The sequence below is a fragment of the Phyllostomus discolor genome, chromosome 8 (assembly GCF_004126475.2).
Source record: "Phyllostomus discolor isolate MPI-MPIP mPhyDis1 chromosome 8, mPhyDis1.pri.v3, whole genome shotgun sequence".
NCBI classification, from domain to species: Eukaryota; Metazoa; Chordata; class Mammalia; order Chiroptera; family Phyllostomidae; genus Phyllostomus; species Phyllostomus discolor.
In genome coordinates, this window is record NC_040910.2 from 102,547,059 (window position 1) to 102,617,438 (window position 70,380).

Here is a 70,380-nt window from a genome sequence, read left to right on the forward strand (position 1 = left end):
AAATGAATCATGGGCCCTGGCTGGCGTAGCTCAGTGGATTGAGCTCGGGCTGCGAACCAAAGCATCGCAGGTTCGATTCCCAGTCAAGGCACATGCCTGGGTTGTGGGCCATGTGAGAGGCAACCACACATTAATGTTTCTCTCTCTCTCTTTCTCCCTCCCTTCCCCTCTCTAAAAACAAACAAACAAACAAATAAATCTAAAAAAAAAATGAGTCATGGCAGGTAGTCATGTCCTAGTCTGGTTTCTTCCCCAACAAAGGTCAACCTTTACCTTAACTGAACTGGTCTATTGTCTTACAGCATACATTTGGAACCTCAGGGTAATTTCCTTTTTCCAAGAGCCTCAGGGCACAAACACTCACCTGGGCGGAGACACAACCCCCCATTGTTGTTATCTTGTTAACTGTTGTATACCCACCTATGTAAAAGCAGTATGTGTCTATTCGTTTTACTTTTTATCCAGTTTCAGAGATTTCCCCACTTAGCTTTCTCCTGCCTGCCTAATTGACCACCCCTATTTTCCCTTTGATGCTGATATATAAAATAAGCGGTAAAACTGCCATTTTCCGAAGCACGTTCTCAATCCGTGGTGAGAGCTGCTTCCTGACAATTGTCAGTTTGGCCCAAATAAACTCATTCAGATTTTCTACAGGTTTGAACGTTTCTTACGTTGACACAGGTAGAAAATGAAGGAAACTACAATTATTTGAATCCAGCCAGTACTCTGATTCTGCACCTGCCGGAGGACCGTCAACATGTTGCTGTGAGAAGACCAGACCTCCTAGCCTTTGGGCGGCCCTCTGTTATTGGCCGGTCAGTGGAGGAGCCACGACCTTACGCTCTGTTGGGAGTTGTCATGAATAGAAAAAACTGAGAGGTTCATTATAGGTTTGCGATACCCATTTTACAGTTAAAGAAGCTAAGCGTCCGAAAAATCATGTCAACTGCCAGAGGTTACACAGGTAATAATATGCCTGAGATCCTGACTTCGGTCCCCATCCAATGCTCTCTGCCTAGAGCTTCTTGCTCCCCCGAGGGTCTAAGTACAAGGGGCCCCTAGGATCAGCGCAGCCCCGCGGAGCTGGAGCTCGGGAGCCAGACGGTTTGGATCCGCGCCTGCGTACGACGCCCCGTTAGCGAGGATAGCTGGGCACCCGATTGGGAGGGTCACACCCGCGGAGGGGGAGCGATAGTCTAGCCCCAAGCTCGGGAAGCGCCACCCAGCGTCCTCGGCGTCTCCCGGGACAACCTCCCGAGCTTCCCTCTCGAAGCTCAGGGGCAGTTGATTGGAATCGGGAGGGGGGCCGGGCAGCCCACCTCAGGGGCCAATGGAAGGCCTGGAAAGCCCTGTATGCAAATATGAGGCCCGGGCCGACCCTAAGGTAGATGGAGCGCGGGTTGGGGTTAGGGGTTGTCGGGCAGCCAATGGGAGCGTGTCTCAACCCTTCGAGGACGGGGTCCGCCAAGGGTGCTGGCGAGCGACCGGGACCCGCGGAGCCGGGGCGACACGGGGGAGTAAGAGTCGTAGGTAAGAGCTCCCCAAAGCCAGGTGCTGGCCCCAGATCGCGGCTTCCTGGTGCCTCCCCACTGAAAACCTGGTTCTACACGTCCCTGATGCCCCCCACGGGGCTCACTTCCCCAGGGCTATTTCTCTGCCCTCCCTGGTAGCGTTCCACCCCTGGGAGCCAAAGCCACTCACCCTCACGTCCCCAGCTCCCCCTCGGCTCTTTAGCCTATCTCTTCTCAGCCCGTCTCAGGTACGCTCGCCCTCTTCCCCACCCCATACTTGAGCTTACAGCCAAAATACCCTCACTCTCTTTTCTCAACCTCAAGACCCGATGCCAGGACCTCGCCCGCACACCGGCCCTCCTTTTCCAGCCCATACACCCCCCTGTCCTTACATATCTCCAGGGGCATCCTCTCTTCCTACCCACCCTCGATTTCCCAAATCGGTGCCGCCCAGGGAGCTGTGCCTTAGACACCAGAGATCTCCGGGATTCACACACTTTCTCCGCCTCCTCTTTCCCCATCGTTACGCCCTTCCCCTGATCACCTTTCTTCCTTTTTCTGGAGACACCTTCCAGAAAGACACTTGTGTTTCATGGCCAGCACAGCCCTCTGCAAGTTCCCCCAGCCCCTTTCCCTCTCTTTTTCTCTCGCTGCCAGTTGTTATTTCTCACCCTGCTGAAGGAAAATTCGTTTAGGCTTGAGGAGAGTTCTCTCCTGGGATTTGAACCCTAGGGAAAATGTAACATATATGGGGGTGATTGGGAAGGGAGCATTGGCATTTGGCAGGCACTTCAGTGTTATTGAGTGCATATAACAGTCCTACCATTATATTTTCATTTTATAATATAGCCCTTAATTTTGAACCAAGCACTGCTTTAAGAAATATTTAATTGTTTAATCTTTAAAACATTATGAATATTACCCTAATTTTACTTATGAGGAAACTGAGGTACAAGAGGCTTGGTTCTTCATCCACGTCACCCTTCTAGTATGTGGTAGACCTAGGATGGATCCAGATTCATCTGTCCATGCTAGTGATCCTCTGAGCATTGTGGAGAAAGTGGCTGGGCATGAGCTTGCTCCACAAATTGCACCTTCCAGTTTTGGGGAATTCCTCAGTTTCTGGCAGAGTAAAAGATGGCATCTGAGTCAGCAAGATTCTCTTTGTTTCCAGCAAATGTAGCCAGTCATTCTCAGCACTTTTATTTATTATTTTTAAAAGATTTTATTTATTTATTTTTAGAGAGAGGGGAAGGGAGGGAAAAAGAGAGGGAGAGAAACATCAATATGTGGTTGCCTCTTGTGTACCCCGCCCCCCTCACATACACACCGGGGACCTGGCCCACAACCCAGGTATGTGCTCCTACTTGGAATCAAAGCGGCGACCCTTTGGTTCACAGAATGGTCCTCAATGCACTGAGCCACATCAGCCAGGGCTCAGCACTTAGATATTTTTTAATTAATTCATTTATCTTAAACTTTTAATTGACATACACTATTATATTAGTTTCAGTTGTGCAAATAGTGATTCACTATTTATATACATTAGGAAGTGATTGCTCTGGTGAGTCTAGTACCCATCTGCCACCACATAAAGTTATTATGATACTATTATTATTAATTTTTTCAAGATTCTATTTACCCATTTTTAGAGAGAAGGGAAAGGAGGGAGAAAGAGAGGAAGAGAAACATCAGTGTGTGGTTGTCCCCTGCACAACTGGGTTCCACTGGGGACGTGGCCTGCAACCCAGGCATGTGCCCTGACTGGGAATTGAACTGGCCATCCTTTATTTCATAGGCCAGCACTCAATCCACTGTGCCACAGCGGCCAGGGCTATTATGATATTATTCATTATAGTTTCTATGCTCTACATTACTCTCAGCACTTCTTACTGGCGAGGCCCTTGAGCAACTGGGCGACCCCATCCCTTCCTTTTTTAGCACATTTTGCTACTGACCTCTTCAAGCCTCGCTGACATGTGAAGGCTGGCTAGAGTAAAAGCCAAAAAACCGTAAAAGGCATCCTATTTGATCCTGCCTGCATCAAAGCTCAAAACAAGTTCTAGATAAGAAGTTTTTAATTTTCCTGGTGATCCTGTAATCACAGAGAAGATGGGGAAAGGGGGAGGAGATAATTACGGTAATCCCCCCTCTCTCCGGGGGATTTGTTCCATGATCCCCCAGTGGATGCCTGAAAGCACAGATAGTACCAAACCCTGTAGGTACTACATGTTTTCCTCTACAAACGTACCTCTGATAAAGTTTGATTTCCAAACTAGGCACGGTAAGAGACAAACAACAATAACTAATAACAGAAAAATTATAACAATAAACTGTAACAAAAGTTATCTGAATGTGGTCACTCAAACTATCCAGTTGTATGGGACTCACCCTTCGTGTGGTGAGGGGAGATGGTAGAATGCCTGTGTGGTGAGACCGAACGAGGTCGATGAGGCGGGCATTGTGATGTAGCGTGAGGTTACTGTTAGCTTTTCGACGATACCTAGAAAGTGGAACATTGAGCAATGACGATGTTGATGGCTGAGGGTCAGGAGCAGATGGTGTCGATGGCTGGGGAAATGTAGTCTTTTCAGGCCTTGGTTGACGGTGGAGAGCAAAACCACAAACCATGGAGGAACCTCTGTATTGGGCGTCTTGGGATGTACTGTGTCAAAGAGGCAAATCTGAAAGCAAGTCTGTAAGCAGACCTCTTACCTCTCCACCTCTTGCCCCGCCCTGATCCCCTTCAGCCTTTTCTAAGAGCTGATCCCTGGACGCCCACAGAGGGGTGCTTCTACTAGGGGAGTGAGGCCAAAAGATAAAAAAGGGGAGGTGGTGGAGGGAAAACTATTGTTTGGAGGAAGAGAAGGAAGTCACAGGCAGACCCAGTAGGAGAGCTCTTCAGTTCTCTATTTATTTCTGCAGATGGAAAGAAAAGTTCAGGCTATGGAGGTCAGGATGAAAAGACTTGGCGAAAACTTGAAACATGTTTCCCTACTGTTCTTAATCAAATGATTCTTTCCTCCCACTCACGGGACACTATTAATTCAGCCTTGCAAAAGGAAGCACTAAAACGTTTTCTACCCTTTGGCACCCCCTCCAGGGGCACAAAGAGTAGTCAACAAGTATAGCCCAGAAATAACCTGCGGTGTGTTTGCATGGAGCCATCCCAGCGCTCATTTCCTCCCCCTGGTGGCCGGTGAAGGTAATTTTCAGGCTTTGGTTGGCAGTGTCTGGCTTTGAAGATCCCAAGATCAAATCCCTTTCTAAAATACAAGAGAACATCAGGAGTTTTTCACTCTCTTAACTATCCTGTTTGGAAAGGTGAACTGAATGTGTCTTGTGTCATTAAGAAGATGGTATTTACCATGTTTGCTTCGTTGGTACCCTAACTTAGTCTTTTTTAAACTCCCCAAAGTATTTGGTTCACATTGCCTGCCCACTAACCTGGCATAATAGAAAGATATTTAGAGGGACAGGAAGCCGGGGTTTCAGTCCTGGCTCCCCTGACTTGCTTTCTGGCTTTTTGCAAGTCAAAACCTCCTCTAAAAATCAAACAGGTTGAACTAGACAGTCTCCAAGGTCCCTCCCAGCCGTAATATTCAGGAATTTTATAAGAGCTTAGAATATCCCTGGCTGGCGTAGCTCAGTGAATTGAGCACGGGCTGCAAACCAGGCATCTCAGGTTCGATTCCCAGTCAGGGCACATGCCTAGGTTGCAGGCCACGGCCCCCAGCAACCACACATTGATGTTTCTCTCTCTCTCTCTCTATCTCCCTACCTTCCCTCTCTAAAAATAAATAAATAAAATATTAAAAAAATAAAAAGAGCTTAGAATATGTTCTGGCTACACCCCATGTAAGAGCCTGGTACACTGTTGATGTTGGTAAGAGGAAAGGGAAGAAATAGAGTGGAAAATAAGTACAAAGTGGAAACGATAGAGCTGCTCCCAGGTTATGGCAAGTTTGGGAGACCCAAGCCATTACTGGAGGTAGGAATTTAGAAGCAGCTGGCTTTCAGGAAAATGATGCAGTACCAACTGATTCTTAACGAATGAAAGTCACCAAGACTGCTTCAGTCAGCCAGGACATCAGCTGCTTCACTTTATGGTTGTACCATTTACGGGTGATCGGATGATCGGCAGGGAGGGAGAGGCAGTGGTGGAGCATGGAGGGAAAGAAGGCTGTGGGGTCAGACAGACCTGGGTTCTAATCCCAGCTCTGCCTCTAACTCTACTGTCTCTGTGCCTTAGTCTTCTCTCTTCTCATCTGTGATAGGTCGAAAATAATATCTATGATGTGATATTATGAGGATGAGACTGTATGCATATAAAATGCTTTCCTATAATGCCTATTACTTTGTAAGTAGGTTGTAAATAGTAGCTACTGTTACAAATGAATGAAACTTAAGTGTTTTATGTGCCCACTATATGCGAGGACCCAAGGTCCATAATTATTTTATTTTATTTTATTTTATTTTATTTTATTTTATTATTACTATTTTTATCCTCACCTGAGGATTTATTTTTTTCATTGCTTTTAGAGAGAGAAGATGGGAAAGAGGAAGGAAGAGAGAGAAACACTGGTGTGAGAAATATCAATTGGTTGCCTCCCGAATGCACCTGGACCTGGAACACACACCTGGATCCAGGACTGAACCCACAACCTAGGCATGTGCCCCGACCGAGACTTGAACCCTCGGCCTTTCGGTTACAGGACAATACTCCAACCAACTGAGCCACGGTGGCCAGGGTGGTCCATCATTTTTAAAAATGTTATTTCTTTAGTGCTCACAGCAGCCCTTCTATTACCTAGATGAGAAAAATGAACCTTAGAAAGGCAAAATTGGTGCATGCGTTCATTTATTCCTCCAGTTCATTCATTCAAGATGCCCATGAACCTCTGCTGGGTGCCAGACACTGTGGCAGGAGCTGAGAACTCCCATCAGGGAGTTCAGCCCAGGACCTCACAGCCGATGATAGATAGTATTTAGTGAGCACCTACTGTGTGCCAGGCACGGTTGTAAGGACATCGTATTGACTCAAGTGAATGAGCTCATTTAATTTCCATGACTGTGATAAAGCATTGGACCGAGGAAGACACTAAGGCAGAGGGAAGTTAAGTGGATTGCCTGAGGTCACACAACTAGGAAGTGGCAGAGCTGGGACTTTAAATCCAGGCAGAATGTGATTTCTTAGCTACTCCATTACAGCTACTTTTTAGCATGTGATTTATTTTTTATTGTGTTTTTCAAAGAGATTTTATTTATTTTTAGAGAGAGGAGAAGAGAGGGAGAGAAACATCATCAATGTGTGCTTGCCTCTCATGCCCCCCCCCCCCCCCCCAACGCTAGGGACCTGTCCCGAAACCTAGGCCTGTGCCCTGACTGGGAATCAAACCAGTGATGCTTTGGTTCACAGGCCGGTGCTCAATCCACTGAGCCACTCCAGCCAGGGCCAGCATATGATTCAAAGTCATATCCGTAACTGCAGAGGCCCTTACACTGGGATGTATGTATATCTCAGGGTGCCAGTAGCAACCCCTTCACTCTTTGCATCTTCTTTAGGCCTTGTCCATTCAATCTATCGCCTTGCCTCCTTTGATTCCTTGAAGCTAAAGATTCCTTTTGAACTAACCGGGAAGGCAGGAGAGAAGGTGGGAGCCCCAGGCTAGCAGGGAGTAACTGGTTGCTGAAGCTGGGGAAGAAGATCTGGTGGAGTCTAATAAGGTCCACATCTGAAAAGGCTGAGTGGGCGCTGGCTTTAGCCAGGTCAGATCTAATTCTTGTTCTGAAAAGTGAGGGCATTGCAATGTTTGTGGCCCAGCCCTGGGGGAAGCAGGTGTTGTTCTGGCTCCTCGCTGCTCGGAGGCCAGGTCCCTCCGCATGTCTCTGGGGCCAGGCGGGCGTGTAGCCTGAATGAGAGCAGTGGCCTGAGCGTATGAACACATGGCCTGAGGACATGTGTCCTCTCTCTCAATGCTGCTACAGGGCAAACAATACACCAGGGCAGCTGTGACAGGGTTCCATATCAGAGAGACCGCAGGGAATGTAGGGACTGGGGCAAACTCAGAGAATGTCTAAAAAGGAAGCCGTTCTTCAGCTCTGGTTGTTTGCTGACATGAAGCAATAGGGACCTATTTTTCTGAAAGGAGTGGAAATCTGGATTTTTTTATGAAAAAAATGTACATTTTCTAGTTACTGGTAAATACTATTCAATAGCTATAACAAGAACGGCACATTATTATGGGCTGAGTACGTGTTTCCACAGACTGCACTCAGGGTGCAAACCCCCGTAGGCAGCCTTTCTGCAAGACGCTCTCTTTCGGGAGACTTGGGAGAGAAGCTGGAAGAATTTAGCCTCTGGGATGAAGCAGGCAGGAGAGACTGGGCGCAGGGAAAGCCAGGGGACCAAAGGCAAAGCAAAAACAGTCACATGAGGCAATGGCCATTGTCTGCCTCCTTGTACCTGTCTCAGGAGCCATCCAAGCGGCTCAGGGAAAGGTAGGCAAGAACGCTGTAGTGAACCGGTCCCTTTAAAAGTACTTGGGCTTTGTTTGTTGCTGTAGGTGCCTGAGGCTCTCTCTTGCAAGAGGTAACCATTTGTTGTTCTCCTGCTTGGGGCAGACAAATATAAGCAGCCGTGACTTGTTCTTACTACTTGAGCAAGGATTGGCAAAAGGGCCAAGACAGCCCATAATTCCAGAGGCCAAATTCAGGGTCCGTGTTCTCTCCCCAGGTTAACATTAACCTCTAGGTAAACGGGGCCACTCCTCCCCAAGGGCTGGGTAAACAGGAGCCGCTGTGCAGGGCGAGGGGAGTGGAGCTGGCTGTTTACCTGGAAGGAAGGGAGCAGCCCAAGGTTAAAATTTCAGGTACTTAGCCCTCTTGAACTTTGCCAAGAACATAATGTGCCTACTCACTGGGAAAAACTGACTCTCAAGGCCCCGGCTTTGGCGGTTAGCTGCACTGCGCACAACCCTTTCTCCCCACCCGGGCGCCACTGTGCAGGGTCTTGGGTGTGAGCGGCAGCCCTCTTCAGCAAGAGAGAGCAGCACGTGGCAAGCCACTTATAATAATAATTATATTTTAATTATGGTATATAATTCTGCCTCCTTCTTATGGTGGGGTGGGGGAGCTGTGAGCATTCAAGAGATGTGGCAAGTCTTTGAAAAGCTCACGGAAGGGTTTATTATAAAATTATTCATAGCCCCTGGCTGGCATAGCTCAGTGGATTAAGCTTGGACTGCAAACCAAAGCATCGCAGGTTCGATTCCCAGTCAGGGCACATGCCTGGGTTGCAGGCCACGGCCCCCAGCAACCGTACATTGATGTTTCTCTCTCTCTCTCTTTCTCCCTCCCTTCCCTCTCTGGAAGTAAATAAATAAAATCTTTTTTTAAAAAAGAACTTAATCCATAGAATAATGTTCTTAAAAAATTAAAAATATGAAAAAAATTATTCATATGTTACAGACCCCCTTCGCTGAATTTTGGTTTGGGAAAGGGGCAGAGAGAGGTGGAAAGGTGTGGTGATGTTGGAGACATGACTGTAAGGGATAAAGAAGTGTCTAGAATGGAACGAGCAGGTCTGGGGGAGAGGAGAGGTGACTCCCACGAGACGGCGTGACTCTGGGGAGCCCACAGCGACTGCGCGTTGCTGGTTGTAGCCCAAGCTGGCGGAATCCCTCCGGGAAACAGCACAGTGATATAAAGAAATAAATACGTATTATTCATAAGCTCCATGATGTCCATAGTCCTTAGCCTGGTAATCCTCGTTCTGGATATACCTCTTAAGAAAATAATCCTTACAAAGTAAAAGGACTCCTGTACACGGAAGTGTGGATTTCAGAGCTATTTATGTGACAATAAAATTGGAGGCAACTTACACTGTCAACCCCGGGACAATTGTCGATTAGATTCAGACACGTCCCTTCAGTGGGGTATTATTACACAACCATTAAAGACTAGAAATCTGTACTTGGCCACCACCGAAAAGATGTTTAGGATATGCTGTTAAGTGGACAAAAAGCAGACTCAAAATTCATCATATATTATTGTTACAATTATAGAAGAATAATTATGCTTAGAAATGACGAATAAACGAGAGTACACAAGAGGGCCAAAGGTGCCGTGTGAGGCTAGGAAAGCTAAAAGTGATTTCTCTCCCTCCCCTCCCCTAAATTTTCTTTAATGTTACAGTATTTCAAGAATGGTAATCTTGAATTATGATAAAGATATTGATGTCTTTTCAAAAAGCCGTGGAGTCCATGAGGAAAGACCTGGTAGTCAATAGCAGGCAGGCATGAAACGGGGTGGAGGTCGGCAGGGTTTGGGAGGCGAGGCGAGGCGAGGAAGGGCGAACACCAGAAAACAGCCTTGATGGTTATGGAAACCTTGGGTTTGCCGTGGATAAAAATCAGTTCCTTGGGCCTGGGAAGCTCTGGGTTACCCAGAGGCAAACGAAGCTCATTCCTAAGGATTACTGAAGCAGGGTGTTAAAAACCATTTTAGAAAAGACATGATATTTGAAATTCAAGCAGGCATCAAAGAAGCCATCGTGGGGGTGGAGGAATGAGGACTTTGCTGGACTGCCTCATCGGTATTTGGCAAGTGCTCTTTGTTTTTCTTCTGAATGGGATGGTCAGGCAGATGCCGTGGCCTCCTATGCGGTCGGGGTCTCTGGAGCTCTGCATGGGACCCGGGCCCGGACCTTGTTCGGTCAGCAGCGACTCGGTCCTGCACTGGGCCAACACCCGTTGCTCTCACCTCAGGCCAGCTGATGGTGTGCGGAAGGTTTCATGCCAAGTGGAAATGGTTAACAGACCTCAAAGCACCTCATCTGCACCCACTGGGACTGATTCTGCCACCTAAGAAGGCTTAGACCTTGGTTCTGAGGCTGTCTCCAGGCACTCACTAATAATAAGATTGTTTATCAGGTGGTGCCATGCAGAGCAGCATCTCAGCCTGCTCGTGGCATTCCCAGGAGGGAAAAACCAAGGCCAGGGCTGGCTGACTGAGTCCCCAAGGTTATAGTCAGTGGCAAAAGGTAGAATCAGCTCCCTTTTGGAGCCTTGCACCAGCGGTGGCGTTTTTATACAGTGCAACCTGTTGCTTCGTCTCCGCAGTGACGGACCACCCCCGTGAGCAAGGGAGGGGGTCCCCCTGCAGGTGGATCCGAGTCATTGCCGCTTTCTCTGCCCTCTTTCCAGCAGGGGGGCCAGCGTTTCCCCAGAGTCTCCTCCCAGTCCTGGGAGATGCTCCAGCGGCAGCCTTTGGAAGGCAAGGAAGAGACCGAGTCAGACAGGAGGGAGGACTGTTGCGTAGCAGAGCTGAAAGAAATTGTCAGCCTGGCTTTCGTGAGAGGGAAGTCTGAGGCGCAAAGGGGGCTTCGGAATGCCCAGCAGCAAAGCAAGAAGAAGAAGAAGAAAAAGAGGTTAGGATTGAAAGAGGGGGAGTGGGGACCCACGTTGGTAAGAGCGGGAGGGACCCGGGAAGGAGGGGGCCTTGGCTGCTAGTGCGTGGGGAAAAGAGAAACCCGTGAGACTGTCAAAACCACACCGCTTTCGGTTCACCCACATTTGACCCTCTGTTTTATGGAATGAAATGATGGTGCATGTCATCGAAAACCACACTTGGCACTAGTCTTCGTTCTGTTTGTGTTTAGACGGCCTTTCGTTGTTTTTGAAAGGCTCGGTGCGTGGAGGGGTGGGTTTCGCGCAGCCCCACCCGGGGCTGGACGTCTCTGCGTGCTCGCTCCTGTTCTGGCAAGCGTGTCTGTCTCTGTCTTGCTGCTTTTCTTCTTCTCTTTTCCAGATGATTGGTGATCAATCTATCCAACTGCCGATATGAGAGTGGTGAGCGTCTGCATCCAAGGAATCTGCGATGGGGGACCCACTGGACTCTCCCAAAGGCTTGGGAAGGGTCACTCTTACGTATTTTTGAGGATGAAAAGGGGGGGGTCTCCAAATCCCGTTCTTTGCTTCTCTCAGCTCGTTTAACCACCCGAGGGATCTGGGAAGCTCATTCCCAGAAAACGTGGGTTCGACCACAGGGACGTGTACTCCAACCGTCTCTGGTTCTTGCACGTGGTTGTGAGGGGGTCCGGCTGACCCCACGGCTCTTTCTTGGAGCACAGGCCCCACCCTGGCCATCCGTGAGCTGGAGATGACCTGCAGGTCTCCTCTGTACTACAGAGCACGGAGTTGTCGTTGTTTTAACTTCCAGTTTGCATGCTTTAGGCTGGTCCTGACTCCGCTGGCCACTGCGAGCACTTCTCCTCCCCGGGCCCCGGAGGGCATTCGAGTTGGTGTTGGAAGCAGTTATCAGTACTAACAGGGACAGAGGGAAAGGGGCGTGATAGCTATATGTGGTTCTGAAATGCGTTGTGTAATTATTTTTCCTGCCAGTTCACCTTGCTCATTAAGCTTGGCTCTGGCTGATGTTAGGGATTTAGGTTTCTATTCCCTGAACACTCAGGGCTCCTCTGTGTTCAGGGGAAAGCCAGAGGGCTACTCCCTGGCAGGGGGAAGCCTGGGTGGATAAAACATTCACCCCGGATAACCACCTGTGGGGATTGTGGGGGGCGTGGTGCGGCAGGGGGGCTGTCTTCCTGAAGAGCTTTCGACTCTTTGTGTTTCTGTCACAGCAGTGATGGGGCCGGGCAGGGCAGGGTGGCTTTCGGTCCCCAGGAGCCGAGGTGTGTCCCTCCGGTGCTCCTCCCCCACTCCCCGGGCTAACAGGCCTCTCTTCCCCCAACCCCTCCGCAGTGCGCAGGGCTGCCCAGCAGTACGGCCTCCGAGAGGGCGCGGAGGGCGACGACTGGACTCTGTACTGGACCGACTTCTCGGTGTCGCTGGAGCGGGTGATGGAGATGAAAAGTTACCAGGTATCTGGGTCCGAGCCGGTTCTCAGCAAAAGTGTGGCATCTACCCCGTGGGGTCTCCACGGTCCCCAAGGGGATCTCACGGGTACTGCCGTGTCCCCCATTGTTCATGGATTCCGGCTTCCCTTGCAGAAAATCAATCACTTCCCGGGGATGAGTGAAATCTGCCGCAAGGACTTGCTGGCCAGGAACATGAGCCGCATGTTAAAGTTGTTCCCTAAAGACTTCCACTTTTTCCCTCGGACCTGGTGTCTTCCTGCCGAGTGAGTGCCCACCCATGCTCCCTTCTCCTCTGCCCGCCCCAGGTCCATCTCCCATGGGATTTGCCATCTCTCTCTCTCTCTCTCTCTCTCTCTCTCTCTCTCTCCTGTTCAGGAAGAGAAGGGATGTAGGGTGTGGCCGAGGCTGAGAAAACGGCAGGCTCTGCCTGTAAAATGAGATGACATTTAGGGCTTGGGGGCCTTGGAGCCTGAGCCCGCTGTTGGGATGAGAATTGAGTCCTGACTTTGAAAGCTGTTGATTTTGGACCTGGCTGGCGTAGCTCAGTGGATTGAGTGCGGGCTGGGAACCAAAGTGTCCCAGGTTCGATTCCCAGCCAGGGTACATTCCTGGGTTGCAGGCCAGAACCCCCAGCAACCGCACAGTGATGTTTCTCCCTCTCTCTCTCTCTCTCTCTCTCCCCCTCTCTCCCCCTCTCTCCCTCCTTTCCCTCTCTAAAAATAAATAAACAAAATCTTAAAAAAAAAAAAAAAGAAAGCTATTGATTTTGAACTTGTTTCAGCCTTTTAACGGTGTAGTTTCTGGACTTTTAGGGACCATGGGCACTTCTGCAGGGAGGGAGGTGACGGCTAATGCCCAGGTCAGGAGCAAGGTGGAATGCCTGCCCTCCGTCCCCATGGCAGTGCCATGGGTGGCGGTCAGCGCCTCTCCACCTCTGGCCTCACTTGGTCCATCTTGAAACTGGACATCCATTCCTGGTGCATAAAATACTCTGGACCACGCCACCAAGAGACAGGAGAAACGTGAGATGCCGTGAACACAAACTGAGTACAGTCTGGTTTTTGAGATGAGGTGGAGGGGACGCTGAGTGTCCCCCTCAGAATTGTACTCGTATAGCACGGGCCCCGGAGACACCCATGCTTCCCTCCTCGCTCAGTGCTTCCAGGGTTCCCAGACTTTCCTCGCTCGTCGGGAACAACTTTCAGGGCTCAGCAGCACCTTAGAAGGAAATGCGTTTGCCATCAGTCAGGTCAACAGGCGCTTCCAGGTTTCGTCGCCCACCGAGGACCGTTGCAGATGAGTGGCTTCTCCCGTGGTCACAAGGGTCCTTTGAGTTCAAAGGCAAATCAAGAAATAGAGCGAGACTGAGAGTTACCGTTCACTAAGTTTCTTTCTCTCTTCTGAATATACTTTCTGCAAAGCATGTTCAATAATGGTACTTGTTCCCTCACACTCTGGCTGGAGTGGAGATGTTAAAGGGGGGGTTCTGAGCCCAGAGGGGGGCAAGAGACTGACCCAGGGCTGCACCCCTGGGCTGGGGCCAGAGCCAGAACTCCAAATCTCTGCTCTGTGGGCCCAGAAAATCAAACTCCTCGGTCATGGCTGATGTCATGGGTGTGCAGTATGCACCAGCACGCTGCCTGCGTGACGACAGGGACGAGATGGGTGTCATTGTCCTCATGGTGCAGATGACGGACTTGAGGCCCACGGAGGTCAGGTCCTAGCAAAGGGCTACGCTGGTCGGGGTGTTGCCTGGGCTCCATCCAGGCCCGATCTCCCTCAGAAGCCCGTCTCCTCTCCACTGCGAGTGTCTCTCCGGTCACGGGACCTCTGGGCACCTGCCTATCAGGGGCAAGGCTTTCGTCACATTCGTTTTTGTTTGTTCTTTTAAATAAAGAGCTAGCATTCCTTTTTACCGCTCCTCAGCTAAGAGTGTATCTCGTTCCCTCCCTGTTCTGGTAGCTGGGGAGATTTGCAGAACTACAGCAGGTCAAGAAAAAACAAGACGTACATCTGTAAGCCGGATTCGGGCTGCCAAGGGAGAGGTATATTCATCACCCGGACGGCGAAGGAAATCAAACCGGGGGAGGACATGATCTGTCAGCTCTATATTTCAAAGGTACTTCTTCATCGGGATTATTTATTTTACCCCACAGCGGCCTCTGGCTGTAGCTCCACTGGACCGAATGTGAAATGAGGGAATGGAGGGTGGGCGGGCTGTAAAGCCGAGTCCTGCCTTCTGCCTTGGACTTTGTCTGACCAAGCCTCTGACCAGGGATGTGACGTGTGCCTGGGCCAGAGTGTCCCTCATCCTTGTACCCCTGTGCATTGCTCTGGCCCTGCCAGGCAGGGTGCCTTTGGTCTGTGGAGTGCCTTTGGTCTGTGGAGTGCCTTTGGTCTGTGGAGGCCCCAGCTCACTGGGGAGAGGAGAGGAGTCCTGGGGAGATCATGGTGACCCGCTTTACTCCGTGGCTGGAGGTCAGAGGTCACAGCGGTCTCGCCCACGGCTGGAAGGGAGCCCTCTGGGAGTGTGCGTGGAGGGGGAAGCCTGGGCGGCAGCGCTCAGGTCAGCACTGCAACGACAGCATAGCCCTGGGTGGAGACAACATGCTCCTTATCCCAGGACTTTTTAATGTTATTTTGTTTAGCGGATGGGAGTTCTCTTGGAGGTGGTTCCTCAGGCCATTTGGCAGAATAGAAAACTGAGGCACAGTGTGGTTTAGTGACTTCCACGAGGCCGTGTGGCGGGTCACAGAGCCCTACCCCCCTGCTGCCCATCCCCCGCCCTGGCCAAGTCTGCACTCTCGAACAAGAGGCCACGTTGGAGCCGACACCGTGAGAACTAGGTGGGCGCTAATGATCCTCGAGTCCGAATCCTCCTCCAACGCCTGTGTGACTTCTCTTCTCCCCTCCCAGCCCTTTATCATTGATGGGTTCAAGTTTGACCTACGAATTTACGTGCTGATGACGTCCTGTGACCCTCTCAGGATTTTCGCGTATAACGAAGGGCTGGCCCGCTTCGCCACCACCTCCTACTCCCACCCTTGCACAGAAAACCTGGTGAGTTCGGGGGCCACGTCCGTCACCTTCCCCTCCTCCCTTAGCGTGATACAAAGTCCTAGTTAAATCCACGCGCACAAACGTGGACTTGGCTGTCACTTGCTGAACACTTAGCACGTGCCGGGTTGCATACATTTTCTCCTTTAGCCCTCCCCGGAGCCCCCAGAAATAGGGGTCATCACCTCCCTTTACACAGAGGAAATGGAAACCCAGAGGGCAGAAGGGCTTGTCCAAGGTCGCAGCACTAGGAAGAGATCAGTCCGGGACTCAAGGCCAAGTCTGCCTGACTGCAAAGCCAGTGCGGCAGCCCCACACCCCTGACATGTCCCTCAGGCAGGGCACCGCCCAACCTCAGAGGAACGGGAGTTTCTCGTACTGTAGGGTACCCCGTCTTCCTTCCTCTGTTTTGCCAGTTTCAGGAAGCCCTGAGACTTCCCCTTTCCTCTCCATCTCTTTAAGCCTCAGGGGCCGTGGGAGGGCGAGGACAGGAAGTGGGAGGCCTGCCCTTGCTCTGACCCCACAGACTTCTGTCTCTTCCGCCAGGATGATGTCTGCATGCACCTGACTAACTACTCCATTAACAAGCACAGCTCCAATTTCATTCAAGATGCTCACTCTGGCAGCAAGAGGTAAGCGAGTGGCCTCACGTCTCTTCCCTTCCCCTGCCAGTCTCGGGGGTTCTGCCCCGACCCTGCCAGTCCCCAGCGGTGCTTCCATCGTGGGTCACGTGCTCTCAGAACATATTTCTTTGCCTCTAAACCCACAACAGGCTCCTTAGTCTCTGCCCTCTGGCAGTTAATCATTAAAGGAAGGCCACGTCGTAAACCTTAGGAGGACAGGAGGAGGAGAGGTAAACGTGAACTGTTTCCCCAGCAGGGTACACACACACACACACACACACACACACACCCCAAGGCTGGCTCACTCCTGTTACCGCTGGCCCTTCGGACGTTTCCGAACCAACTGATATTCACCGACGGCCGCCCCTCCTCGGGAAAGGGGCACGCCAGGCGGTTGGCCCTCAGCTTGTGGTTCCCTGGGGTGTTCCCTGGGGTGTAGAGATTCCCAAATGCTGTGTCGCAATGCCTGGTGTGACAGGGCATGCGACTAGCTGGCTCATTCCCCAGAAGGAGGGAAAAAATGAGAGGAATGCGTGAGTATCTTCCCAAGCAGCTTTTATGTGCATACCACCGTCTAACCCTGTCTCACTGGAGGCTTAAAGAGAAAGGGGGACTGAAGAATGCGAATATGACCAGACAGAAGGGAAAGTAAGAGGAAGTATTTGTGGAGGCCTCTTGTGTGTTGGGGCCTGAGCTGGGTGCTCTGCGTGCAGCTTTTATTTTATTAAATGTTTACAACGCCGTGGCAGAGGTGTTATAATTTGCCTTGTGTAGGTGAGAGCTACGAGCTAGGCACCATCTGCATTTTACAGACACAGACACCAAGTCTCCGAGAGCTTCAGTGAGTTGCCCAGGGTCACACAGTTCTAAATGCGACAGCGGGACAAGGGGGTGGGTCTGCCGGACTCCCGGGCATTCGCTCCTTCTCCTGCACCAGATTCAATGGACTGATAAACGGGCCACCTGTTTGACTTCAGAGCATCCGAGAGGCACGGTGCACGGGGAAATGTGGCGACGCCCTGGGTGGCAGAGTTCCAAAAAGCAGACGGAAAGTCACTAGGTTAAGCCTGCTTGAAGGGGACGTGCTGGGCGTGGCCGGCTGTTTCCAGGAGGCACCAGCCACCCGTCTAGCCCGGAGCCCTCCCACCCCTTCTCCCCACCGGGGATGCGGGCACCCGCTGAGCCTCCTGCGCCGTTGCCGGTGGAGCCGCGGTGCTCGGTGAGGCCTGGTTGCCAGCCCCGTTCTGACTGGCCTGCCGAGTGACCTTGGGCAAGTCCCTTCATCGCTCTGAGCCTCCATCTTTTGGCTTTTAAAATGAAGGTGATGAGACTCCGTTCCTGATATCCCCTGCCCTGCCTGCCTCATGGGGACACTGCGAAACTCAAATGACCCATGAGAGCAACACGGGCAGTGGGCGGAGTTCATGTTATTCTGTTTTTCTCTTAGTCTGAGGGCATATCACGGAAGGGTCCTCGTTTCCCTCCTCTTGTGAGAACTGACGCTCCAACAACCCACTTGGGGGTCCTCGTGACCGGGCGTGTCACGGAGTGTCAGGACTGCGGGGAGGGTGTAGCGTCTTGTTCTGCAGCCCTGCCTTCCTCCTCCTTCCTGCCTCTTCCTTCCTCTCACCCCTTCTCCTCACCTCTCTCTCAGCCTGACCTCACCCCCCTGATCGTCTCCATCCGCCCTCTCTGCCGGAGCAGTCAGCTGTCCCCCGGGGCCCCACCCTGTCCTTGGCCGCTGTCCCCTGAGCTCCCCGCCCGTCCCTTCTCCGCTGCAGGCGGATGCTCCCTGCTGCTTCCGGCTCAGCTCCCCCACCGCGGGTCTGTCCCCTCTCCTGGCTTCCGCTTCAGCGTTCCAAACTGCTCCCCCACTACTCCAGCTTCTCCTTCTGCACTTTGTCATCTGCAGCGTCAGAGTCTGCTGTCACCTTGGAGGGTTCCTTTCCCAGCAAGTCCTTGAATCGTAAACATTTCCCCTTCAAATGTCCCTTTGTCCCCTTCTTCCCACCAGGCCCAGACCTCACTGTAGCCCTAGACCCAAGGCCTGCGTTGACCTCCTCGCTCCTCCCCCCTGGCTCCAGGCCCCTCTGCCTGCCCTCTCCATGCCCTCATTTTCTCACCTGTAAAATGACGCAATAAAATAAGAATCCTGGCTGGCCAGCCCCACACACGTGCTGTAAGGACCTATTGAGATGATGCGTATGGATGGGCTTTAAAAAACAATAACCCCTGTGCAAGTGGGTGCTGTTATTCTTACATATTCCGTATGCTCATTACGTCCACTCTCAGTAAGCAGTGTGGCTCCTCGGTGCCTAGAACATCAAGTTCAAACGGCTATAATTTAACCAGACCCCACTTTCCACTGTTCTTACTGTTACACTAATAGTTAACATTTCATTTTTTGAGCACTTGCTGTGGGCCAGAAAGCTGCATACCTCGATCCAGTTAATCCTCACAAACACACTGTATTATTACCATCCTGATTTTACCTATTAGGAAACAGGTGTAAAAAGGCCAAGCAACCTGCCCAAGGTGGCACCTTTAGGAAGTGGCGGAGCTGGAATGACAACTTCTGAGGCCACACCTTAACCACCGGGCACCACTGCCTGTGCTGTTTCATCCATGGACTTCTGCCCGGATGCTCTCTATTTAAAAAAAATGTTTTATTTATTTATGTTTTAGAGAGAAGGGAAGAAGGGGAGGAAGGAGAGAGAGAAACATCAATGTGCGAGAGATACATCCATCGGTTGCCTTTTGCGCGCCCCCATCTGGGGACCTGGTCTGCAAGCCAGGCATGTGCTCTGACTGGGAATCGAACCAGCGACCTTTCAGTGTGTAGGCTGGCACTCGATCCACTGAGCCACACCAGCCAGGGCAGGACACTCTTTAGCTCACATTTGATATATAGTCCTCACTCGTCCCCCCCCTCTGCCTTTGCTCAGTTCTGATGGAAAACATGGGGTGACATTCTCGAAGTCCCTTCTCTTTCACTACGCTTCCATGCTGCCTCCTGTGCTGGGCTCTGGGCTCTGGTCCAGCCACAAAACCGCTGCAGGGTGGGTGAAACCCACCTTCTCTGTGAGCATCTGTGTCCTCACTTAGCAGGGGAGGGGACTGGGCTCCATCTCTAAGGACAAGCCTGTGAAATCTGGGTGTAACCACCCACAGCGACCTTTCCACCTTTGGACTCTTGCCACCCTTATGGTCAACATCAGCCGGAGCCTCCACCTGCCCTTTGCCTGGTACACATGCCCGTCATGTGTCCCCTGTTGTACTTGAAGGCTAGAATGCTGCCCTAGCCTTCTGGGTCTTGTTGCCAGGCAGAGTCCTCCCTTCTCTCCCTCTTCTTTTCCTTTCACTTTCTTCTTCCTTCTCTTCCCCATCTTTTGAGACAATCTGCTTTTCATATTGACTACCTCCCCTGTGTTCACCACCTTCACTATGTTCTGGGTCACAGTGAAAGTGCCCAGGCAGGTCTTACGTTTCATTATATCTGTGCCCACTCCCAGGCTGTGGAGTCCTGAGGAGTGTGGCCCTGAGGCTCCTGCAGGCCCCTTCCGAGTTGACATAGTCCTGGTGACACTTTAGCTCCTGGGTGCCCATCCCCATGGGCGCTGGCCCCTTACTTTCCCCAGAAGTTTCTGGTTGCCAGCATGCCGTGGCCTTAGAGGACCAGAGGTGGGCTGCCCTTCATCCTGGCCTTTGGTTCCCAACCCCCCCAGGAAGCTCTCCACCTTCAACAAGTACATGGAGAGCCACGGCTACAATATGGAGCAGGTATGGAGAGATATCGAGGACGTCATCATCAAGACCATCATCTCCGCCTGTCCCGTCATCAAGCACAACTACCACACCTGCTTCCCCAACCACACGCTCAACAGCGCCTGCTTCGAGATCCTGGGCTTCGACATTTTGCTGGACCGCAAACTCAAGCCCTGGCTGCTGGAGGTAGGGAGGCTGGGCGAGGGCCGAAAACTGGCCGCTGTTCTTGGGGTCAGCTAGCTTCAGGCTCGCCTCTGCGCCCGCCCAGCTCAGCCAGATCCGTTCAATCGACTGAATTGCGACGGTTCCTCCCACAGTGCTTGCTGGCTGGGGCTTGGCCCTTAGCTGAGAAGTGGCCACCAGAGGGGGGTAGATGGCCGGGAATGGGAGAACTCCCAGCACCTCTTTGACGTTCACCGAGACTCGGAAACGCTGATCTCAGGCACAGAGTGGTTCTAAAGACAGCTCTATCTTTTTAACTGAGTTGTCTCCCAGAAAGGGGGTGTTCTTCATCAAGGCTGGGCTGATGACCCTGGCCGGTATGGTTCATTTGGTTGAAGCATCGACCGAAAGGTCACAGGTTGGATCCTGATCAGGGCACATGCCTAGGTTGTAGGTTCCATCCCCAGGTGGGGCATGTATGGGAGGCAGCCAATGGATGTTTCTCTCTCTCTTGATATTTCGCTCCCTCCCTCCCTCCCTTCCCCTTTCTCTATAAATATGTCTTTGGGTGAGGATAGAAAAAAAATTTAAGAAATTTTATTTTTATTTTTAAAAAAGATTGTATTTATTTATTTTTAGAAAGAGGGGAAAGGATGGAGGAAGAGAGGGAGAGAGACACGGGACTGCCACCCAGGCATGTGCCCTGACTCGGAATTGAACCCTCGACCTTTTGGTTTGCAGACTGGTGCTCGATCCACTGAGCCATACCAGCCAGGGCTAAAAAAATGTTTAAGTAATAAAAAATAAAGCTAAAAAGCTGGGTTGATGAATTTGAAGATCAGATGGGAGCTGTCAGGCCTGGCTCTCAGGGGACTGGACCACTCAGCTCCAAACACTAACAGAGAATGGCTTGGTGTCTATGGCCACAGGAATGGGTGGGGGGCCACTCAGTGAGTTTCCTGCTTCCCCTGGGCCCACAGGGTGGCGGGAGGAGGAGGAAGAGAAGCTTCTGGTGGCTGTGTCTTTTCCAGATTGGGCGGGGTGGGGGTGGTACCAGTCAGAGATGCTAGCGCCAGCTAGTCAGCCTCCGGAGCACAGAACCCAGAATTACAGGTCAGATCCCTGGGGCTCTGCCTTTCCTTCCCTCCCAGCCTTTGTTCCCAGGTATGGGTGGGGGGAATATGGCTGTTTGACAGTCTTACCCAAAGAGCAGAATTAGCTATCAGGAGCAAGCCTGCAGAAACCGCTAGAAATCCTCAAATGTCACATAGCACCTCTGAACAATATGGACTTTTCTGTGAGCGGGAATGAGTCCTCTCCCTTCTCCCACCTGTTTCCCCTACAACCCTGGTCAGGGTCCCAAATGCATCACTCCTCTCGCCACCCTACCCTCCCGCCTGGCCCTGTGGACTGACCCTCCCACCTGCTCTGGGGAGGCTCAGTGTGCGTGAGAGGTCATCACACACACGACAGAGGGGAAACCAAGGATGGAGCCCTGCCTGGTGCTTCTCATGAAGAAAGGACCAAAATAAAAGCTAGTTAAGCGAGAGGGGGTTCCACTTCCTCCTCTCCTCCCTGTGGCTCCAGGCCAGACCTTCTCTCTCTCTCTCTCTCTCTCTCTCTCTCTCTCTGTCTCATCCTGGTAGCCAGGGCCCCCAGGCGGGCTTAGGTAGCTCCCCGCAGGTGGCATTTGGGCCTCACTCTGTGCTTTCACTCTGGACAGCCCAGCCCCCAGCTGCCGTCTTGCCCTCACAGGTCAACCACTCTCCAAGCTTCTCCACGGACTCCTGCCTGGATAAAGAGGTGAAGGACAGTCTGCTGTATGACACCTTGGTCCTGATCAACCTGGGAAGCTGTGACAAGAAGAAAGTCTTGGAGGAGGAGAGACAACGGGGGCGGTTCCTGCAGCAGTGTCGTTCTCGGGAGAGCAGGTACAGGAGCACTCCTTGCCCTCAGGGACCCCCTCTTTTAATGAGTTCCCCACTCCCAATAAGACTGGCCTGTCCTGGTCCGAGTTATGAGTCAATAGCCTACCATTTGCGTGGCTCTATGTCACTTCTTGGAGCCTCGATGTTCTTTCTGTGAAATGGAGCTAATGATACGTAAAGTTATTGGGGGGAATTAAATGAGATAATGTGTGTAAAAGGCTAAGCATAATGCCTGGCACTGTAATTTGTGCTTGAGGCTATTAAGAATCTTGCTCGGGAGCCCTGGCAGGCGTAGCTCAGTGGATTGAGCGCGGGCTGTGAACCAAAGTGTCGCAGGTTTGATTCCCAGTGAGGGCACATTCCTGGGTTGCAGGCCATGGCCCCCAGCAACCGCACATTGATGTTTCTCTCTCTCTCTCTTTCTCCCTCCCTTCCCTCTCTAAAAATAAATAAATAAAATCTTAAAAAAAAAAAAGAATCTTGCTTGGAATTGGTGGGGAGGGTGGTCAGCTCTTACAAATGATTATCCTACTTGGAAAATTAGTTTATACTTATGGAATGTGGCAGTTTGAATTGTTTTACTGTGATTATTCCTTTGTTTCTATTTTAGAAGATTTATGTTACAGACATAACTGTATATAATATGTATAAGCTTATTAATATCATATGAAGATTCAGGGGTTACCAATATAGAAAGTGAAACCTGGAGGGGTGGGCTGGGATGAGAGTAAAAGGCAGAAAATGGTACTTGAACAACAATTTTAAAAAAAAGTAAAACCATTCCTTTAGTTTTACAAAGAGAAGGATTCATCAGTCCTACCCCCTGCTCCTACGCTGGCAGGAGCTAGCGTGTCCCTGCTCCCCGCTGGGAAGCACGTGCCTTGCAGAGAGGCCTTCTTCTGCAGAGTGACCGTGGCGTCAGAAGACACTGAGGCTGGGCGAGGAGAGGCTGTGCTGATTTTCAGACCTGGCTGTGGCCCCCGCCCTCCTCACGTGTGGCCCTCCTCCCAGACCGAACTGGAAGTGGGGCGATAGCATCTAGGTCCGGACGGCACTGTGTTTCTCAGAGCGCTGTCACGTGTACCGTCACCACCCCCCCCCCCCCCCCGTCAAGAGGGTGGTAGGCAGGTGAGGTGTGGAATGGTCCTGTTTGCGCAGCTAAGGAGACAAAGGCTCTGGAAGGGCAACTGACTTGCACCGGGTCACCTCGCTGGTCAGTGCAGGTCCTGCGCCCAGAGCCCAAGGACCGTGTGGCCTGGGTTGCCGGGATGCCTCCACCGTGCCAGCTTCCTCTCCGCTCCTTGCGGAGGAGGCAGTGTCGGTGACAGAGCAGCCGGGGCTCTGTCCTGAATCATTCTCCTCCCCGTGACTTGGCCCTGGACAGCTCAGCGGCACTTGGTGTCCCCGCTGTAAGAGGGACTGACCGTTCCTCCTCCCCTGGCCTCCACCTTCCCAGGGGGACTGCGAGGAAGCATGAGATCATCACGGCTCATAAAAGCTCATCGAGCTCATCCCAGAAGCCCCTCAGATTTAGCAAAGCACAAGCTGCCGTTGTCCAGAGGACAGGAGAGCTGGGGCTGTGACTGGGAGGGTGGGGACAGTCTGCCTCGTCAGAACTAAGCCAAGAGGGAAATGGGCTTCCCTTGTGACAGGAGGGAACTGAGCGAAGTGTTGGAAAGACCGTTCTAATCAGCTCTTAGTGCGTCACGGCGTTGGCTGTCCCAGCGGGGCTAGTGTCCTCGCAGGGAAACATGTAGGAAAGACCGACTGATGACCATTGTGTGCAAGGCCGCCTCCGCCTGGCCCTAGGTGACGTCCAGGGTGGCCACGTTCCTCCCAAGCACCGGGCCAGGTCCCGACGCAGCCCTGTGTTCCGGTTGCCCACAGGATCGAGGAGGTCAAGGGTTTCCAGGCCTTGCGCCTAGCGATAGCCGAGAAGTATGAGAAGGAAAACTGCAGAGGGTTCCGCCTGATTTATCCCAGCCTGAGTTCGGAGAAGTACGAGAAGTTCTTCCAGGACAACAGCTCCCTCTTCCAGAACACGGTTGCCTCCAGAGCCCGGGAGCTGTATGCCCGGTAGGAAGGCACCCCCGAGGAGGGGGGCGGGAGTGTGGAGGGGGTTGCACTCCGCCTGGACTGCGGGGTGACTGGCTTGCGGGGGCCACAAGGAGGGTCAGTGAGCTACACTTGTGGCTAGGGAAACATTTGCTTTAGTCTCACAAGGACCAGGAATTGGAAGGTTCCCCATTGTGGGGTGTTGAGTAGATATGTGGCTGCTTCTAGAGACTCACCCCTGAGACGGGTACCCCCACCCCACTCCAGAATGCCCAGCCCCTCAGAGCTGCCTCCTGGTTCATGCAGGTATATGATCTGAGAGCTGGGAGGGACTCCTGCCTTCCAGCCCAGTGCCCGCCCACCACCTCATTTCAGGGAAGGAGAGGGCAGGACAGAGGAGACCTCGTATAGAGATAATGAGAGAAGAGAGACTGAGCCCCTGTCTCCTGACGCATGCGTCTACATTATTTCCACTACATTACTGGTCAGAGAGGCCCAGGATATGCAGTGGTCCAATGCGGGAGCCCTTGACTTTGGCCTCCTGCCCTGACCTCTTCCCAGCACATGCCATGTATGGGATCTGGCCTCCTGGGAGGTGGGGTGAGAGATGGAGGTGTGGCCGAGCGGAGTGCAGTCCATCCTTGCACGTCTCTTTAGGGATGCTGTCGCCTAGCCTGGGAATGGTGTGTGAGCGGATGGCTCCTTCACCTCCTGTCCTGTGACCTCCAATCATTCGTGCGGACTGCACATGCCGGGGTGGGGGGAATGCAGAGGTCTCTGCTCTTTGCCCGGTCTTGTCTACCCCTCCAGGAGAATGCCCTCACGGGAAGCCCATCCCTAACCCACATGACACTCCCTTTTCCTCAACGGGCAGGCAGCTGATCCAGAAGCTGAAGCTAAAAGAGGAGAAGAAGCCCTTCCAAACAAAAGAGAAGAAGGCAGAGATGCAGGGGGAGTCGGCAGGCGAACAAGCCAGAGGCAAGGGCTTGAGGAGCTGGCACCAGGCACGACAGCAGAAATACAAGGCCGCTGCCACCCACGCCTCCAAACAAGTAAACCTGGACGGGAGGGGAGCCTCGGTGCCCAGCACCCTTCCCCGGCTGGGGCCGATCCGTGGGTGGTTGCCGAGGAGGCCGCTACTGAGAGCCCAGACACACTGAAGGAATGGGGCTGCGCGGAGGGCTGGGCCGCTGCGGGGGAGCCTGGAAGTCACAAGGAGCCCAGCCTCCCTCAGAGGATCCCTCCATCCAGGCAGAGTGGGTGCTCACTGGTCTGTCCTTCTCGCCTCCTCCAGGAGGAGTGAGGAGCTGGGGGGCTGAGCAGCGTCCCCATGTAGAGAGTGGGCTCCAGGACTACACATACTCATTGTCCCCAACTCCAGTTTGGGTTGCGACACTGCCTTCCGGGAGGCCAGGGGCACAGCTGAGACAGGAGGCCACAGGAAGGAGCTTCCAGGAGGCAGGACCCTCAAAACATTACATGGGTGGCTGACCACAGCCAGGCCCTTCCCGCCAGTTTTCGGCTCTAGGTGTGGGCCGTGTCCTGGCTGGGGGCCAGTTGTCCTGTGACCTGAATCTCTGGATTCTGCTTCCCTGCCTAGCTTTCTCTTCTGGCTCAGTGGAGAGGTTCAGCTCGTTTTCAGTCCATCCCCTTCTCAAAGACTCACCCGAAGGGACAGGATTAGAACGAGGTTTTGTGTTTTCGTTTTTTCCTACAACTTCGTTGGGGCTGTAGACTCTCCGAGGATCTGATGAAAGCTATGGAGTCTCTTGCCGTAAAGCATACAAAGCTATAGCTTTAAGTGGTTCAAAGACCCCACGAAGCCACCCATGAGCTCCCTAGGAGGCTTGGACACCAATTGCTTTCCTTCTCCTCCGCATCTCCTCTGCACCTGCTCTTGGGTGCAGATGAATCTGGAAGTAGACAGAGCTGGGTTCCCAGGAGCTGTGTGTTTGGTTTCCCCCTTTCCAGTCCTTCGAGCCACTGACACTAGAATCCTGCGCCCTTGACGTGCTCTTGAATGTCAGAGATGCGAAGAAAATGGAGACGGAGAGCAGCCTTGACCAGGAGGCCCCCAAGGAGGAGGACGACCCTGCTCCTCCCAAGCCTGCATCCTCGAGACATTGCTCCTCCGTCCCCGACCTCAGAAACGCAAGTTTTCTCGGCTGCCCTGGGCTGGAGCCCGGTAAACCCATCCTCACCGTCAAGGAAGCCAAGTCTGCCTCTGCAGTGAACATATTCGCGGGCACGGTGGTGAGTGCAGCGGTCGCCGACCTAGAGGGCCGAGCTCGAGAGGTGGTGGTGGGAGTGTCGCTTTCTCGTCCTTTCTCTGCCCCTGATGTCCCATGGCCCTTTGAGCAAGCCCCTTCCCCTCCCTGGGCCTCGGTTTTCCCACCTGCCAAGTCCAAGTTGTGGAACTAGCTGCGAGGAGTAGAGACCGACACTCTTAGGCCTTTCAGAAAGGCCGTCCTACGTGTTCCCTCTTTCCAGACCCAGGGAAGTGTGTGCTTCGGGGATCTGGCTGCCGCCGTTTGGATCCTAGGGCTGCTGTGACAAGCTGCCATGCACTTGGTGGCTTAAAACTCGAATGTATCCTCTCAAGTTACGGGGACTGGCAGCCCGAAAACAAGGTGCCAGCAGGGCCACGCTCCATCCAAAGGCTCTCCAGGAGCCTTCCTTGCTTCGTGCTAGTTATCGGTGGTTGCTGGCCACCCTGGGCATTCCTCGGCTTGTGGCCACATAGTCCAACCTCTGCCTCTGTTGTCGCGGGGACTCTCCCCGCTTTGTTTCTCCTCTGTATGCTCTTCACATGGCCTTCTTGTAAGGATACTAGTCACAAGATTTAGGGCTCACCTTCATCTACTATGACCTTGTGTTACCTTATTATACCTACAGATATCCTTCTTCCAACTAAGGTCACATTCTGAGGTTGTATGTGTGCATGAACTTGGGGAGGGGGCACTCTTAAACCCAATACCACCTAAACAGTGTTTTTCACACACTGCTGATGTATGGACGCCTAAACAGTGTTTCTTACACACTGTAATGTATGGACACCTCTTAAATGAAAGGAAACTGAGATCCCCAATGTAGATTTACATTGTTTTTATAGATATATACAAGTATAAAACTAGATACCAAATCTTGATACTTATACCTCCTATGTAACTACAAAACCAAATCAAAACAAACAAGGCCAATAGAATTCACATCAAAAATATTAATTTAATGTGACAGTTGACTTTCTATTTTGCAGTTGCCACAGGAATGTGGCCCTGACAGTTGAAGCACAGGTCTTTGGCATGCACCCTAATTAGGCCCACCAAGGGCTGTGTGATGACCCTACTGTAACTACTGGGAAATTTTCAGCATCTTTGGGCCTTTGCTTGGTTCAGGCACAGGATAGCTTAAGGCAATGTCTTTTCAAATTTCTAACCACAGCCCACAGTAGAGATCCATTTTATTTTGTAGTCCATCACATATATACACGGCTAGAAAAAACTTCTAAAACAATGCTTCGCCATACTAAATATTGTGACTCACTGGATATTTTCTATTCTGTGCTATTCTGTTTTATTCTTTTAAAAAATAATCTGTTACAAGCCACTAAATTAATTTCATGACCTACTAATAGGTTTACAACTCACAGTTGGATTAACACCTTTAAGAGAGTATGGAGCTTCATGGCATTGGATTTGGCAATGGTTTCTTGGACACGACACCAAAAGCACTGGCAACAAAAGCAAAAGTAGATAAGTGGGGCCTACATCAGACTTAACCAGCAGAGTGAACAGGCATCCAGTGGAATGGGGGAAAGCATTGGCAAACCACATATCCGATAAGGGGTTGGTATCCACGTTCTGTACGGAAGTCTTGCAGCTGGAGAACAACAACGATGCCACATTTAAATAAGCCAAGGACTGAAACAGACCATTTTCCAAAGTGAAATAAGCCAGTCATGAGAAGACAAACTCCACTGACACGCAGTATCTGGCACAGTCCAGCTCTCAGAAACAGACAGGAGAATGGAGGTGGCTGGGGGCTGCGGGGCGGTGCAAAGAGGGGTTGTTTAGTGGGTCTGGAATTTCAGTTCTGCAAGTTGGAGAGGCCTAGAGATCCGTTGCACAACAATGGGCATGCAGTTAACGCCACTGTGCCCTGAACAATGGTTAAGGTGGCAAGTTTTATGTTACGTGTTTTTTTAAGCACACACATGCACCAAAAGAATACAGTTTGGACCCTGGAGTCTCCTTTTATTATATATATGGCTTCTGTCTTGTCACTTTGATTTCCATAAACCTCAGTTTCCCCATCTAAAAAATGGCGGGCCTCTCCAGTGGATTTCTGTGAGGATTACATGAAAGGATTCATGAAAATGCTCAGAGTGGGGTCTGACGCACAGGATGCGGTGAGCATTGGCTTTTATTTTAATATCGCTGATACTTCTTAAGCATGCCTTTGCTCTTTTCTCATGAACATAAGAGTTAAAGCAGTACTACTTAACTGTTCAGAGATTAAGAAAATAGGGCAACAACATTTTCTTTTTATAAGTAGAGATGAGGATTGAATCCTTATGGGTTCTTCTTTTTTTTTTTTTTTCAAAAAATGTTTTATTTATTTATTTTCAGAGAGAAGGGAAAGGAAGGAGAAAGAGGAGAAAAACATCAATGTGTGGTTGCCTCTCACCTGCCCCTCACTGGGGACCTGGCCCACAAGCCAGGCATGTGCCCTGACTGGGAATTGAACCAGCTACCTCTTGGTTCGCAGGCCGGCACTCAGTCCACTGAGCCACACCAGCCAGGGCCTTTTTTTTAATTTCATGTGCAGGAGATTGATTCAGTCAAAAGCTTTGGTTCAGGATGCTGCCTCACACTCACTTCATTCAACACATTTACCTGTTTTATTTATGTATTGGGTTGGCAAAAAGGTTCATTTGTTGTTTTCCATAAGATGGCTCTAGTAGCACTTAGTTGTCTTTAACTTCATTCGAAACAATTTAATGTTGTTAGAGTGTATTGTTGACAGCTGTTATTATCAGTGAGCATTTAAAAAAATAAAAATTGGTGTATTTTTGTATAGCCATTTTAATATTGAAGATAGAAAAAATAAACAACATTTTTGGCATATTATGCTTTATTATTTCAAGAAAAGTAAAAATGGGCCCTGGCTGGCGTAGCTCAGTGGATGGAGCGCGGGCTGGGAACCAAAGTGTCCCAGGTTCGATTCCCAGCCAGGGTACATGCCTGGGTTGCAGGCCATAACCCCCAGCAACCACACATTGATGTTTCTCTCTCTCTCTCTCTCGTTCTCTCTATCTCCCTCCCTTCCCTCTCTAAAAATAAATAAATAAATAAAATATTAAAAAAAAGAAAAGTAAAAATGCGACTGAAATACAAAAAAAGATTTGTGCAATATATGGTGCTATGACTGATCAAACGTGTCAAAGGTGGCTTCCGAAGTTCATGCTGGAGATTTCTCACTGCATGATGCTCCACAGTTGGGCAGACCAGTAGACCAGTTGAAGTTGATAGTCATCAAATTGAGATATTAATTGAGAACAATCAACATTATGCCATGCCAGAGATAGCCAACACTCTCAAAATATCCAAATCAATAAAGTTATCAGTGAAAATGAAAAAATGTGTCTTATTTTATGGAAAAAATGAAACAGACTTTTTGGCCAACCCAGTACTGACCCCATTTCCCCCGATACCCACCTCCATTCTCCTATCCACCATCTTTTGTTAGTATGCTTCTTTGCAAAGTAAAGATTTCTTAAATGCATGAATTTAAAATGTACTTAAATTTGATTGGGTTATTTACCTCATTCTTTGTCCTATTTTTTTCTTGTTGAACCCCATTTTTCCTTTTTTAAAAAATATTAAATTTATATATTTTGAAATGCTCCAGTCTTAACTACACAATTCTACTTTAGACTGTTAATATGGTGGATTACAAAGATTGATTTTTCAAAATATTGAGCCAGCCTTGTATCACTGGAATACACTTCACTTAGTCATGGGTATTTTTAAAAATATGTTATTCACTTATTTTTAGAGAGACGGCAAGGGAGGGGGAAGGAGAGAGAGAGAAACATCAATGTGTGAGAGAACTATCAATCAGTTGCCTCGCGCATGCCCTCAGTGGGGAGGGCTGGCCCGCAACCCAGGCATGTGCCCTGACTGGGAATGGGAATATAACCAGCAACCTTTCTGTCTGTGAGACGACACCCACCCCCTGAGCCACACCAGTCAGGGCAAGGGTATTTTTCTTTTTTGCACATTTCTGGATTCCATTTGCTAAAGTTTTGTTGAGGATTTTTATGTCTGTGTTCACACGAGATATTGGTCTATAGTTGTTTTATTCTACTTCCTTTGCCTTTCTTTGATATTAAGATAATGTTGACTCCAGAAAATAAATATGAAAGTGTTCCTTCCTCTTTTGTTTTCTGGAAGAGATTGTGTAGAATTGTCATTATTTTTATTTAAATATTTGGTTAGAGTTCTCCAGTGAAACTCTCTGGGTCTTAAGGATTGTTTTTTTGGAATATCTTAAGCTACATATTCAATTCTTTAACAGTTATGATTTTTATTTTGAATAATTTTTTCTTTTTGAGGCATTGGTTCATTTTAACTATTGTTGTATGTATATGTGAAAAATTGTTTATAGTAGTCTTCTATTATTCTTTTAATGTCTGCAGAATCTGTAGTGAGACTCTCTCTTTCATTCCCAATATTGGTAATTCATTTATTCTCTCACTTTTTTTTTTTGGTAAGTGTTACTAGGAATTTATCAATATATTTACTTTTTTCAAAGAACTGGGCTTTGGTTTCATTTTCTGACTTTGGATTTCATTGATTTCTACTCTTTATGAATACTCTTTTTTCTATTTACTTTGGATTTATTTATTGTGTAATGTCATTTCTCTTTAGCCTGAGAAACTCCTTTTAGTATTTATTATAATGCACCCCTATATGCTGGTGATGAGTTTTCTGGTTCTGTTTAGCTGAAAATGCCTTCATTTAGGTTTTACTTTGAAGGATATTTTTGTTGGACCTAGAATTTTGGGTTGGCATTATTTTTCTCGTAGCACTTACAAATGTTGTTCTACTGTCTTCTGGTTCATTTCTTCCTTCCTTCCTTCCTTCCTTTCTTTTCTCTTTTTCCTTCTTTAATTGATAACATTGTCCCCTATATGCAATGTATCATTTTTTAAATGGTTACTCTCTTTATCTCTGGATTTCAGCTCTTTGGTTAAGATGAGTCTGAGTGTAGTTTTATTTGCATTTATTGTATTTAGTATTCTTGAGCTTCTTGGTTTTGGAAATTGATGACCTCCAACAAATTTGAGAAATTTATGACCATTATTTCTTCAAGTGTTTTTTCTGCCTTATTTTGTTCCTTTCTATTTTGCTTTTTGTCTCTATGACTGCTGTAGGTACCTCCTATAAGTAGAACCATGCAATATTTGTACTTCTGTGTCTGGCTTATTTCACTGAGCATAATATTTTCAAAGTTCATTCATGTTCTGTTATATATCAGAATTTTCCTTTTTTAAGGCTGAATAGTATTCCATTATATACCACATTTATCCATTCATCTTTTAGTGGACATCCGGCTGCTTTTGGCTACTGAGACTAATGTTGCTGGGAACACTGGCATACATAATTTTTAAAAAGGAGCCATCTAACATCTTATTTTAAATGTATACCCAGGAACAGAGTTGCAGGTCACAGGGTATTTGTGATCTTATTTGACCAAGTATTTGTAGATGGTTCACCAGAATGGCTGCCCACATGCTCACCAGCAGTGTGTGAGGGTCGCTGTGCCTCTGCATTCCCCCAGCAGCTTCTCATGTCTGCCAGCCTAATAACTGTGAAATCATATCTGTTTCTCTGATTGCCATTCTCTAGTGTTTAAAACCTCTGCCCTACGTAAAGACCTCCAGAGGAAGCTCTGTGGACGTCCCCCGCCATCTTCTGTCCGAGCGTTTAACGTATTGTTTCCCGACCTTCCTGCTGATAGAATCAGCCCAGCCTGTTCAAATGAAGAACGACACGGAGAGGAGCCCTCTGTTTCCCACAGTCTCATTTTGGATTGTTCTCTCTTCTAGCCCTTAACTTCAGCAGAAACCTCAGAATCGACTCCCCGGGTCTCAGACTCCCCCGAGTCTCTCCTGAGCACCATCATGACAATCAGCTCTGAACGCAGCAGCCCGGAGGTGGGCAGGGTGGTCTCCTTTACGTGCAAGAAACAGCAGATTGCCGAGCACTTCCTCCAGGAGAAGATATCAAAAGTTTCTCTGCCTGCAAAATCCAGCCAGCACTTCTTGGGGCATCTGAACCCGAGATGGGCTTTACTAAAGAATAACCTGAAGAAGCGGCATCTGATGTCAGAGATACTCACCAAGGCTCAGCTGAGGGAGACGTTCTCCTTGGCCCCAGCTCTCTACAATTCAAAGCTGCTGCTGAGTAACCAGTCACGTGAGTGCCGGCCTGTACAGGGAGGTGCCAAGGGCTTAAGGGATGGAGGAAACAACAGAACCAGTCCTAATTTGGGGGGAGCATCCAGTCTGAAGGAGGGATGTACCCTGTCCTTGAGCAGCCTCCAGTCTTACTGAAAGACAAGAAGAATTAAAATAGAATGCTATGTCTAGGCACCTTCATTCAGCTGAGGCCCATTCAGCTAAGCCTGCACCAGTTGAGGGCATTAAGTATGGAAAAACAAGCCCTGGCTGGCATAGCTCAGTGGATTGAGCACAGGCTGCAAACCAAAGTATTGCAGGTTCGATTCCCAGTCAGGGTACATGCCTGGGTTGCAGGCCATGACCCCTAGCAACCGCACATTGAGGTTTCTCTCTCTCTCTCTTTCTCCCTCCCTTCCCTCCCTAAAAATAAATTTTAAAAATCTTTAAAAAAAAAGTATGGACAAACAGGGAAGAGAAACTCTTTGGAGAAAAGGAACAATGGGTGATTCTGATTCTGAGTCAGATTTAGGCCAGGAGACCCTAGACGGACATGGCCTTTGCCAGAAAGTGGGGCTGCGAGTCCAGCAGCACAAATTGATAATGCCGATGACTTTGCCCTTCCAGAAAACTCCCCCTTGCCCCCGGAGTACTACTTCCATGGCCAAAGCTCTGGTGGGAAGAGGCCGCTGGACCTGTCCTCCCTCTTCCTCTTGAAGAATGCTCACAGCCGTGATGTTTCTGTGAGGGATCTAGTGGTGGTGGCCACTTCAGCGCCACTGGGTCCGAGGCCTGGCAGAAGACTTAACAGGTGCTATGAGGGACCCGTGTATGCAGCATCAGGAAACGTACAGTCACTGCCTGATCGCTGGCCAAAAACAATGTGAGCGGAAATAGGTAGGCCCACCCATATTTCCTTAACGTGTCTGGCTCGTTGGCAAGTACTCTATGTGTGTATTTCTGGCATGCTGGGTAGGCAGGTGGATGGCTGGGTTGATTAAGACATACAGGTAAGTAGACAATTAAGACTAACCTTAATTGAAATGTGACCCCTTCCCCCACCCCCTGCCGTGTATATTTCTGCTATGACTGATCCGTCCCCACTGCTTTAAGGGCACTTTGCCTCGTCTTTCACTTCCGGCTAAAACTGAGACCGTTATTAATACTGGTCCGAGCAGTAGAATCGTGTCAACTGTGAGGGGTTGATTTCCACACCTTCTGTGCTGTGCCAGTCTGGCCTAGGTCCAGGCCATTGCCCCCAGAGCTGGCCCTGTAATGGAGCAGACTGAGGGGGCTGCACAACTAGACAGTGGATCCTGAGATTTGGAAACAAAGATCTGTAAGCTTTAATTCTACCTGATGAAATGACCAAAAAGAGCAAGGAGCCCTCTGTTAGCACTCCAGTGCTTCAGAAGGAAGGAGGTGTGTAAAAACTTACAAGAACTCTACAACACAACATTGCATACAGGGTGGAGCAAAAGTTGACTTACAGTGGTTCATGTGGAAAATACTAGTACAATAGTGAATAAATAATAGTACAAGAAGAAATTCTGTGTTTTGCACACTCACAACTGTAAACCTACTTTTGCCACACCCTGTGTAGTAGACGGGTTTGTGCTGCTCAGCTGCCTATAGAAGAAGGCTATACACATTGTAATCATTTCCCTCACCCTGACACACTGAGCAGACAATCCGACCTGGCCACCTTGTGATTGACACTGCAGAAGGGCCAGTGAATAAACAGCCCATAGGCGCAAATTTGAGTGCTCGTAAAAATGCATATTCCAGGGCCCACTTTCAGAATTTCTGATTCAGTAGATCCTAGCGGGGGAGGGGGAAAGAATCTGCATTTTTTTAGATTTAATTAATTTATTTTTAGAGAGGGAAGGGAGGGAGATAGAGAGAGAGAGAGAAACATCAATGTGCGGTTGCTGGGGGCCATGGCCTGCAACCCAGGCATGTGCCCTGACTGGGAATCGAACCTGCAACACTTTGGTTCACAACCTGCACTCAATCCACTGAGCTATGCCAGCCAGGGCTAAGAATCTGCATTTTTAAGAGGCTCCTGCAGGTGGTTTTGATGGCCTTTTCACCACCCTCAAAGAAATACGGGTCCTGGCGTTTTTCGGATTCCATGATGATGTGAATCATGCGGGGTCCACTGTTAAGCCTGTAGCTTCTTAGGCCACATCTGGAAATGCTGACACAAGAGGGGGATGGGACCCTGGGAATTTGCCTTTTGAGGAAGTATCTCAGGTGTGGTAGTGAGGACTGTCCTTCCAGACCCAGCCTTGGGCAGAGGGGCCAGCGGCAGCCAGGCCTGACCTGCAGGCCTGTTGTTAGGTCAGAACTCTCCGATGCTTACAGAGCTGAAACCCATCCCCTCTGTCTTCGATTCATCATTTTTCAGTACTGGAATTTTAAGTAAAGATATGGTTACTTACCTATTTATTGCGATTTATGCTCCTACTGTTTAAAATAAGAGGGCTGGTGTAGCAGATGACAACGAAAGTTTTTATTTAATGTGATTGTTCAAATGAAGTTACAATGCTCAGAAGTCACACAGAGAAAAGGAGGAGATGATTATGTTAACAGGGTGTGATCAAGTGCGTCCTGCATTGACCAATGAATTTGGCTCTGAACCTCTTAGCAGAAAAGGCCAAACAGCATTCTGTTTTGGTCTTTTTGCCTCCCCAGTCAGAATAGATACTCCTTCCCCCCTCCCCCACTCTCCGGGCTGGTGTGGCTCAGTGGGTTGAGCCTGCGAACCAAAAGGTCACTGGTTCAATTCCCATGTCAGGGCACATGGCTGGGTTGTAGGCCAGGTCCCCAGTTTGGAGCGTGCAAGAGGCAACCACACATTGATGTTTCTCTCCCTCTCTTCCTCCCTCCTTTTCTCTAAAAATAAATAAATAAAATCTTTAAAAAAAAAGAATAGATACTCCCTAAGGACATGGACTATGCCTCTATCATCAGACTGGGGTCTCCCTGGGGGCAGGGGTCTGGTGCCCCACCTCCCACAGACTGGGCACCCCCCAGTCTTGGTTATTCCATTCCCTTAGCTCTTGGCGCCTCCTTGTACAGGCTGGCACTCCCGTGAATAGTTCACTCAGCGGCACGTTTGGGCTGTAGGCAGCTGGGAACCAGGAGAACTTCTTCCTCAATTGAACCTTGGTGCATAGCTCTGACATCAGGTGCTTCTCATCATTCCTCAGCAAAGTCCATCTCGGGCCCAGATTCCCCAAGAAGCTCTGAGATTTTTGTAGGCGGAGAAAGTGTTGATATTTTCTCCTAAATGAGTCAAGTTTACTCGTCTAGTAAATAGATAGTTTTTTAGGACAGACTTCTTTCTTGGGCTCTAAGTGCTAAGAACACTTTGTCATGTGGTCATTTGTTGTCCATTATTATAGACTTTTACTCCCATAGTGGACAATGGCTGAAGGCACTGACATGTTTTTCAATAAATATTAATGATGGTAATAGTTACCCTTTTTTGCTAGCCTACTCTGTAGGTGGCAGCACTCTTCTAAATATATATTTAACCTAAGTCCAATCATAGCTGTGTACTGTAGAAGAGAAAAAGCCTGAGGCTCAAAGAGCATAAGGCTCAACATTCAGGAGGTCCCATGGCTTTTATGTGGCGTAACTTTTGAGTCAAATGTTTGATTCCCAAACCCCAGGCTCTTAAAGCCACACGATTTTCCTCTCCAATGGCGTGTTTAAGGTTAACCTTCAGTTGTAGCTGAGGGCATAATGAATGGCTCTTCAATAAAGGCCTTTCTGTAGGCGGCAGCCGAGGTGGCCGAGACGAAGCAGGGCCTCTCAGAATACCACGTGGAGTCCCCGGATCTCAGAGCTGGCCCTCTGCTTTTAGGCCAAATAACGGTTTCTCTAATTTACAACTGATCAGACCACAAAGGACTGTTACCTACAAGGCACACCTGCAGAGGTCTCCTTGTGTACAGCAGAAGGCCTATCAGTGGAGAGCTGATTGGTTTTCAGATAGGGGAGGATGTGGTGTGAGAGGAGTACTTCTGCCCTGGCTAGCGTAGCTCAGTGGATTGAGTGCGGGCTGCGAACCAAAGCATCGCAGGTTCGATTCCCAGTCAGGGCACATGCCTGGGTTGCAGGCCATGGCCCCCAGCAACTAAACATTGGTGTTTCTCTTCTTCTCCCTCTCTCTCTCTCTTTCTCCCTCCCTTCCCTCTCTAAAAATAAATAAAATCTTAAAAAAAAAAAGTACTTCCTCATAACAAATGATGGGAGAAGGAAAGGAGGAAAGAACAGAGTGGGGGTCCCAATGACAGATTAGGGGCTTTCTTCATAGGTATAATAATAAGATTTTCCACGCATCAGGTTTAGGTAGTATATTTCATCTAATCCTCAGGTCAGTGCTGTGAGGTTGGCAAGGCAGACCTGACCTTATCCTCAGGTGGCAGATGAAGAGAATCAAGGTTTGAGGACACTGAGTGACCTGCGCAGTCTCACACAAGTGATGGGCTCTGGACAGATTGTGCGGTGTTTCTCCCTCTTTACCGCTCTGCCCTGAGCATAGGGCAGGCCTCACTCCTGTGCGGAATGTCTCCACTTGGCTCCTCAAATCACTATAACCTCATCATCCTTCTGGATCCACTTTCCAAGTCCGCTGGTCAATAAGCCCAGGGCCAACAGTTGAGTTTCAGGGGGTAAACAGACTATTTTGTAGGATTTGAAGGGTGATTCAAACTTGCTAAAGTGGGGTGCCTTACTGAATAAATGGTAGCTGCCTCATGATGGTGATGATGATGATGATGATACTGTGCTGATGGTGATCAGCTCAGCAGGGACTGGACCAAGACACACTTGCGTTTGGTGTACCAAAGGCATTACATACATTATCTCAGTCCCCAGAGAAACTGTATGGGGGGACCACCATTGCTATTCTTTTTTTTTTTTTCAAATGAGGAAGTCAGCGTTTAGAGAGGTTAAGTAGCCTCAAGGACACACAGAAACTGAGAGCTCCTGAGCTCGTGCTCGTAGTCATGATCACTTATCTCTGGCCGGCCATAGTGGCCGCTCGTAAATGATCTGCAGCAAATGTCTGGGGCTGCAGGGATGCAGGAAGATGAATGTTGTGCAGGTAAAATGAGTTTCTGGTGGCCGTGGATGTGAACCACTGAGCACCTGAACCAGGAGCATCTCCTGACCCGCTAGATAAGAATGGTGATGATGTGGTAACTGACCTGAAGATTCTAGAGGCTATTTTACCATTTTTAAGGGAAATTAAAGAACAAATCTCTCTCTTTTTTTTTTTTCCAGAATCAGGCTGGATCTCTGCTATTTTCCCCTTTTTTTACTTTTCTATTCCCAGAAAGTGATTTGTCTCTCCTCACAGTGTTTGCAATGCCCACAGCTTCAACCAAAGTTTTGTCCCCTCCTCTAGATATCCTGGTCTCATAACTACCTCCTGTTAGTGCCGCCGAGGCCAATAGCCTTGCCTTTTGTGCCCTCCTAGTGACCCTCCTGTGCTGTAGGACCACGGCTTCTGGGAGTGACCGGTGCTGTCCCAGAACATGCCCCAGTTGTTCCTACCGGTGTCATTCCTGTGGGTCCCTCACCTGGCGCCATCATCAAGAACTCTCCCCCAGAAGAGCAATGTGAAGAAAGGAATCACAATTTCCAAGCATCCAAAGCCCTCAGTCTGCCAACAGGCCTGTGTCCGTTGGTCTTCAACTCCAAAGAGAAAAGGCAGCGGAAGGGCTAGGCATGACAGAGAACTCAGAGCCCAGGGCAGCTGTAACCACCAGGTTCGGATCACACCTCCTCCCATCCCAGCCGCCTCAGTGCCCAAACATCTCCTGCCTCCACCCTTACCAGTCCCACTTCTCCCGCCAGTGATGACAGAGGTGAGGTGAGAGCACCGAGCCTGCAGATGTTCCTTCCATCAGCCTACAGAAATGATGGATTTCCCCCTCGTGTGTACATTAATAAAATAAATTGCAATGCTCAGTGCCAGGACTAGAAGCCTGATTCAGGGTCAGAATGGGAAAGGGAGGTGGGAAAGGTCGTTTTCCCTCATGAAGAAAGGCCCCAATCCACTGCAAATGTGTCAGGGACCTTTGGAGGATTTCTGTGGATGAATGGTCCATAACGAACCCCACCCACTGTGCGGGGAGCCCAGAGCCCCCGTGACTGCCATGGCTCTGTCCAGCAGGGCGCCTGCCTCAACTCCAGGCCTAACATCTCACTTTGCCTGCCAGGTTTCTTGGCCCTCTCCAGGTAAGCAATCCAAGATCTGTGCTCACTCTCACTTCTTGAGTTAGATTCCTGGAGAGAGCCTGGGGGGGCAGAGGGGGAAGAAGGGTGAGGTCCGAAGTGAAGCACCTGCTTTACAGTGTCGACTTGGCTTTGTCTCAGGCATTCCCAATGGAATGAATTTCTGTTCTCAAGGCTGTTAGGGCATTGTGGGATACCTGAAGCCTGTAGTATCCCCCAAGCAAAAGACCTTCATTTTCCAAGACATTAAATAGAAAATTTACAATCATGCCATTTGTGTTCAGCTGGAAAACACACACATGTGTATAATACCTTCATCCCCACCTAGGCCTGGTTTCCAAGGACTCCTGGCATAGGGTTCTTTTTAGTAATAAGTGAAGGCCCACCTAGATGGCAGAACACAGAAGCTTTGGTTAACACTGGGAAGACTAGTAAAAACTTAACCCTAACCTTGAACCCCCCCCAGTCTGCACTTCACCAGCCCTTTCCCAGTGCCCTTTACAAGGCCGAAGCAGACTAACTTTAGGCCAGTTTTCCCATGGTCATTACCAGGTTGTCAGAGGTCATAGCCAGGCCCATGCAGAAGACATAAGACTTACCAAAATGGGGCTTCCTAGGAGCTCTCCTGTTCTCCCTAGTCATCAGCCCCAAGCAGTCAAGGTTCCTGAGCCAATAAAAAGGAAATCTCTTAATAAGGCAAAGTCAGAATTATGTGCTTTGCTGTATATAATGCATACCACGTTTTTGTGCACATTATACACAGGATCATTGTAGCATGGTATGTAATCATTATGCCCATGTATAACACACATCCTTATTTTTCCCTAAAAAATGTGGGCAAGCCCTGGCTGGTGTTAGCTCAGTGGATTGAGCACAGGCCTGCGAAGCAAAGGGTCGCTGATTCAACTCCTGGTGGGTGCACGTGCCTGGGTTGTGGGCCAGGTCCCCAGTGAGGGGCACGCAGGAGGCAACCACACATTGATGTTTCTCTCCCTCTCTTTCTCCTTCCCTTCCCCTCTCTCTAAAAAGAAATAAAATCTTTTTAAAAATCTGCTAAAAATTTGGGCAAAAAGTGTGCAATATACATGGCAAAATATGTTATTTGTCTTTCTAAGGGACAATTTGGTGCGGGCATCTGTGACCCTGGAGACAGGGTCAGCTTCACGGGCACCCAGCCTGTGTAGTCACACAGGGCCCCACACTCAGACGGGCCCTGCCCTTGGTTTAGTGCTTGATGGTCACCATCTCAAAATTCTGAATAATTTTTGAGCAAGGGGCTCTGCCTTTTCATTGCACTGGGCCCGCCAAATTACGTAGCCAGCTCTAACTAGAGACTTGAACGGCTCAGGTTACCCAATGAGAAAGCAAAATGGCAGGCTGGCTTTTTAGCCCCACCCACCACTTGCATTCACCCCTAGGGCTTTGCAGGACAACTGTCTGCTGAATGCTTGTGGGGCCAACAACAACAAAAAAATGCTTGTGGCTGCCCCTGCCCCATGGGGTATGCAGTGCAGCAAGGCAGGGGCACAGGTAACTAGCCCCCAAGAAGAGTGCCAACAGATAAGAAGGAAATGTCCTTGCAGGCCCAGTGGGGAGGCTCAAGTCGGCTGCGTTGGAGGACTGACTGCCTTAGAGAGCAGGAAAAGACAGAAGGATTTTAAACAGTGAAGACGGGGACTTACGGCCAAGATGGAGGCGTAGGTAGACACACTGTGCCTCCTCGCACAACCAAAAGAAGGACAACAACAATTTAAAAACAAAAAACAACTAGAACTGACAGAAAACTGAACTGTATGGAAGTCCGGCAACCAAGGAGTTAAAGAAGAAATATTCATCCAGACCCATAGGGGGGTGGAGTCAGGCAGCTGGGCAGAGAGGACTCTGGGCAAGGTGGCGGCTGGCGGACCGGTGGTCCTGCATTAGCACACAGATAAATCAGGAGAAACTGGGGAGCGGGACAGCCCGCACAACCCAGGGTCCCAGCGCCGGGAAATAAAGCCTCAAACCACCGATTGAAAACACCTGTGGGGGTTGAGCAACTCCGCGGCAGTGGGAGACACTCCCAGCCTCACAGGAGAGTTCGTTACAGAGACCCACAGGGTCCTAGAAGGTGCACAAGTCCACCCACCTGGGAATCAGCACCAGAAGAGCCCAATTTGCTTGGGGGAAGTGGGGAACGTGACTGAAATCCAGCACAGAGCGAAGCAAGTGCCATTGTTCCCTTTTGGACCCCGCCCCCACATACAGCGTCACAACGCAGCGACGCGGGTTGCCCCGCCCTGGTGAACACCTAAGGCCCCTCACTGTGTAACAGGTGCATCAAGACAAAAAAAAAATAACCCAAATGAAAGAACAGATCAAAGCTCCCAACTAAATGATGAAAGAGGTAGCCAACCTATCAGAGGCACAATTCAAAACACTGGTGATCAGGATGCTCACAGAATTGGTTGATTTTGGTCACAAATTAGATGAAAAAATGAAAGCTACATAAATGAAATAAAGGAAAATGTACAGGGAACCAATAGCAATGGGAAGGAAATGGGGGCTCAAATCAATGGAGTGGGCCAGAAGGAAGAAAGAAACATCCAATCAGCAAAGCATGAAGGAACAAGAATTTGAAAAAATGAGGAGAGGCTTAGGAAGGCTTAGGAAGCTCCAGGACAACTTTAAAGTTTCCAACATTCGACCTGGCTGGCGTAGCTCAGTGGATTGAGCGTGGGCTGTGAACCAAAGTGTCGCAGGTTCGATTCCCAGTCAGGGCACAATACCTGGGTTGCAGGCCATGACCCCCAGCAACTGCACATTGATGTTTCTCTCTCTCTCTCTCTCTCCCTTCCTTCCCTCTCTAAAAATAAATAAATAAAGTCTTAAAAATAAAAAAAAAAGAAACGCGGGCAAGAAGGGGCTGGAAAGAAGTATTTTACGTCATGAAAGGCAAGGACCTACATCCCAGATTGCTCTATCCAGCAAAGCTTTCATTTAGAATGGAAGGGCAGGTAAAGTGCTTCTCAGATAAGGTCAAGTTAAAGGAGTTCTCCATCACCAAGCCCTTATATGAAATGTTAAAGGGATTTATCTAAGAAAAAGAAGATAAAAAACATGCGCAGTAAATGACAGCAAACTCACAATTATTAACAACCACACCTAAAATAAAAACAAAAACAAACTAAGCAAAGAACTAGAACAGGAACAGAATCACAGAAATGGAGATCACATGGAGGGTTAGCAACAGGGGAGTGGGAGGAGGAGAGAGGGGGGAAAGAGGTACAGAGAATAAGTAGCATAGATGGCAGGTAGAAAATAGACAGGGGGAGGGTAAGAATAGTATGGGAAATGTAGAAGCCAAGAATTTATATGTACGACCCATGGACATGAACTAAAGGAGGGGAATGTGGGTGGGAGAGGGTGTACAGGGTGGAGGGGAGTGAAGGGGGGAAATGGGAGTGAAGGGGGGGAAAAGCATAATGAATAAAATATATTTAAAAAGTAAATAAAGACAGGAACCAAGGGCTTTGATCCTTGAAAAAAAAATCAGGTGTGTGACTGAGGCGTAGAAACCTGGGGGAAAAAAATAAAAATACTGAACTTGATCAAGAAGTAAGGTCTAGTCCAGTTTGGCTGGAATTGGAATGAGAACTGGATACGGGGATGGAAAGGTGGTTTAAGAAAACACATTGGAGCCCTAGCTGGTGTGGCTCAGTGCATTGAGTGCTGAGAACCAAAGGGTTGCTGGTTCGATTCCCAGTCAGGGCACATGCCTGGGTTGCGGGCCGGGTCCCCAGTAAGGGGCTTGTGAGAGGCAACCACACATTGATATTTCCCTCCCTCTCTTTCTCCCTCTCTTCCCCTCTGTCTAAAAATAAATAAATAAAATCCTTAAAAAAAGAAAAAGAAAAGAAAGCACACTGGAGACCCAGGTGCCCTTTGCTTCTTATATCATCATTATTGCACTCCTCGTGACAGCAAATGTGTTTGCATGTGGACTGTACCATGTCTTTATATTTGGACTGTGTAAAGACTGGACTGTACCATGTCTTTATATTGTTCTATCCCTTGCTTTTAGCCCAGTGCCTAGATCGTAATAGGAATTCAGTAAACATTTGCCAAATTAACAGTATTGTGCAGGATCTAAAATGTTATCCTGGGAAGGGCTTACCTTCACTCAGTGGTTGTGGAAAACCACTGAAGCTTTCCGAATGGGAGAGAGCTTTCACTGAAGGTGAGGAAGATGAATGTGGCAGCAGAGGGTAGAATGGACGATCGGCAAGGACAGACCCCTCAATGGGAGAGCGGTTTGGAGGCTCCTACAGTGGCCCAGGGTCTAAGCTGTGGCCTCTATCGGAATGGCTGTCGGTGGGAAAGAAAAGGGGAAGGCCGGAGAAAAGGAAAAGCGAACAGAAAGGCGGCTTCCGAAGAACTGGGTCCCTGAAAGAAAACAGGAACACTGGGAGAAGAAGCTTTTGGGGGATGGAGATTAGAGTATCTGCTTCATAAAGCAAGTGGATGAGCTCCTATCCCCGGGGGGATTTAAAGGAGCTGCACTAGCCTTGACCTGTGTGGCTCGGTTGGGCATTGTCCTGCAAAGCGAAAAGTGGCCATTCCAATCCCTTGGTCAGGGCATATGCCTGGATTGTGGGTTCCATCCCTGGTTGGGGCACCTACGGGAGGCAGCTGATCAATGTTTCTCTCTCACATTGATGTTTCCCTTTCTCCTTCCCTTCCCCTCTCTCTAAAAATAAATGAATAAAATCTTAAAAAAATAAAAGAGCCACACTAAAGGACAATTTCTCAATGCTGAAGACCAAGTTGTTAAAAAAAATAACCACCTTGGACTGGGCAGGTTCCCCAAGGCTCAGAACTATCTGGGCATCTTAAAAGCCACGTGTAGCCTCAATTTGCTACTGACCAAATTAGCCAGTGGGGGGTGGGGAAAGTCGACCTTGATTTTGAAAGCTCCCTCCGAGGGTTCTGATGCACAGCCATGCTTGGGAGCCACTTAATCGGGCTCACTCCATGAGAGACAGTCCCTAGCCCACCTCAAACAGGCAAGGTAACTCTGCTGAGCAGTAAAAGGGCTATTTCAGATTCCAGTTTTGCTTCCACCCTGGCAGGGAGCCTAAGTCAGGCAGATTGGCAGCTGTTCCAAGCATCCTCCCCCACCCACCCATGCTGGGTGATTACATGAGCCGAATATAATCATTCACAACCCTTGGCTTTACAGCTGGCATGTCACTTAGCTTAATTACAGCGCACTGTGGCATTTCAACTTGAGGAATCTAAAAAAGCAATAAAATGGGTTTTGCAAATTGTTAGGAAGGCAATGAAGACCTTGGAACTGCAATTTACTAAGTATTGCTTTCAATTATTTTGCCTTCTCCAGCCACGACTGGAATCAGCAGCCTGGGAAAGCCAAACAGGCAGGGCATCACGTGCAGGGTATCTCATGCCTCCTGCGAGCACACTGCGTGCCGGGGAGGTGGCTGGAGGCTCTGAGGGCTGCCTTGGGATGGGAGGGGTTGCGACTGTTTTTCCCATCAGACACCTGCTAATCATGCTTCCGCCATGACCTCCCAAACCCTGGGCTCAGACCAGTCTGGGGTGACCTTTAACAAGGGACTCCCTTCCTTTTTACTCCGAACATCTACTAGCCACAGAAACCATGAGGAAAAGAGTGTGGGGAAGCAGAACAAGTGCTCTGAAAGTCGAGGGTTGGTGACTGGTTCTTAGATTTCTCTGGTTCTTAGATTTCTTTTCCTGGCTTATTTCCTGGTTCTTCTTAACCTTGGAGAATGTGCTTTCAGGGCAGCCATTTTGAAGACAAAGATTGCTTTCCAAGCCTCGTAGCCTTAGGAACCATAATACAAAGGGAGCCCGTGCCTCTGAGAAAGGCAGAAGCAGCAGGAGGGCGGGGCAGGAAGTGCTAGGACAGACCCCTCCTGCTGTGAGCCATATTGGTGGGCATGGTAATCCGGCAGCAGAATGCCAGCTGCCTCAGAAGTTATGCCAGGCAGGAGAGCAAACACCAAAATCCTGTTGGCAAAGCCAGCAGGGCCATCACGCAGTGGCCAAAGCAAACAGGGGCTGAGGCGGGCCTGCTGCAGTGGACCCTCCCTCCCACTTGGAGCTGGCAGAGGGTGAGACTGAGCTGAGTCCACGTATCAGGGCATCAAGTGGCCATGGGGATGCCCATACCCACCCCCGGGCTGCCCTTCTTGCCCTCTTTGCCACGGTCCCCTTGCAATTTGGTGCAGACCAAGGAAAGTCTGATAATGATCAAGCATTTCGCATGTATTACTTTGGTCATTCTTCACAGCAGTCCTGTGGGATCAGGGTCATCCCCATGTTACAGGTGAGAAAACTGAGGCCGGGGAGGGCCGTCAACGACAGAGCCAGGACTTAGTGTGGGGGCCTCTGGCTCAGCGTCTGCTGCCTTTCTCATTCCCTCCACCCTTCTACCTCTCCACCCAGAGCCACCGTGTCAGTTCCCTTGGGCAGAACTTCCACAGTCTAAAGGGTCTTGAGTTCTTTTTATTTCATAGCTGAGAGAAGCGGCTCAAAGGAGAGTGGGGATTATTTTTGTTTTCAGACCACTTAATGTGACATCCCTGATTCTCTGCTACTCCCAACAACAGGGAGGCCCAGGGAGATGAACAGGACTACAAGTAGTTTGAACAATTTGCATATAGCAACAATTCGCCCCCTCCCCCTTACTTAAACATGAAAGAGCTGAATCAGATGCCTGGTTTTCTTCATGTTATAATTTGGCTGTATTTGCACATAGCCTGAATAGACCGTCTTATGGCCTGCCGCCTCTTGGTGTCTTAGGGCCCAATGTACCCTCAGTTCAAGGGCAAGTTCATATCCCTTGCCGCCTGGTTGGGAAATCTGTGTTTCAGGGAGAGAGGCACAGCAGCCCTATTCATGTGTGACGGAGGGACTGGGCTCCTTTTGAGAAAAGAAAAACCAGTTTTCAGGATTATCTGAAATGTCCTGATTGTTCCCCAACGGCCCTGTCTGAGGGAAGAGAAAGACTGGAGAGGAAAAGAGGAATCCTTCATTGAACTCAGTGGACCTTCTAACCAGTTCTTCTCACCTAGCGTTCTGATGTTCTCTGCTTCTGGGGACCCTGCAGGGAAACGCCATTCATTCGAGGGGCCTGGGAAAGGCGAGGCGCGATTGGAGCAAGTCCTCCGTTTCCTGGTTTCTGGAGAGAGGACTTGGGGGACAGACAGGGTAGCGCTGGGGGTGCCCAGGAAAAAGCGAGGCCCCTGCAGGGCTGGTTTGGGGCTGCTTTCGGAGAAGGTGCGCAGGGGAAAGGCGCGCGAATGTGCCGGGAATGGGGGATAGGACGCGCGGAGCGGAAAGCTCGCTCCCCACCACCCAGGCCCGCAGTGCTGTTCCTAGCGACGGGAGGAGTAGGGCGGATTCCAGGCTCCGAGCGGAGAAAAATCCCGGGTCGACCGTTGCTCGCTGCGTGCTCCCGACACCGCACCTCGAACCTTGCACTCGCTGTCAAACCCGAGCGCATCCCTCTCTGGAGCAAGGACCGGTGACCCCCGCACCGCGGCCGCGGGGCCAGATGAATCCCGCGAAGAAGCCGGGCCTTCGCCCCAGCGGGGTCGGAGGAGGATCTGCCGGGGACTGGAAGGAGAGCAGGACCGAGATTGAGGGAGCTGCGCCCGCCCGAGCGCCCAGGAGAACTGCTCCGGGCCAGTTATTAGGGGTTTGTTTTCCTTACTCCGCTCCATGCTTCACCCCAGCGGCTCCCGCTCAAACATCTCAAAGTCGCAGAGGCAAATTTGGTTGCCCAGGGGGCGTGCAGTTGGCTTCCTCCAAGATCGACTTAAGAATATTGCTGTTTATTTAGCGCATATTATGTGCTCGGCACAGGGGCGAAGCACTTGATGAGCTTTATTATCCCCCAAACCGCTGATGAGGAGGAGAGGGCCGCCATCCCCATTTACGGAGGCCACGGTTGCTTGCACTTGGACTGCGCGCTCGGAGTTCGTTTTCAGTGTGGAGGGCAGTGTAAGGCCGTGCAGGGAACAGAGCTGCGCTGCCCAGTGTGGTCACCTCCATCTGTCACTGCTTCCACGGGGCCTCCGGAGGAAGCCAGGGCGGGAAGAGCCGTTACCCCCATTTTACAGAGGGGAAAATCTGAAGCTCAGGGGTGTTCGTTTCTTAGCTAGTCTGGGGACCAGCTCCTAGGAAGCTCTTCAGCCAAGCTGCTCACCCGAAATATTTTCACTTTCTAAGCACATTGGGTACTGCAAATGCAGGCTGTGGCGAGTGTCTCTGCCCACGGTAGCTGCGATTAACTAGCGTCTACCTCTTCTCAGAGGCATTGGATCTTATGGGGGGAGGGGGAGGTGTTACCTGGACCACAGAGGAAAGGGAACTGAGTTCCCTCTCCTTTCCTTCCTCCCCTTCCTTCCTTCCGTCCTTCCACCCACTCAGGGGGCTGTGGACAGGAGTGGAGTTGGGTGTGATGTTTCCTATAATTCATCTCGGTCACTCTGTTCGCGTAGCTGTGACTGGGCAGAGGCCAAGGGGCCAAGGGTTTCTGGGGACATAGGCAGTGGGGGCCTTGGCAAGGTCTCAGAGGAGGCTGAGGCCGGCGGGACATTTTTCTGTCGCTAAGTGCTGGGCGATGGGATTGGACTGCAGCGTCACCTCTGTGACTGTTGGGATCGCCCCTCTTTTACATGCTCAGGGAGGCAGAGGCACTTTGCTGGGGCCTGGAGCTGGTGGGCAGTTGGGGTCTGGGTTTCCGCCAAACCTGTGTGAGCTCACCGCTTCTCCCTACTTGGCTCCTGGTGCCAGAACGGCTGTGAATTGGGAGACAAAGCCGGATCCCTCCGCACCATCTTCAGCATTTAAATGGATAACGTTAGCCACCGTGGTACTGAAGTTTAGTGACCAAACCCCTCCCTGAGGAGCGAGGGTTTGCACCCTTGTCCCCAGTGTGTGCCCTTCGCCCTTCACAGAGGCCCAGCCCTCCCTTCAGAGGGGTGGCCTGCAGGTCGTTCCGAGGGAATAAGAGTCAGGCTGGTACCTCCCGGTCCTTTCCCCTCCCCCCACCCCCAAGCCTGGAACCATTTCCAAAGCCGCATTTCCAAGGATTGACCCGATTCTTTTTCCAGCCGGAGAGGAACGACATCCCATGGGATGCTTGCATGTGCCTGCCACATGGCCGCCCCTGGATTCCTGGCAGGAGAGGGGAAGAGGGTTTCAGAACCTCCCCTGGGCTCGGCCTCCTCCTTTTCCTCCCTCTGCCTCTCCGGCACCCCCTTCCTTGCCTTTCTCGTCCCACCAGTTTCCAAAGGGCAGCGGGTGTTTACACTCGGAGTGAGACTGGGATGCCTCTGGGGTCAGAAGCCTGATTCATCGTTAGGGAGGCACCCAGGCCTGGCCCCCAACCTGGCCCCCAAGAAGCAACCCCAAGCTTGGCCACGGGTGAGGAGATCGAGGCTTGGAAACATCACCAAACCCCACCTCCCCCGCCAGTAACTGCTTCCGCAATCCCCAGTCTCCCCAGAATCCCTGCGTCCAGACCCTTCCTCCCTAACACAGGCTCTCCCCTCAACTCAATAGCTGTCAGATTGAGGGTGAAGGCTGTGAAAAGGGGACTCCATAATCCACTTCACTTCACCCCCAATTTACTTTAAGACTTTTCTGACCTACCTGAAGCATCACCCCTTGCCAAATAGCTAGTGATTTCTATTCATCACCCTTCACCCCGCTACCGGGAGGAGCAACTTCTTTTCACTCTTTTCAGAGGAGGGGCCAGGAGGCAGAGGAAAGCCAAGAGTTTGCATCCTCTGGGTGACTAGGGGTGGGTGTTCAAAGGCCCTGGAAGTGATTCCCAGGATGCCAGTAGGAGAAGGGGTAGCAGCCTCCCCCCTCTTTTACTCCACGCCCTCCACCCACTGAATCCCCCCTTCAGAATCCAAAAGGAGTTAATATTTCAACAGTCACTCCCCTCCTTCACCTGGAGGCTCCCAAGAGGCACTTCCAGTCTCCAGTACGTCCAGTCCGGAAGCCCAGTCCACACGGGGTCTCAGGCTGTCTGTGGGGCACGCTGGCCCCTGGGCAGCCCCTCCCGACCCGTGCAGCCCCACCTCGGCGCGGCTGCCCCGGCAAGTCTCCCAGCCCTGCCTGACCCAGACACACTGATAAGCCCCCAGACAGCTAAACATTGTTAACTTCTTTGCCTTTCTCGACTTCTCTCCCTGTCCTTTCCCCGACCCCGACCCCGGGGCTGAGGGTGGCCCGGTGTGTGTCTGTACTTCCCCCAGGTGATGTACTCCTGAGCTCCTTGCGTGAGGCCTTTGGCCACACACCCCTCCCCCACCCTCATGCTTCCGGATGGGGGGCCCACTCTCTGGGGCAGTGGGTTGGTCGAAACGCAGTGTTCTCTCCTCCCCGACCCCACCGCAACTCACCTTGCCCACGCAGTCTCTGCCTTAGAAGAGCTACGGGAAACAGTACAAAATTAAGAGAGAGAGAGAGAAAGGGGAAGCCAAAGAATGTCAACAACGATTTCAGGAATTGGCGCTTGAAATTCTTTTCAGCTGAACGCTGAATAGGGAGGGAGCAGGGCGTCCCCTGGAGCTGCACGGCCAAATGGTGTTCTCCGTTTCTCGTTTCCTAGTGCTTTTTTAAAATCTTGCTCGTGCATAAAAAAGGGCTCAGACTGACAGGAGACGGTGTCTACCCTCAAACACCCGGCGGCTGGGAGAGCCCAGGATGATTGTGGTTTTCCCTTGGTGTCGCGGAGGGTGGACGAAGCCCGAGTGGGTCATGGCCCCAGGTTCGCAGACCATCTGTCCAGGGTGGAGAGAGCCACCGTCGTTAGAAAGCTGACCAGCCTGGCTGCAGCTGCTCGCCCCAGGCGCCCCCACTGCCCCAGGAGCCCCCACTGCCCCAGGCGACGCTGGTTCTGCCCTCAGATCCTTCCCCAGCGCTTTCCTCCCCACCCTTTCTCCCAGGAAAGAGGAGGTTCCTGGGGAAGCCCTTGGAAGGTGGGCTCCGCCGACAGAAGTGACAGGGTGCGGGTGTGGAAAGTGACATCCCCAGGGGAGAGCAGGCTGTTCCGTGTGGTGGGGATGGGGTGGTGGGGGTGGGCAGGGACCCCCTTCTTTCCGGAGCTGAAATCTTAAGCCCAAGTGTGTGGTTTACATTAATTCAAGCAATTTTAAAAAAGATTTTCTTTATTTATATTTAAAAAGAGGAAGGGAGGGAGAAAGAGGGGGAAAGAAACATCAATGTGGGGTTGCCTCTCATGTGGCCCCCACTGAGGACCTGGCCCGCAACCCAGGCATGTGCCCTGACTGGGAATTGAACTGGCTACACTTTGGTTCACAGGCCAGTGCTCAACCCACTGAGCCACACAAGTTCAGGGCTAATTCAAGCAATTTTTTAGATAAGTTGGAACTTTTTCTCCCCTGAAATAACAATAATGGGTGGGACCAAAATATTAAATAACATTTGATTAGAAGTCAGGTGAGGCAGCTCCTTGGGCCTCTCCTGGGAGAGAGGCCTTTTGGTGAAGGAGGAGGAGGCAGAGGAGGAAGAGGAGAAGGAGAAGTTATCTGAGTACTTTAAAAAAAAAAATCTCTAAAGTTTGATTAACCAAATCCAGACCTGACTTTTGACAGTTCTGAGGAGGTAAAAATAACAAAACCTTGGAGAAATATACCTCATTTTGCAAACCTTAAACACTACCCTGAGGCATTTGATGAGACTGAAGTCCCCTTTCAAACTGCTGGCACGTTCTTGGCACAAAGCAAACACTCAGTAAACGCTAGCAGCATCTTCGCTCTCGGGTGGACCTGGATCCTAAAGATGGAACCAGGCAGGGCGAGGATTCCTTCTTGACCTTCCCTCTAAAGGTCTGCCTACGTGTCTGCCCAGTTTCTTGGAGGGGATCTCAGGTACAGTTAAATGGATGCAAACCATTCTGTCTTCCAAAGAATTCTCGAAAGCGCTGGCGATGGCTCATTTTGTGCTGTTGAAAGGCGCGGCGTTGGTGAGCGAGACGGGGACCGCAGAGCACGGCTCCCAGTGGAGTTCTGGGCGGCAGGATTGGGGCGGGGGGACGGCCCACCGGACCCAGCCCTGAAGGGGGCCTCTGGGGAGAGGGAGAGGCGGCTTCTGCGGCCACTGCGATCCCTCGGACTCCGACGCCCCGGATTCCTCCTCGTTCGCCTCCCTTGTCCCGCAACTCCGGCCCCACCGACCCTCTCTCGCTGTCCCTCTCCTAGGTACCCTCGTTCTCTGAGGACACATCAGCGCGTGCCCATCCATCACTGGGTCCCGGCAGCCACGGGGGGTGCCGGCGGCTTTCTACCGGTTCCCCAGGAACTGGAGGCCGAGAGGACAGACGTCAGTGTCTGCCGCGGTGCAAGTTCAGGATCTTCAGACACCCATCCGCCGGGTGGCTGGAGGGGCCTGATCTAAACCCCACCCCGAGGTGCTAGTGTTTCATAAGCTCAGGCTCTTGGGTGAGGGCCTGCTGACCCGGTGGGCTCCCCCAGGGCCTGAAACTTAGAGCAAAGGGGCTGTGGGGCACAGGCCGTGGGGCCGGAGCGCTCAGTTCTGCGGGGCTGAAGCCCTTTTCCGTCAAGTCCGACCTGAGGGTTTCCTGTGTCCTCTAATCCAGAGGCGAGTCAGAGAACATGAGGACATGGTTAAGAAAAAACAAGTCTCAGCCCTGGCTGGCGTAGCTCAGTGGATTGAGCGCGGGCTGGGAACCAAAGTGTCCCAGGTTCCATCCCCAGCCAGGGTACATTCCTGGGTTGCAGGCCATAACCCCCAGCAACTGCACATTGATGTTTCTCTCTCTTTCTCTCTCTCTCTCTCTCTCTCTCTCTCTCTCTCTCCCCCTCCCTCCCTCCCTCCCTCCCCTCCCTAAAAATAAGTAAATAAAATATTAAAAAAAAAAAGAAAAAACAAATCTCGCCCTGGCTGGCGTAGCTCAGTGGATTGAGCGTGGGCTGCGAACCAAAGTGTCTCAGGTTCGATTCCCAGTCAGGGTACATGCCTGGGTTGCAGGCCATGACCCCCAGCAACCGCACATTGATGTTTCTCTCTCTCTCTCTTTCTCCTTCCCTTCCCTCTCTAAAAATAAATACATAAAATCTTTAAAAAAAAAAGAAAAACAAATCTCTCCCCGTATTCCAGTAAAGATGGAGTCCCTCCAAAAAGGCGATCGCCCGAACTCCACACTCCATCCCCTCCACTCTGTATGGGAAGAACTGTGAGGAAACTCCAAAACACACAGACATTTAGATGCTAAACCCTCCTTTACATGGGCAATCCTATCGACCAAACAAAACCACAATCTCAGGTTTTATAAAATATGAAAAAAAAATTAATGGGAAACCAGAGCTACAAGAACCAATAGAAAAATGAGAGGACATAAACAGACAGTTCTCTGAAAAGGGACTTACAGATTGCTGTCAACACCATGAAAACAGGTTCGACCTCAAAGAATATTAAACATGCACAAGGCTTTCGATACGGACCATTCCTACAACGGTGTCATACAGAGGTATTTGCATATATGCACAGAGCAGTGTAGACTGCATGCAACAGCAGATAAAAAGGGAGAGAAATTTGGAAACAATCTAACTATCAGTGGTTGCCTGCTTATATAAATTATGGCACAGCGATACGATTAAGTAGTCATTAAAAAAGGAAGCATTAGTAATAATACAAAACCAACAATATGTTCTTTTTTAAAAAGAAAAAAAGGCAAAGCACAGAGCTGTGTGTGCGGTGCGCTGCCACGGTGTCAAGGGTGGCGTTTGTCAGGATGCAAACGCTGGGTGCCGTGGCTGTTGTCCGGGGAGCAGGGGTAAGTGGCAGGAGGAAGCGCCTACTTTCCAACGTATGTCCCTTCGTAACTTTTGAATTTTTCCTTTAGCAAACCTTTTGCATTTTTAAAAGATTAAAATCTGGAAATGATTATTCTAAAAGTGTTATTTTAGTTATATAGGCAATGAAAGCTTATTATGAAAAATGTTTGTAAACAGAAAAAAGGAAAACGGTATTTCTGCTTATTCAGGCCTGATCTTCACCATCTTTAGAATGACTAGCAGGTAGACTTCCCCCAGATAATGAGAAGTAATAAAAACCAGACTGACTTAATTTGCTTTTAAAAAATAAATAGAAAGTATTTTTTTTTCTAAAGCAAATTTGCAAAGTTTAAATTCGAGTTCTGAAGTTCGATCAGAACGGAGTCGGTAGTCCGGGTAAAGAGACTCATTCCAGGGGGGAAATAGACGGAACTCTTCCAGCTCCCAGACCAGGTCTGTGCAACGGAGACCGACTGAAGAGGGAGAAGGGGAATGGTTTGCACCATTCGGACCAAAAATTAAGTCACTCTCCGTTCCTTTTCCAGTTGAAATGTATGTACTGTTGCGGGGTTTCCGAGCGGTCCTCCGTCCGGGTCAGCTCGGCTCGCTGGGTCTTGGAGGGTTTCTCCCGGCCCGCGGAGCCCACTCTGGGAGATACCGTTTCCGCCGCCACTTGGGCAAGGAGTCGCAGACGCCAGCTGGGGGAGCCCGGGAGATGGCGCCTCCGGAGGAACCTGGGGGCATCTGGGATGGAGCCCGGACCGAAAGAAGTAGCATGCACTGTATCCACAAGGGGAATCAATGCTCCCAGCGGGAAATGTCCCCCTCTGTGCCTCTCTGCCGTCTCCCAGGGTCACGGTGAGACCTGTGGGCAGGGACCCAGGAGCCCCCGGTTCCCCGACCCACCCCGACTGCTGGGGCCTGCTCGGGCAATCTCACCGCGGCGCTGCTCTCGGTCGGCCCACTGTGCTGGTTAGCCCAGGGCTTGGTGAGGTATCCGGCAGACCTGAAGTTCTCACCGCCCCACACTGGGCTGCGCCTCTGACCCCGACCCCGACCCCAACCCCAACGCCACCGCGACGGAAAATATGGGGCAAAAGCAGTCATCTGCTTTCTGTGGGTCCCCAGCTCCCCCCCATTTCGGTTAGGGTGACTCCGAGCACTTGCTGTGGGTGTCCCTGCAGCGACCAGCAGCAGGCTCCCGCTGGTGCAGGGGAAGCGTGGACCAGGGGTTAAGACCCCTCCCCATGGCTTTGCCCCACTCTTCCCTTTCCCGCCTCCACCAGCCTCTCCGTATTTTCTGAGTCTCCCTGGCTAAAAATATAGGGAAACTGAGGCACAGAAAGATAAAAGAGATACGTTGGAATTGGGTTAAAAAGGAGGTTGGGTGGGTGGTTTCTTGGTCAGAAGGATCCTTGGCAAGCTTGGAGGATGCATTGTGTGGAGAGGAAACACCGGTCAGGGCGGCTCAAGTTGGGGTCAGGAAGATCGGGGCTCAGAGAGGGAGTGCTGGAGGACGAGGGGACCCCACCTTCCAGGTGCCCAGGGAAGAGCCCTGGGGAGGAGGTCTCTGACTTGCGAGCTGCTAGCCAACCTCCCAGACTGCCGGCACCTCCTCCAACAGCGGCCTCTCAGAGGCCGAAGTGACTCAAATAAACCGACTGGATTTGTCCTCAAACCAGCAATTTCCTCCCGGTTCCTCCTTTCTCTCCCTTCCTGGGGGTTCTGCTACCCATTTGTCAGTTCCCTCCGAAGACACTGTTCAAATGGAAACATCCTTGTCTGCCCAGCAGGGCCCTTGGAATCTTATTCCTGGGTCACCCCTCCCCCAGTTCCGTTCCACTTGAGTTGTGTGGCTCAAATGGGGGGAGGGGGGCTTGGAATCTGAGTGTTTGCCCCAAATCTCCAGATTTCTTTGTGTAAATGTGGTTGCGGCTCTGGCTCTGTCACACCAAACAAGAGGAGATGACCAAGAGTAAGATTAATAAAAATATTAAAACAAAAACGCATTGGCTTTTCGGGACTCAAAAATTGTGGGTGGGTCTCTCTCTGGTCCTACTTCTGACTTATAACCTGATCGAGGAGATAAGATTAGAATTGCTAAAACTTCAGGATCACTCTAAGTTGTTTTATTTGTAAACAACAACCCAGAATACTTTCCAATATTCTATCAGTAGAGGTGAGAGGTGTCCCCTGGCCCCGCACCCCCCATGGGGAAGGGGGGGACAGGGGAATCTACTCCCAGATAAGAGCACCCCCACCACCACCACCAAATCCCCAGGAGCGGACAACTCAGGTCAAGTGCAGATTCCAGCCAATCAACTATTGTTTGGTCAAAGAAAAGCCAAACAGTGGCTCTGGCTGATTTCTCCTGAAATTGGCTGAGCTGGCTGGTTATTTTGGCATCTCAGAGAAGCTAGCCTGGGCGGGTGCTGAGCTGGGCCATGTGCATCTGTGTCAACACGGGCTCTGGACGATCCCAGCCCCTGCCGCCCTCCCGGCCAGCTGGCCAGGACTTCCCTTCTGCGCTGCACGCACGGGCGCACCGAGTTCCCTAATTTCTTCGACTGCGATTTCCACCCCTCTTCTCTTCTCTGTGTGTGCTCCCACCTCTCTGTCTGTCACGGGTTGCATTGGTTTCTCCGGGGCTGGGGGGCACGGTTCCTCTGGACTCAGTCCCTCAGCTCTGGGGAAGGAATTGAGGACTCACGGGTTAATTGGCTTGTCCAAGGGCTAGGTCTGAGCATCTGTGTCAGGATGCCGCAGCCGGCTGCGTTCCGTCAGCCTGCCCTTCTGCAGGCGGTGCTTGTGGGAACTGGCTCAGAAGCCTTATGAAGTAAATACGTCCGTCCCCGTGGGGAGGGTGACCTGCCACCATATGTATTCATTAAATTCCCACATCCTCTGAAGGTGTCACTGCTCGAAAAATCTTTTTCCTCCCGAAAAGGACAATGCAAGTAGGCCAGAGAAGGAAGAGAGGATGTAATTTTGTTCCAGTTTGCGGTCTTGTTGGTCTGACCATGAGTGGAAAAAAAAAATTCCAGGCAGACACTCGAGTGGAGACAGACTTTACCTGCTACTTTGGGAGGACCTGGGGGGCTTTGTGCACCAGCCAGGGTAGATCTATGGGGTCTGGAGGGAGCTGCAGGGTATTTGAAATATAGTTACCCTTTTTTTTTTGACCAAAAAAAATTAAGTAAATATATTTTGGCATCCGAATCAAGGTAGGAAATTAAAGGAATCCAAAGGGAAAAGAAACCCAGGCAGAAAAAAAGATGGGGAAGGCCTTTCTTAGCTGGAAACGGGCCTCTTGCTAGAATCTTTCACACCCAAGTCAGGGGCCAAACAAAAGACTAGGACAAAACAAGCCTTCCTGCTGTCCTTTCTCAAGTCTGCCCTTCCTTTCTTCCTCCAAAATACCCACACTCTCCTCTGGCACAGAACCTGGGCACAGTGCTGTTCCCCACCTCTTGTCCGGTTAAACCCTGGATGGGGGGGCGGGGGAGGGTTCAAAGTTGGCTTTGGATCCCCGCAGCCGCTCTTCCCCTCCCAACCCCCCACTCTGAACTTCCCCCTCCCAACACCCTACTTGGTCTGGGGAAGGAGCTTAGCAAAAAGATGTCGCTGCCCAGAGTGCCCACCCTGCACCCCCACACACACTGTATCTCCAGGTTCTCTTTGACCAAGCTTCGGGTCCCCAGCCCCACTATCTCAAAAAGGTTTTTAACAGTGTAGACTCCTTGATGCCTCGCACCAGCCCTGCAGGGCTAATGGAGCCTGCACTCATTCTGGGAAGGAGCCTGTTTTGTGCACGTGGGGTCTGGAGTGAGGAAGGGCTTTTCATCAGACAGAAAGGCATATAAAGCCCAAACGAGAGCAGCTCCATGCTGCACAGCAAGTGAGACCGAATGTCAGAGGCCCCGGGTAAAAGAAGGGGGGATAGCTGCCAGGTCAGCTGAAGGAGAGTTCAGCCTAAATGTCTGTTCTGCTACCAGATGGCTTTGCATGTCCTTGGCAGATATTGCAAAACAAGTGACTAAATATATATAAATGCGTGTGTGTATAAGACACCACGTTCCTAAGAAAGAAATCAGCAGTTGAGAAAACAAGACTCAATCTCTCCATACCTTATAGAGCTCTCTATAAGCTAGGGTCACACACATTTCACCCCGAGACCTTAGAAGGATAAAGAGACGTTTTGTGCAAGTCCCTGGAGAGGATCACAAGCCACAAGCGGCCCGTTGTGTCACTTGGGACGGATTTCGTGCAATTCAGTTTATGAAGGCACATTGCATGTCGTACATGAGTCACCTTGAATAACCCAATAATGAATTAAAACCATGTTCTGCAGGGAAGGATTTATTACACTGGCCGGGGTTTTAGGAGCTAGGTATAGTTGGGAAATGGAAAATGTGAGGATGTCAGTGGTGTCTGCACTGCATTCTGCACCGACTCACGGAAACCCCCTTCTTGCTGGGTCCGGGAGAGCACCGACCTGGTGGCAGTGGGGTCAGGTTGGAAAGGCAGAGCCAATCAATGTACTGCTGCCAGCCTGGACCCCCTTTGGTTTCTGCACCAGGGCCCCCCCCCCAGTGTTTCCTGGAGCTCCTCCTGGAGACAAGCTGGGGCTTTGGGGTGGTTGATGCACCGCAGCTGGGAGCCGTGGAAAGAGGGGAAGGGTAAGGAGAGCGGGGAAGGAGTTCAGGGATGACACAAAAATCCTGGCTCCTTGGCAGTTTCTGGGAAAGAAGGGAGGGCCTCCTGGTATTCTTCTCCATGCCAGGAGGTCACAGCGTCTCTCTCCGGGCACCACCAAGCACAGGTCTCTCCTTAGTTTGGGAGGGGGGTTTGTGGGGGGACCCCTGGTATAGATAGGGGGCTGGAACAAGGTGGTGGGCTGACTCCTCTTCCCCCTGGAGAAATCCTCACCTTCTCCTAGGACACAGAGAGAAACAACCTGTTAGTGACACGTGTTGTGCTTTTCACAGAGTCTTCGCTTCCCTCATCTTTGTTTGTCTCCGAGACCTGCCCTGGGTGGAAGGCTGGGCAGGGATGCTCACTTCCATTGCACGGATGAAGAGGGTCCTGGAGCCGAAAGACAACCAGTTGGCACGGTGGGCCGGAGCAAGGGCAGAAGTTCCAGCTCCCCGTGTCAGTCATGACCTAGAAGCAGGGAGGAGTAAGGGACGGCAAGGCTAGTCTGGCTGCTCCGTGTTGGAAACAGACCGAGCTATTTGGCTCCCTGGGGAAGTGTGGGGGCCTCTGGGGGCGCCTCCAAAGAGGGAACTGGACGGTCCTGCCCCAAGGGCAGCGAGCTCGCCTCCAGACCGGGAGCTGTGCATTCAGTCTTTGACACTCTCTGAAACCTGGACAATACAAAGACTCATCAGAGGATCCCACTCTTGGCTGCCTGGGACGGGGAGAGGGAGGGAGGTCCCGGTTCCAAGAGCAATACGGGAACCAAAGGGAGTCAGGAGACGGTGGGGGGGGGGGCGGTAGGAGGCCCTGCCAGCTGCCAGGCCCAGCTCCACTTTCTTCGGAAGGAGCTGAGGGGACCGCTGGCTGCGGTGGACACAGGGGCTGGAACCTATAAGAATACGTCGTTTGGTCCGATGTAGAGAAGTGATTCTTTTGAAGATGACCAACGCCTTTCAGAATTGGGTTGACCCAGGCTTTAAAATAAATAAACGGCATGAAAAAAAGAAGAGGGGGAAACTGTTACAGGTTATAGAAAAGTGAAGAGACCTATCAGCCAAATGTGGTGGTAGACTTTGTTTAGATCGTGATTTGAGAACTAACTGCCAAAAGGCAAATTTGAGAAAACTGAGGAAATTAAAACATAGATTAAATTAAGGATTATCATTAATTTTGTTGAGTGAGATCACCTCACTTGGAGGTTCTGTTAAAAAAACAAAAGAAAGAAAAGAAAAAGAAGTCCTTATCTATTAAAGACTCAAATACAAGTATTTTGGAGTGAAATGATGCCTGGGATTTGCTTTAAAATATTTCAGAAAACAATGAAATAAGATTGTATATAAGATCGTAATTTTTGGAGCTGAATGGTAGGTATAAGTGATTGTTATATTCTTCTATATATGTAAATTTTACGTTTTTTTCAAACTTTTTTCTTGTCTGTATATGTGAAATCTGCCACTAGAAAACAAATCGATAAAGCTGTTGTTCCACATCCCCAAAAAACCACACACACACACCCCAGCTTTCGCCCTCAGTTTCTGGGGATAAGCCTTGGAGACGCCCCGGGGAATCCACTGCAGAGTGCTCAGGCTCGCAAACGTCCCCCAAGGGAGGGGTCCGAGCCGGGAAATGTTTTGGCACCACACCGACCCACCATGCTTTCCCCTCCGCGGGGCTGCCGGTGTGAGCGCGCGGCAGGGCTCTCGGCCGCTGAGGGCTAGGGCCTCGGTTCACTCAGCGGCAGGCGCAGATCTCCAGGCGCACCTCCCTTGTTGCGAGTGTGCACGCAGCTCCAAGGTGAAACAGAGTGGTGGGACTGACCATTGTCCTCTACCCCGCTCTAGCACGAGGATTAAATAAAAGACACACGCCTACAGGGCACTTACAGTCCCTGGCACATAAGTTCAGATGATGAGGACTCTGAGTGGGCCGCCCCGAGAAGCCCGAGGTTGTACGAGTCTGCAGGCGGGCGCTGGGCAAGGCGGCGTCCAGGGAGCGCCGCGGGTTCACGGGGCAGGCAGGAAGGAGCGCGCCGCCCGAAGACGCATTAAACGGGTTTTGGTCCAGCGCGAACATGCGCCTTGAAGTAGAACCTCCGCCTCAGGGGGAGGGACCCCTGGGGGGCAGGGTACACCCGCTGGCCTCGCAGACGTCTCTGTGTGTGTGGAAGCGAGGTCTGGGAGAAAGTGCAAGTGCTCTCCAGCTGCGGTGTCTGCGGTTAGAGACCTCACCCGCGCCCTCGGGCCGCTTGGCCAGCCAAGTGCAGCGGTGAACCTCGCTGAGTCGCATTGCTGAAAAAAATCTGCCCGACCTGGTGTTCACGCATGCATGCGAAAAGAAGGGGAGTAAGGGTTTGGGACAAAAGCGGGGAGGTCCTTAGGCCGCCCCTCATCCTGTGGAGAGTTGTTGGGATCCCCTTGGTTCCTATGAATTCTCCTACCGGGAGGGGGCCGCCTTGCTGCCCTAAAAGGCACGGATCTCTGGTCCCGATGGGCCCTGGGAGGAGGGGCATCTGTACCTCCCCTGGCCCCTGGGACAGATGATTCCCCAGGTCAGAAAAACCACCCAGATGGGCAGAACAGGAGGCACATGAGGCAGAACCTGAAAGTAGGCTGGTGTGGAGGATTCCAGGTCGAAGAGCACCCCCAACCCTTGTCTGCATCACACACACACACCACACACACAGCTGGAGATCTGGGCTGGGCTTGTGCCAGATCCCAGAGTTACTGAGGGGTTGGAGAGGACAGAAAGATGGGGTCTGCTTCCCACCGGGCCTCTGGGACTGAGCCCCACTCTTATGGAAAGTTTCCAGTTGACTTTAGGGCTAAGAAACTGGGAGCCCTGGCCTTGTCTAATGGAGCTGGAACAGCTGGGCAAGCAGTCCCTGGGAGGGGGTACCCGTGTGACCAAGCTTTGGCCTTGCAGGGCCTGGTGGACATGGAGCTGAACTTGTGGAGCTTCTGCACACTCATATTCCAGTCTGGGTAACTTTGGGGACTCCCCTGGGGAGTCATGGAGAAGGACAGTCAGGGCATCACTGGAAGTTCCAACGTGCATCCAGCAGCTTAGCTGTCTACCTGCCTGGAACCACAGAACCAACCATTGGTTTCCTGAGTTCAGTTCATTCTGATTTGAGCAAAGCAGCTTATTTCCCTAGGTAGCTGCCACCCAGCCACGTGAGCACATACCTGGCTAGAATGGAATGATCCATAAGGACCCTCCCCACCCCAAACACCAGTTGACTGGTTTGGGTAACTGGGGATTTCGGGGCTTCCTACTATTCAAAAGAATAAGGGAGACAGAGAGAGCCCCACACAACGCCTCAGTCAGAGATAGCCCGAACTAATTTAATAGAAGAAACGTTTTCTATTCTGCTAGAGTTCTAGATTCTTAGTCCCTGGTGTTAGTAGCTTCCAAGATGGGAATCTCCTCCCAAGCCCCAATTCCAGCCACATAAGCCTCACAAGGGGAGAGGAAAGATCTTAATATCTCTGGGGAAAGAGTTCTGGCAGCCAGGGCCACCAGCAGCTACAATCCCCTCCAATCATGGATAAAGCTTTAGACTCCATGGAGACCAAATACAAAAAAAAAAAAAAAAAAAAAAAAAAAAAAAAAAAAATGGGGGGTGATTTTCTAATTTAAAGTGAAGGACATTTTATCTGCCCTCTTAGAACTTTTAGGAAACCTCTGAGAGAGGCCAGAGGGGAAGGAGCATGGGTTTAAACCCAAGTCATAGAGAGTCAGGGCAGATTATGAACCCAGAGCTCTGCTCCAACCCCAAACCTCACTTGGAAGAAGGGGTTCCACGTGCACGGAGCGATATCAGCTCTGGCCTTTGTAGAGACGAGATGTGGATGAGATGTAGGCCTGACACCTCCAGCCTCATAAGGTGCTGGGATCTGGGGTAAATGGCTAGTGCACGTCCTGGGGAACCTTGTGCTAAGGTGGACTTCCGTCCAGGTCAGCGTTTTCAGGTCGTAACCAGGGACAACCTGGTTCATCTCAGGCTGGAGCGGAAATTCAGAAAGGCAGACAGTGTGTGTGCGTGCGTGCATGTGGGTGCACATGCACACACCCTTGGAGACAGGAGGGCTGTTTTCAAGCCTTTTTAAATCTCTAAGGAGAAAATTCTTTGCAGCGCCCTTCCCTGCCATCTTGGGTACGCTCCTGCAGAGACAGGAGCCCATGAGCACCGCAGACAGGACAGGCCTTACTCAGTGGAAACGGATTATGGGCCATTTGTCTTCGCTCCATCCTGTGTGCGCGTTTGTGTATAAAATGCCTGCCTTTCTCCTCTCCCAACTTCGTTTCTCGGAAGAGATAACTTAGTGGGAAGAGAAGGGACAGTCTTTTGCTATAGGGGTAGGAAAGAGACAGAGAAGGGACAGGTGGACCACAAGATGGTCAAGTTCAGGGCCACTGGAATGGTCTCAGGCCTCTCAGCTACGGAAAGGGGGGAATCGGAGCAAGAGATCAGATCTCTCAAACTGTACCTTCCCCCAAGCTGCAAATGGAAAGCTCCGCTTTAGGCCAACTAGGTGAGACCCAAGGGACCAGGGTCTTGGCGCTGACATCTCTCTGGATTTAAAGAGTGAAAACTCAGTCTTTGTCTCCAGCAGGGTCTACACAGGAGCAGCCCTGAGAACAGCCAGGATTCATCCGGATAATTATCACTCACCTCCATATTCCCCGAGGGGAAAAAACAAGGTGGAGAGGTAAGCAACTTTTGTTGCTTTCTTGAATTTGGAGGCAGGCTTTTCCCTCTATTCCTCACCCCTGAGTGCCATCTCAGGGGCTGCAACAAAGGAAGCAGAATCTCTCAGGACCCTTCAAGCTGCTACAAACCTGAAAGGCCTTGGTTGTAGGTCCCCATTTGAGGATCCCACCCTTGTTACTCCATTCCAAGTGTATGTGGGTGGGTGGGGGGGAATGCTGAATGCTGGAAGGCTCCTCATGGAATTACGGGGTGAGGGTGGAGGAGGGGATGGAAGGAAGATCTCCCACACCAGTTTGGACCTGTTGAATGGATAGTTCGGACTTCATACCCTGGGGATGATTGTCCCATCTGAGTCAGCCCGAGACGGTTGCTCCACAGATGCCAGGTCAAGGCTCTGATAACAGTGCCACGCCCTAGGTCCACACGGAATCCTCAGTGGTGAGCTTAGCGTCCTCTGTGTGGCTTCTCCTGCGGTCTTCCTCTGCACGGACATTCTCAACCACCAGGAACTCCCTGCTTCCGCCTGCCTGCCTCTCTTCAGCCCAGTGAACCCTGAGGGCAACTTAAAGAGCAGCTGATCCAGCTGTCCCCTCCTCGCACAGTGCAGACAGAAAAACGGAGGCACACAGAGGGCAAAATGACTTGGCCCATCACCCTGAGCTAGAACAAGACCTCGCCTAAGTCATGTTCTGCAGTGCAACCTCTAGGCCCAGAATTCCTAATGGTTGAGGCACAACCCAGGCCTCCCAAGCAAAGCCCAAGGTCAGCAGAGGAGGCAGGGGACTCTGGGGCCAGTGGGCCTTTCAACCCCACCAGCCACACACGTGGCATGCAAGGAGTAGTCTGTCTGCTTGCCTGCCCAGAGCTACAAGACCAGAGGCCAGGGACCCTGGGTCTCTGTTCAGCTACCTTTAATTTTGTCCCCCTTTCCCCACTCCCTTCCTTCTTCCCTGATCAAAACCCCACTCACAGTTGGGGGGCTAGGCTAAGGCTTCTCCTATCTCTAGGCATTAGCAGTGAGAACAGCCGTACAATGGGGTTGGGGGTAGCCTCTCCTCTTGAGAGGCCATCTTTTCATTGCTTCATAGATCCACTTGTTCCATGATGGAGTCTACACTCAGTCCACTCTAACTTCTCAGCTGGTTCCCTCAAGTCTCTGCCTCTGAAGCACTTGGCTTTGTCTCAAGAGTCCTAATCCGAGGACGTTGCAGGGTTGACCCGGGAGAGCTGGAAGGGGATGGTGGCCTCCTCTTGACCAGCCAGGCCTTCGCTCTCCGTCTGTTGCAGCCCTCAGACCCCACCTTCGTTCTGTTTAAGAGATTTGCCTCCAAAGCCAGGAGAGGCTCTGTCTGACTTCCTTTCAGGGAGAAGGGCCCTGGCGCCTTCCATCCCCCGCGGGGCTTCACAGCTCCGGTCACTGGCAGGGCCCCGAGGGCGGCTGATGCTGATCTAGGCCCGCCGTCAAGGCTGCCCCCTGCCTAGGCCGGCCCCAGCCCTGCAGACCGCTGCCGCCCGAACGAGCCCTTTCCAGGCTTTGGAGAACAATGGAAAACAGAGAGGGCTGGAAAGGGAGACCGAGTGTCCGTGCTGAGGGAAAGGGGTTAGAAAGAGGGAAACGGAGCTAAAGGAGAAAGAAATAGAAATAAATTAAAGAAATAGATAAGAGGGAAAGCGAAAAAAGAAGGGAAGAAAAATCAAAAAAGAAAGACAGAAAAATGGGAGGACAAAAAAGCAAGCAGAGAAAGTATAGTGTGAGTGAAGGAAAGGAAGAAAGGGCCCCAAGGGGGGATACATGTGGTGGGAGGGGCTAGAAAGTCAGCATTAAGGCCGCAAAGGAACAAAACAAGAAAGAACGCACAGAAAGCAAGATAACTAGAACCGAAGGAGAGAACGGTGGGAAGAAAAATACGAACATAAAAAAGAGAGGAACCACACCAAACGACGGAAGACAGGTAAGGGAACACACAGACAGAAGGAAAGGGTAGAAAAAAAGACGAGAGGGAGAGAAGATTGCACCGGATCAGGCCATTTTCATAAAACCGAGGGAAGGGAGTGACCCGAGGCAGTTTAGCCCGGCCACGCAGTCTGGCGGGGGGAGGGGAGCCCCGACCGTTTCAGAAGAAGCAGCGCGGCCGCCGCTGCAGATAAATTCTCGTTATTTCTCACTACCAACCTGAAGGCTTCGGAGGTCCCGACCACAGCCGCTGTTCCATCTCGGGGAATGCAGTCACCGGGCGCTCACTTGGCTTTCCAAAAAAGTAAAACATAATTTAACAAATGCTGCTGGTGGGCCGGGTGGGCGCCTCTTGCCCCTGGCCCCTCCTCCTTGGAGGGCCGGACCCAGGCAGGGGCGGGAGCTGACACGGGGGTGCCAACTCCCCGTGGCCAGAACCCCTGGGGTCGCAGCGGCCGCGCTCAAAGGCCCAGCTATAAAGGTCACAGGCGGTCTGTGGGGCCGCGCTGAATGGGCTCCCGGCGGGAAACAGACTCTTAACTTTCACCTTGGCCTTGACCTTCCTGGAGGTGTCTGGCCAGTATGTAAAGGAGCAGCTGAGGCTTTCAGCGCCTTTGGCAGGGTCGTCAAAGGGAGCTGAGGGTGTGGGGAGGCTCAGAGGTCCGAATTGCTCTGCCAGGAGGCTCCCAGCAGGACACAAAGGAGCCTGCGGGACTGGGGGGGAGGGCTGGCTAGCCCAGGCTGGCAGGGAGGCCTGGGTTGTACGGAGACCTCAGCCTTGAACTCCTTTAGGGACCCAGGGAGGTTGGGGGTGGGGGCGGTGATCCGAGCCTTAGTTTCTCCAGGTGGGAACCTCCTGCTTATTCAGAGCTGAGCGAGGCAAGTAAGAAGAGGCTGGTACTTTTTAGGGCAAGTGTCCTTTTTCTTTTAAAATAAACACAAGTGTCTTGTAATTCATTAGAAACAGGTACAAATACAGAAACACAAATGTAATTCACTTATTCCATTTAGAACATGCTTTTATATGCAAAACATCAGTTGAATCTTCACAGCATTCCTGCGAGGGAGTAATTATCGTGCCCATTAGCAGACAGGTGATTTTTTCAGACAGGGAGACTTACTCCTACGTCATCCGACTCCAGCTGAGGACCATGATGGGTAACGGACAGATGTCCGTGCACGCTCGGGTACAGGAGATGGAAGCACATACTCCTGTGTTAATAAAGACGATATTCAGAACGCTTCCCTGGCATCTAGTAGATGCTAAATAAATTACAGAGTAAAACAAAAACAAAGCCAACAAACCCCATAATTTTTGTTTGTATCGAAATGTGTCTGTTTGCAGAGGGATCTCCAGCGCAGCCGGCGAGCTTCCCCAGGACAGCCTTGGCCAGGCGATCCGCCACAACGCGGAGCCTGCGCACTCAGTGCTTTTGTACCCAGGCCTGAGTGAGAACGCCCCAGATCCAAAAAGCACAGTGGCAGACCATGGTGCTATGAATCTCTAATTTTTGTACTTAATTATTTTTCCTTATAAAAACAGAGATAAACTGATGTGCAGTAAAGTGCCAAAATATCATGTACAGCTTGAATTTTCACAGAGTGAACACACCCATGTAACCAGCCTACAGATGGAAACCGAGAACATTTCCAGCACTCTAGAAAGCTTCCTTAGGGCACCCCCCAGTCAGGAGCCCCCTTGTCCAGGGTAATCTCTTCTAAGTTACTTTTACCTGTCCTTGAACTTCATAGACATAGAGTCACACAAGAGTTAGTCTTTTGTTGTGCCTGGCTTCTTTCTCCCACATATCTGTGATTTATTCATGTTGTGGGTAACAGTAGTTTTTAAAAATTGTTGTGTAGTACTCCAATTTTTAATTATAGTCCAACTTATTTACCCATGAACTGTTGATGGAGATTTACGTTGTTTCTATTTTGAACTAGAATGAATCAAGCTGCTTTGGACATTCCAGTACATGACTTTTGTTAGACGTAAACATTTTCTGTTGGGTATATGCCGAGGAATGAAGTGGCTGGGTCACAGGGTCTGACTATGATTATTTATATTTTTAATTTAGGGATTTGTCCATGCCTGTATGGTCATCTACCAAGTAAAAACCAGTGAAAAAAATTTCAGTGTTTAGGTAAAAATCCTGACATTTCTGTCCTTCATAATTAGAAACTGGGGAACATCAGAGGGTGTGCAGCTTTTTCACTAGAAGCAGCTCTGCCTTGGCCATCTGTGCCAAAAGCATTTTGACCATCAACATTTTCACCACATAACTAATTAGCCATAAGGTAATTTTGCTGTAAAAAAAAGATAAAATAACTGGCTGACAGTTTGATTTTTTGTTTGTTTGGTTTCATTTCTCCATTGACAAACTAACCAACCGCCTTTGCAGACTTAATGTATGCAAGCTAGCGGTTGGTGTGGTCTCATGGCCACACTGACGAAGTTCTCAGTTTCTTCCGTTGTTATGTTATAGATAAACCTTGGCTAGCCCTCAACATGGTCTACACAGTGATGAGTAGATATGATGGTGGTCTTAAAATAGTTAGCGTTTCTTCCAGAGGATGATAATTTGCCCCAAGAGCTGTTTTCTTATTTTGAAACGCACGACAGGCATCTCTTATTTTACTGCATTTTCCTTTATTGCACTTTGCAGATAGTAGTTTTTACAAATTGAAGTTAAGACCCTCCACCAGCATAAAGACTGTGACTCTCTGAAGGCTCAGATGATCTTAATATTTTTTTTTAGCAATAAAGAATTTTAAAGGTAAGGTACCAGTATGTATCTTTTTTAGACAGAATGCTATTGCACACTTACTAGACTACAATATAGTGTAAACATAACGTATGCATTGGGAAACCAAATAACTTGTGACTTGTTTTATTGCAATGGCCTGGAACCAAATTCAAAATATCTCTGAGGTATGCCTGTAGCCTGGGAGGGGAAGGGGAGACCAAGGGCTCTCTCTGACAGCACGAAGTTGAGCGCACACTTCCCGTACAAGGAAGGCAAGTGCTTGGGTGCAGTCCACAAAATACTATCAGTTATTCTCACAGGATTGCCATGGATCTACACACATTTTCAATGTACTCAAAATATTTTGTATTTCACAATAAAGTCATTTAATCTTGTCATGGCTTTTTAAAATGTCCCTCTTTTATTTTTCACAATTTTATTTTTTAATGGCAAAATTGCCTTACGGCCCATTAGTTCTGTGGTGGGAATGTCTGCAACAAAAATAGTTGCAGCAAAGATGTCTACAGGGCAAAGACGCTGCAGCGAAAGTGCCCAGACCCGCTGAAGAGACGTCTCCCTTTCCTCTCATGCTGTTTTCAAGTATAATAAAATCTAGTGAGGATTTCAAGTTTGGTGTCTTCGATTATTGCATTTTTTTAAAATATTGATTTTAGCCGTGGCTGGTGTAGCTCAGTGGATTGAGCGTGGGCTGCAAACCAAAGTGTCACAGGTTCGATTCCCAGTCAGGGTACATGCCTGGGTTGCAGGCATGACCCCCAGCAACCACACACTGATGTTTCTCTCTCCCCCTCTCTCTCCCTTCCTTCCCTCTCTAAAAATAAATAAATAAAATCATTTAAAAAATGTATTGATTTTAGAGAGGGGGAGAGTGAGAGAGAGATTGATTTGCTCTTCCATTTATTTATGTATTCATTGATTGCTTCTTGCACGTGTCCTGACCAGGGATTGGACAGTAATCTTAGTGTATCGGGGTGCCCCGACCAAGGCAGCAACGTGGGTTACAGGTGATCTAATTTTCACTCTAGTCCTGCTACTCCAGTTTGCATGGGCCCAGTCCTGAGAGATAGCTCTCAAGTTCAGGTTCAAGTTTGTGAGTGGGCATGGCTGAACCCACCTAGAGCTCAAGGTGGTCTGTTCTATATAGTTGCCATGACCCCTGTATAGAATAGAACAATTCCTGTCTTCTTCAGAAAAACTGGGGGTTCTAGAAGAAGTGGACTCCCAAGGATGGATTTGGGAGGGGTAGTAAAGGAAACAGAAAATCTCAGATTTGTGAAACAGGGCAGTTTGAATCTTCTGAATCACACGACACAGTAGGCCCCAGCGGAGGGGTCTCAAGCAGCTTCTCCAGTGGGTGGGGCTCCCTCTCCCACTTCTCTTACTTCCAAGAAAACTTAGAGCCTGGAGGGAGCCCATAGGGTCCTGGGCTTTCTGGACACTGAACTTGAGTGGAAGTGTCCAGCGCCAGGGGGAGTTTCCTGGGCTTCCTCGAACATAGTAGGACCGCAGGGCAGAGAGGCATCTTCACGCAGGCCAGGCTCCTACGTTTTGGGGGTCCAGAAACCCCACACCCAGGCTCGACTTCCTGAAAATTCCTTAGAGCTCAGAGAAGTGGGAGGGAAGGACTCTCTCTTCCCACTGAAACGTCAGGATTTTATAAGATCCTCTCCCACCCCCTGTTTCAGCGTCTCTCTTTCCCCCTTTGTGCTACCGCCCCTGGGCCTCCCCTTTCTGCCTCTGCCTCTGCCTCTCTCTCTGATGGACGTCTGTGTGTCTTCTCCTCGCACCTCCTTCCCCACCCTTAAACGGAAATCCAGGCCCCCGTTCACAGGGCCTGTCGAGAGGCCCCGTTTCCCCTTCGAGTTTAGAAGTTTGGGGTCCCAGGCTCCAGATCTCATGACTTTCTTTGGAACTCCGTCTCTGTTCTCCCCTGCCCCAGCCCAATCCTGCAACCCTCTGGCTCGGTGGCTAGGGTCGCTGGGCAAAGGGCATCCCAGGCACTTTCCCGGACCCCGGCGCAGCTGATCACAGTGCATTCAGGATGGGAGAAGCTTCTGGGGGGAACCGGGACGCTAGCACCCAGTACTCAAAGCCGGGGGCTCTCAGAAATACCATTCAATTCCCATTTCCTGGCCTCCGCCGGCTGAGGCGCACTCTCAGTGCGCCGTTTCAGGCCTCGGGGCCTCCTGGCCTCACCCCCAACTCCCCTTCCCCCGACAAGATGGACACTTTATTGGGAGAGCTTTATTCTCTCGTTAAACCTGCCAAAGCTCAGGAGACAGAGCCAGGGAGAGAGAGGAGGCGACGGAGGTGGGGGCAGGCGCCACGTCCCCTCTTCCTCCGTCTCCTACTTCTCCACGCCCCCCGCCCCCCCTCCCCCGCCACTAGAAAGCAGCGAAAGGACACCTCCTATCTTCTCTTGTTTTCCAACAGGAAAGAGAGAGACGGGGGAGGGAGAGAGGGAAGAAAGGAGAGAAACAGAGGGAGAGAGAGAGGGAGGGAGGGAGACAGAGAGGGAGGAGGGAGGGAAGAGGGAGGGAGAGCAGGGAGGGAGCGGGCAGCGCGGGGGTAAAGTATTTTTGCAATTTCTGCCTTGCAGATTTTATGAGCTTCGCTGCCGCGGCCGCAGCCAATCGGCGCGCGAGCCCGGGCACCGGCGTCTCCTGCGTCAGGACTGTCAGGCCGAGCGAGCGCTGGCGCCCCTGGAGCTGGGAGAGATTTAAAACGCTTTGGCTTCCCGGGGCCTGGGTGGGGAAAGCGAGCCGAGTGCCCCCAGCATCCCCCACTCTCAGCACCCCATGAGCCGACCCTCGGACCCATGGAGCCCGGCAATTTTGCCACCTTGGACGGGGCCAAGGATATCGAAGGCCTGCTGGGAGCAGGAGGGAGTCGGAATCTAGTCGCCCACTCCCCGCTGACCAGCCACCCGGCGGCGGCGGCGGCGGCGGCGGCGCCTACGCTTATGCCCGCGGTCAGCTATCCCTCCCTGGATCTGCCAGGCTCTGCGGAACCGCCAAAGCAGTGCCACCCATGTCCCGGGGTGCCCCAGGGGGCGTCCCCGGCTCCAGTGCCTTATGGCTACTTTGGAGGCGGGTACTACTCCTGCCGAGTGTCACGGAGCTCTCTGAAACCCTGTGCCCAGGCAGCCACGCTGGCCGCCTTCCCCACGGAGACTCCCGCGGCCGGGGAGGAGTACCCCAGCCGCCACACCGAGTTTGCCTTCTGCCCGGGATACCCGGGGCCCTACCAGCCTATGGCCAGTTACTTAGATGTGTCCGTGGTGCCGACGCTGGGCGCCCCGGGAGAGCCTCGCCAGGACACCCTGCTGCCTGTGGACAGTTACCAGCCCTGGGCCCTCACCGGTGGCTGGAACGGCCAGATGTGTTGCCAGGGAGAACAGAACCCACCGGGTTCCTTCTGGAAGACCACATTTGCAGGTAACCTGACTCCCTATTCCGGGTCCCCTTGGTGCCAGGCATGGGGTTGCAAGCCCCGAGGGCACTTGGCTGGGAGAAAGTGAAGGGAGACTTGGGGCTGGTGAGGAGGAGCTTGGTGTTCCTCTCTGGCTATTAGGATTGTGAACGGAGGGTCCGGGTCGTTGGAGAGCCTGGGTGGAGGCCCCCTGGGGTCTGTGTGTGGGGCCAGAGGTGGGTACCATCTGCAACTGAGGGCCACTGGGCCCCCT

General features: G+C 50.8%; 2 protein-coding genes across 2 annotated transcripts in view; both read left to right on the forward strand.

Annotated features, from left to right (window-relative positions):
• The first annotated feature begins 1,392 nt into the window (after window positions 1-1,392).
• Window positions 1,393-34,292, forward strand: TTLL6 (tubulin tyrosine ligase like 6). Its single transcript, XM_036033810.1, is given in 17 exon segments — window positions 1,393-1,530; window positions 6,054-6,180; window positions 10,718-10,941; window positions 11,325-11,362; window positions 12,275-12,393; window positions 12,523-12,653; window positions 14,353-14,509; window positions 15,307-15,450; window positions 15,994-16,079; window positions 19,796-20,021; window positions 21,753-21,928; window positions 23,813-24,001; window positions 24,855-25,032; window positions 25,952-26,233; window positions 32,094-32,463; window positions 33,072-33,244; window positions 33,246-34,292. Coding segments are annotated over 15 exon segments (2,544 nt in total). The 5' UTR covers window positions 1,393-1,530; window positions 6,054-6,180; window positions 10,718-10,762; the 3' UTR covers window positions 33,342-34,292.
• Window positions 34,293-69,513: 35,221 nt separating this feature from the next.
• HOXB13 (homeobox B13) overlaps window positions 69,514-70,380 on the forward strand; it is a 1,806-nt gene continuing 939 nt past the window's right edge. Inside the window, exon 1 of the mRNA XM_028521423.1 lies at window positions 69,514-70,132. Within this exon, the coding sequence (XP_028377224.1) occupies window positions 69,514-70,132 (619 nt within the window). The remainder of the gene's footprint in view (window positions 70,133-70,380) is intronic.